General features: G+C 52.0%; 3 protein-coding genes across 3 annotated transcripts; all 3 read left to right on the top strand.

Annotated features, from left to right (window-relative positions):
- Positions 1 to 6310: 6310 nt before the first annotated feature.
- LOC131592127 (phospholipid-transporting ATPase IC-like) lies at positions 6311 to 29063 on the top strand. The gene is made up of 31 exons (XM_058863410.1): positions 6311 to 6357; positions 6975 to 7188; positions 11017 to 11120; positions 11361 to 11462; positions 16708 to 16900; positions 18907 to 19004; positions 19305 to 19418; positions 19892 to 19990; positions 20093 to 20154; positions 20604 to 20676; positions 20765 to 20835; positions 21164 to 21246; positions 21391 to 21549; positions 21716 to 21804; positions 22080 to 22270; positions 22353 to 22561; positions 22957 to 23000; positions 23128 to 23284; positions 23846 to 24034; positions 24262 to 24374; positions 24607 to 24771; positions 24872 to 24983; positions 25184 to 25259; positions 25351 to 25483; positions 25705 to 25990; positions 26605 to 26828; positions 27223 to 27306; positions 27581 to 27826; positions 27977 to 28115; positions 28196 to 28326; positions 28839 to 29063. The coding sequence occupies exons 5-31, from the start codon at positions 16720 to 16722 to the stop codon at positions 29061 to 29063; spliced, it is 3753 nt and encodes a 1250-aa protein (XP_058719393.1). The 5' UTR covers positions 6311 to 6357; positions 6975 to 7188; positions 11017 to 11120; positions 11361 to 11462; positions 16708 to 16719.
- A 1529-nt stretch (positions 29064 to 30592) lies between these two features.
- LOC131592165 (asparagine--tRNA ligase, cytoplasmic-like) lies at positions 30593 to 37720 on the top strand. Its single transcript, XM_058863483.1, has 15 exons — positions 30593 to 30666; positions 31339 to 31421; positions 31551 to 31616; positions 31724 to 31816; positions 31990 to 32079; positions 32227 to 32305; positions 32634 to 32704; positions 32930 to 33016; positions 33882 to 34103; positions 34204 to 34403; positions 34576 to 34711; positions 35287 to 35400; positions 35810 to 35941; positions 36129 to 36260; positions 36389 to 37720. The coding sequence occupies exons 1-15, from the start codon at positions 30624 to 30626 to the stop codon at positions 36518 to 36520; spliced, it is 1680 nt and encodes a 559-aa protein (XP_058719466.1). The 5' UTR covers positions 30593 to 30623; the 3' UTR covers positions 36521 to 37720.
- Positions 37721 to 39587: 1867 nt separating this feature from the next.
- Positions 39588 to 56553, top strand: LOC131591627 (ferrochelatase, mitochondrial). The gene is made up of 11 exons (XM_058862513.1): positions 39588 to 39709; positions 47530 to 47635; positions 48684 to 48803; positions 49146 to 49294; positions 52008 to 52142; positions 52386 to 52492; positions 53309 to 53407; positions 53502 to 53609; positions 53927 to 54091; positions 54504 to 54563; positions 54820 to 56553. Exons 1-11 carry the CDS (start codon positions 39649 to 39651, stop codon positions 54952 to 54954), a joined length of 1245 nt encoding a protein of 414 aa, XP_058718496.1. The 5' UTR covers positions 39588 to 39648; the 3' UTR covers positions 54955 to 56553.
- The last annotated feature ends 8600 nt before the right edge of the window (positions 56554 to 65153 follow it).

The following is a 65153-nucleotide window of genomic DNA, read 5'->3' as shown; positions in this document are numbered from 1 at the left end:
GTGGCTAACCACCCTGGTGTCTACCCTAATTAGACCAGTTGTGATGATTTTACTCGTGCTAATCTTTGAACTCAATTTTATATTATCCATTTTCAATACTTTTATATTTTAGCAAACTAGTTATTCATGGAGAGAGGGGATATGTTGTAGTTAAGGCCTTGCGCTGCGGAAGAACTCGGGATGTAACGGGAAAGCTAGAAACCCACCCCTCTCTGTTAGGATAGCAAGGCCCCCTGCAATTAGCCAATAGCACCTAACTGTGAGGTAAGCAGATGGGAGTAACACAGTGACCCCAGACTATAAAATGTTAAGTTTCCCTGCAATAAATCGCCATATTCGCCATCCATCACATTGATGCAGTGGGATATGGACCGCGCGGCTGAGGATAGCCGCCCGTGCTGGTTCCAGCCAGGGTACCAGCCTTGCTTGACCCCGACAATATATATATACACATCCATGGCTCTCGGTACAGGCCCACTCATGAACATGTTACATAAAATGTCATTGTGAGGTGGATAAAAGCAGTAACTTCCCTCAAAACCAAACAAACTGACTCAGTTTCACGTGTCTGTGGTGAAACAGGGATGGTGCCACATGCTGGATACACCCTGGGGATCCTGGAGCTGCATTCCCAGCCCCAGCAGAGCTGGGTGGTCCCATGGCTGCTCACAGGAGGCTCCTCACCTGTTCTGTGTGCACTGAGAAATCTGTGCACTGCAAACTGCTCCTGCCAGAGAGAAAAAATAACAATCCACATGACCTGTTGTTCCTTTTCAAACCTCTGCTGCCCTGCCCAGACAGGCCCATGTGGCCAGAGAGCAGCTGTAGGGCAGAAGAAGCCATTAGGAGCATCTGGATACATACCCTGCAGCCACAATTTGTCCTTGGTGTTCTCACTTTCTTCTCCTTAATTGAATTCCCTGCCTGCTGGTGTGTGAGCAGCATTTCAGTCACTGGAATCACTTCACTAGGACATATCACTTTGAAACTCTTCAGAGATTATTTAATCTTTGTACAATGCTTTGAATTTGTAAGTAAAATTATTACTCTGCACCTTGCTCTCTCCTGGAGGATTCACCTAGTACTGTGAATTTTCATGGAATTACGGCTAGAATTGCCTGGCAGACTGGTTTTTCCCATCTTTTTTTGCATGCCAGCCAGTCAGAGCAGCGATGTGTGGAGACTTTTGTGGCAAAATGGTTAGGCGAGAAAGGCCATGACTGTACAAACTTGCTAGAGATAAAACATAACTAGTGCAGAGATAGTCTCAAGGCCGGATTGCCCTTGAGATGTGGGGAGGAGAACAAGAATGTGGTAAACAGAACGAAAAAGAAGGAACAGGGACGGTCTGGTAATCGCAAGAATGCAAAGGCAGATAGCTATGTTTCGCAGTGTCGTAGATAGCAGAATAACCAATGATGAGCTATACTTTTGCAATATGTATGAGCTAATTAAATCATGTATTTAAACACGAGTATAAGGATCAATAAACGAGATTTGCTTGATGACCACCTGGTGTCTGCGTCTCCCTTCTCCGACAGCGATGTGCACTATCTGGGATAACATCCCAAAGGCAAAGCCCACACAAAGGGCTCTGAGTAATGTTGTAGTAATTCCTCCAGGGAAACGTGAGATGGATTCTCTTTTTAAACCACATAAAATAATAGCAGGGTTTTGTTGCTGCTTCAGTCAAGCCAACATACGTTCCCTTCCTTCAGAAAGTATGAAAGCAGCAAATTACCCGAAATGGGCCTGGTTTTGTGCAGACAACAATGCAAGTCATAAAATCAATAATATCCCAAAACAATAGCCCAGAGCTGAACAATGGCATTCACTGGGTGAAAGCTGAGCAGGAGTAATGCTCCCTTGAGGAAAGACTCATCACAATTCACAGAAGACAGGATACAGCCAGAAAAGCCTGAATTTTGATTTGTGGCAACACAGACTCATAGGGAAAACAAAAACAAACAAAAAACTCCTTCTAGTGTAAAAAACCCTAACAAAACCCCTAACAAAACAAACAAACAAAACCCCTCCAAAATCCCAAACAAACAAAAACCCACCCAAACAAGTAAAAGACTTCCTAAGTGTGCTCTGATGGGAACATTTCCACCTTCAAAAAGGTCCAATCTGAGTGTTATAAATGCAAAGGCAAATTTGGGATAAAATCAAAGAGAAATTTATTAATAAACAACATAGAAAAAAACAGAGAGAAAAACCACAATAAAAATGGTCAGCGCAGCGCTGGGTGGACAGGGTCTACACCCGAGGTGTAGGGTTCCCAAATCCACGTCTGAGCGCTCTCGGGATTGGAGTTTTATAGGATTTTTGAGTCCTCAGGCTAAAAATTCCAAGCAGGCTCCATTCACCAAGTGTTCTTGATTGCTCGGTGAATAGATTTCCTGGCTTGGAAGAATAGACCTGACTTGAGTCCGGACAGAGTCTCCTCATATGCAAAGAGACTCTGTATGTATTTTAATTTTGCGTTATCAAGGATGAAGTGGTGTGATCCGGGGTTGGTGCCGATGGGAATCTCGGCAGAGTCTCCCCCTTTGTTCCCAGTGATTGTATCTCCAACACTGGTCTGGCAGGTGGGCGATCCAAGACTAGCGGCGGATACTTTTCTGAGGCCCATCTTTGTCGACTTTGATTGTTTCACAATCGAGGTCTGCAGAGACGTTGGTCAGGTCCGGAGTTGGGTTCCTCCTCCGAGCTAGTCCTTTTGTTATCTTTGATGGCTCCCATCCTGCCTATTTTCCGAGTTAATGTTTGTTATCTGGGTGTTGGCTACAATCCTTTTTCTTTCAGAGGAGAGCTCTCAGCCAGGCTTGGGAGAGAGGTTTCTGTCTTTTTTTTTTATATACACATCTTTGGTTTTTATTTATTTCAACATATACATCTTATTTATATCTCTTACGAATTTTTATTTACACATAATTTATTACATGAGCAAAAGTCGCCTTCCCACTGAAATTCCAAGTGGGACGTGAGAAGGAATGAAGTGTTTGAACACTGCACAGCTCCAGGATCAAATCAGTTCGGCTCTTCCAGGGAACGGAAATTCAGAAAGGAAATAAAATGGAAACAGGCACAGAACTCGAGTCAGTGATTTTTAGTTCCTCAGTCTTATCCTTCATTTCCAAACACCCCTGCAAGGCCATGTGTATATTCTGCTCTGAATTGATCACTGTACTTGTTCCCAGATCCCAGGAGCTCCATTCCCTCCTGCTTCCCACACTAATCCCGAGTGTCGGCATGCAGATTTAACCCTTTAAAAGCCGGTTTTCCAGCCGGGAAGGGAGCGGAGGTGGCAGCAGCAGGTCGGGCTGGCACCAGAGCTCCGGGAATTCAGCGGAGTGCGTCCCCATCTGCTGGCAGAAACGAGGAGGAACACGGGAGCTCCTCGGGAAAACACCGGGATTCAGATGGAGTCGAGGGCCCCATCCTGTGCTCCTCAGAAACCTCAGCCCCCGGTTTCATTTCTTTTCCGGGAAAAAGAGCTGCTCTCTACAGGAAACGTCCCTGCCACGCGTGGTGGAGAGGCTTTACGGACTCATATAAAATCCACGCATTTCATGGATCACAGCCAGAAAAAGGAATGCACAGGAAACATTTTTTGAATAGCTGGAGTAGGAAAAATCTCCACACCTCGTGTCCTTGCCGTGAAATTGGCGTTGGGGTTTCTGTAAGCACGGGAGGATCCCTTATCCAGGGAATAACGAGGCACGCTCCAACACTCCGGCAGTCACCACTCCATCTCTGTACAATTCTCTGCTGGGCTGCACTCACCCAGCAGAGCTGCGGTAATTAATGGTAATTAATGGTAATTAATAATTCAGTTGGAGCAGAGCCTGATTAAAGCTGAGCTGTCTCCAGCTCAGAGGCAGAGAAAGCTCCCTGGAGAAAGCTGTACACCAACACACGAGTGTCCTGCTAACGTGTTCCTGGAACTTGTGAGGTTCTGGCACAAGATGAAGCTGCTCCTTTTATTGATTAGTGATCAGGATTCCATCTGAAATCACATGGCAGAGTGAGGAGGCACGAAGGCATCCCCCTGCCAAGGGTTATCTCTGCCACTGATTTGTTGGTTCTTTCTCTTTTAGATACTGGTGGTAGGAAATTGAAACTTCCAAAAGATCTGGGCTCAGCCTTCTTGACACTGAAACTGAGCTTTAGTCTAGGAAGACCTCGAATCTATCAATTTTGTCTGAAAGTTTTTCATTTGAATGGGGGAAGAAAGAAGGAAAAAGAGGAAATCCTCCATGTTTTAACACAGAAAAGCACAATCCTTTCAGCAGAATTGCCACCTCTTATCTTCTGCCTACAAACTATACAAGTTGTAGCATCTGCCCTTTCCTCAAATTAATGACTTTTAAAATTACCATCAAAATGACTTTTGATTCCAGGTTAGCTGAAAGATATAGAGAATTAAACTCTTTTCTCCCCGTTTGGATTAATTGCTAAAGAAAACAATAGAAAGATGATCAGGGAGAGGATTGCTTAGAAAGACAATCTACATTATCCCCTGGTTTCTGCATATTAGGAAATGAGTCAAATAAGAATGTGAATAAATAGGTGTGTTCAGAAGTGCTTAAATACAGAATTATTGTGATGGATAACCCTTTACACACAGTTGTGTCCCAAACCAAAGCGAGACACGCAGGAACAGAGGATGGGAAGGAGAGAAGGAGCAGTGGACAGAAAGGAGTGTATTTCTGACCAGGGCACGCTGCTGTTTTGGGGTGAAGGATGAGACTGAGGAATAAAGGAGAGGATGGAAGAGAAAAGTCCCAAAGCAGAAATACCTGCAGGAACTGACCAGGACCAGGCCCTGAGAGGGGCAGTGGAGGATGCTCCTCCTCATGGTCCCAGCGTGGGGAACAGCTGCTGTTTCCCTCAGACCTGGATCTGGACTGAGTGTAAAACTAATATTTGGGCTGGGCCATTAGTCACTGCTAAAGAACCCTTTTATCTCCAGTAAATTCCTTCCTGACAGTGTGTCTCACAAACCTTGCTTGTGAATATTGAAGTCAAAGCCAAATGTTCAGCCCTGGGCAGGAATTAACATCCTGCACAAAACAGGAATTGTCACAGGCACAAGTAACCTCTTCTGCTTTGCTAAGCCAAAATGTTCCTGATTTTCATTAAATTTGGTTTTATTCTGGTGTGAGGAATTTGAGGCAGGCAGTAAAATAGAAAAGTGCTGAAAGACAGCTCGGGAACTCAGCATCACATTTTTGGTCTAGGAAAACCAAGTCTGTTTGAACAAGACTTTTCTGGCACAGGAAAATTGAATATTGTTGCTGCTGAAAAAGAAACCGTGCAGTCTCTCCAATACCTGCCAGTCCAAAACAAAGATCACTTTTAGTACAGACCAGCAGCCCATCATCACTTTAAGAGACAGAATTTTCCAGACTTTTGTATTTAATCAGATCAGTAACCATATCTGCGTTCCACTTACCCTAAACTGCATTATTTGTGAACAAATGTGCATCTGGCAGAACAGCACTACTAATTAATTTATCTACTTATTACTGAGCAAAACCATGGGTTAACAATATCACTCCTGCGCATCCCCCGACTCTCCAGTCCTTCCTCAAAAGGGTTTGGGAACCAGGAGTCCATTCTGAGCTTTTGAAAGGCCAAAAGGTTAAAATCCCGCAGCGTTTCCAAAGCTCTCGGTAATGCTGTACAGTCCAGCGAATAAGGAGCGATGAAGCCACCCTGTCATTTACAACAACGCCAGGAGGGAGGTCCCAGCTATCACCAGAGCTCCAGCTCATCCTTCCCCCGGGCTGCTGCTGGAGCGGCCACCTCCTGAGCGCCCCGGTCCCGCAGGTAGCGTCTTCAGCGGGTCCCAGAACCCCGGTCCCGCAGGGCAGCATCTCCCGCAGGTACCAGAACCCCCGGTCCTTCACGGCAGCATCTCCCGCAGGTACCAGAACCCCCGGTCCTGCAGGGCAGCATCTCCCGCGGGTCCCAGAACCCCCGGTCCTGCAGGGCAGCATCTCCCGCGGGTACCAGAACCCGCAGGGCAGCATCTCCCGCAGATACCAGAACCCCCGGTCCCGCAGGGCAGCATCTCCCGCGGGTCCCAGAACCCCCGGTCCTTCACACCACATCTCCCGCAGGTACCAGCAGCGGCCGGAGGGTCCCGCCGCCCCCGAGCCCGAGCGGGGAGTTGGCGGCGGGAGCGGCCGCTCTGTGTCGGGCCGGGGCCCCTCCCCTGCTCCCCGCCCGGAGAACCGGGGGAACCCGTCCGGCCGGTCTGGCGGCGGCTCCCAGGGAGCCGGGGCGGGCGCGGGGCCGGCGGGGCTCGAGAGGAGCTGAGAGAGCGAGAGGGGACCCGGGGCACAGGTGGGGCCGGGGCCGGGGGGCTCCTGCCCAGCGGCGGCTGCGGGGCTACCGGAGAGGGACCGGGGATTTGTGGCTCCCGGAGAGGGGCCGGGGCTGCGGGGCTCCCGGCGAGGGGCCGGAGCTGCCGGAGAGGGGCAGCGGGTTCAGGGCAGGGCTGCCGGAGAGAGGCCGGGGGTTCAGGGCTGCCGGAGAGGGGCCGGGGCTGCCGGAGAGGGGCCGGAGCTGCCGGAGAGGGGCAGCGGGTTCAGGGCTGCCGGAGAGGGGCCGAGGGTTCAGGGCTGCCGGAGAGGGGCCGGGGCTCCCGGAGAGGGGCCGGGGCTGCGGGGCTCCCGGAGAGGGGCCGGGGCTGCCGGAGAGGGACCGGGAGTTCAGGGCTGCCGGAGAGGGGCCGGGGCTCCCGGAGAGGGGCCGGGGCTGCGGGGAGGTGCCGCCCCAGCCGCGGTACATCCATCCATCACCCCCGGACACGTCCAGCGCCACCTCCGCAAGAGCCGCGCTCGCTGCGGGCCGGGGGTCGGGGCAGGCTCTGTCCCGGCCCGCCCCGCCGCACAGGAGGGGCCGGAGCTGACCCAGGGCACACCCGGAACGCCTTTCTTTCTATTCTCTTTCCTTCCCAGAACATCAGCTGCTCGGAACGGTGATCCCACGCGTTGCTTCGGAGGGTTTAAAGCCCGGCGGAACAGAACGGCTGGCAGCGCCCACCCGAACCCCACGGGGATCGGCGTTCCCCTGGCTCCCAGCCGCGGGATGTGCGGCCGGTAATCGCGGAACCCCGAGTCTCTCCAGTTTAAAGAAGTTTAAAGAAGGTGCAGAAGTTTGCCGGGAGGTCAGGTAAGGCACGGGGAGCCTGCCCAGCTCGGCTGTCGCGGCCTCCCCGAACCCCCCAGGCACCGACTCCAGCTCGTGGCCCTGGGCTGGATGCCCTGCTCCCGGTTTTCATTCCCATACCTATAAATGATGAAAACAGCCTTCAGGGCTGCGGGGTGATTACTTATTAGTCAGTGTTTGTACAGCCGTCAGAGCAGCAATAGGTTTCTGCATTAAGGAACAGTAATTCTGCAATAGAAAATACTGGACAAGTTACCTGTGAGCTCAGTGACTTGCTTGCAAAACAAAACAAAACAAAGCAAAACAAAACAAAGCAAAAACAAACAAACAAAACACACACAAAAGAAATCGGTGTCTCGGTGCTGTTACCTCGTGCTCGTGCCTGTGGTTTAAACAGCATCCCTTCCCCGGAGCGGGGATGGAGCTGTGCTAAATGGAGCAGCTCATGGAGCGTTTCACCGCTGGCTCGGCTGGCAGCAGGAGAGCTCTGAAAGCCAAGAGGCCGAGCAGCGGTGGCAGCCGGGGCAGGGAGTGACGGCCAGGGCTGCTCGGTCCCTGCGGGGCTCGGCCGGGGGAGCCGGGGCTGCTGAGGCTTGCGGGGCTGCCTGGCCCTGGAGCATTCCCCAGCCGTGTGTGGCTGCTGCCCGAGCCCCTGGGTTAACTCTCTGTAAGTGCCTGTGCTGGATCAGCCTTGCTCAGCTTTCTCTCTGGCTGTGGGATTTGATCTGTCTTTCTCCTCAAAGCCTGGTTTAGAAGTTGTATCTGGCCATTTTTGAAGTTTTCCTTGTCAGCTTCTGTGCTGGTGATCACCTTAGAGCTTGCTCCTGTCCCAGGCCTCTGTTTCTGTGTTAACTTGTAGCTACCACCGAGATTATTTTCAGTAACTTCTAAACTGTTCTCACTTAATTCTGCCATATAAGACAGCGTGTGAATGTTCTGGACCTTTGCTTTGGGGTTTGGGATGGTGAATTCCAAAAGCCACTTGTGCTGAAGCTGTTTTAGAACGAGCTGCAGTTTATTTCTCTGCTCTCTTGTCGCTGTGCCTGTTGTTTGAGGGCCGAGAGTGTGAAGCTCTGCCTGCTCTTGAATGTGGAAAGGAGCTGTGTCGGTGTTGTTTCAGATCAGAGCGGTTTTGATGCTCTCCCTGGCCATGGGCTTTGTCAGACCTCTGTTAAATGAGATGCTTTGTGCAGCTGTAACTGAATGCAGGATGTTGGCCAGGAGCTTCTGAAACCCAACCCTGGCTCTGTCAGTGACTTACCCAATGGCCTTGGGCAAATCACTTAACCTCTGTGTTTCTGTGCTTGTCGGGGTGAAGGGTATGATTGTGGCTGGAGAGCGATCCTCTGAGCCCTGCTCGAGCTCTGTGGCAAGCTCACAGGATCCTTCTGCACTTCTGCAACCTCTGCTGCCTTTCAAACTCACAGGATCCTTCTGCAACCTCTGCTGGCTCTCAAACTCACAGGATCCTTCTGCAACATCTGCTGGCTTTCAAACTCACAGGATCCTTCTGCAACCTCCACTGGCTTTCAAACTCACAGGATCCTTCTGCAACATCTGCTGGCTTTCAAACTCACAGGATCCTTCTGCAACATCTGCTGGCTTTCAAACTCACAGGATCCTTCTGCAACCTCTGCTGGCTTTCAAACTCACAGGATCCTTCTGCAACCTCTGCAACATCTGCTGGCTTTCAAACTCACAGGATCCTTCTGCAACCTCCACTGGCTTTCAAACTCACAGGATCCTTCTGCAACATCTGCTGGCTTTCAAACTCACAGGATCCTTCTGCAACATCTGCTGGCTTTCAAACTCACAGGATCCTTCTGCAACCTCTGCTGGCTTTCAAACTCACAGGATCCTTCTGCAACATCTGCAACATCTGCTGGCTTTCAAACTCACAGGATCCTTCTGCAACCTCCACTGGCTTTCAAACTCACAGGATCCTTCTGCAACATCTGCTGGCTTTCAAACTCACAGGATCCTTCTGCAACATCTGCAACATCTGCTGGCTTTCAAACTCACAGGATCCTTCTGCAACCTCTGCTGGCTTTCAAACTCACAGGATCCTTCTGCAACATCTGCAACATCTGCTGGCTTTCAAACTCACAGGATCCTTCTGCAACATCTGCTGGCTTTCAAACTCACAGGATCCTTCTGCAACATCTGCTGGCTCTCAAACTCACAGCATCCTTCTGCAACATCTGCTGGCTTTCAAACTCACAGCATCCTTCTGCAACCTCTGCTGGCTTTCAAACTCACAGGATCCTTCTGCAACATCTGCTGGCTTTCAAACTCACAGCATCCTTCTGCAACCTCTGCTGGCTTTCAAACTCACAGCATCCTTCTGCAACCTCTGCTGGCTCTCAAACTCACAGGATCGTTCTGCAACATCTGCAACCTCTGCTGGCTTTCAAACTCACAGCATCCTTCTGCAACCTCTGCTGGCTCTCAAACTCACAGCATCCTTCTGCAACATCTGCTGGCTTTCAAACTCACAGGATCCTTCTGCAACATCTGCTGGCTTTCAAACTCACAGGATCGTTCTGCAACATCTGCTGGCTTTCAAACTCACAGGATCCTTCTGCAACATCTGCTGGCTTTCAAACTCACAGGATCGTTCTGCAACATCTGCAACCTCTGCTGGCTTTCAAACTCACAGGATCCTTCTGCACTTCTGCAACCTCTGCTGGCTTTCAAACTCACAGGATCCTTCTGCAACATCTGCTGGCTTTCAAACTCACAGGATCCTTCTGCAACCTCCACTGGCTTTCAAACTCACAGGATCCTTCTGCAACATCTGCTGGCTTTCAAACTCACAGGATCGTTCTGCAACATCTGCTGGCTTTCAAACTCACAGGATCCTTCTGCAACATCTGCTGGCTTTCAAACTCACAGGATCCTTCTGCAACCTCTGCTGGCTTTCAAACTCACAGGATCCTTCTGCAACATCTGCTGGCTTTCAAGCTCACAGAATCGTTTCTTTGCTGGCTTTTCCCCATGTCTTCTGACATGAAATATGTTTTTCATTTGAGTTTGAAGATTGATGGTGGTAGGAAAGATGTGCACTAATGTCTTTACAAACAGGGAGTTTGAAATGCCTCTGCCAGCCTCAAGGCCTGAGTTTATCACAGAGCCCAGACAGTGACTCCTGAACCTCAGGGTAATGGACAAGTGTTTCCTCACAAAGCCTATCACAGAGCTCAGAGAGCCTGAACGTCAGAGCTGGGGGTAAAATGCCAGGCACAAAGGGGGATGTGTGCCAGGTGTACCATCCTGGTACCTCAGCTGATGGGGAAAGGAAGAGCACAACACACACCCTGGAGTTTAGGATGAAAGGAGGCTGCGCCCTCCAAAACCCCCAGAGAGAAACTCCACAGGGGTGCACCCAGAGCACTCTCTCCCTTTATTTGAATAAAGTTGCAGCACTCCTCTGTCTCCTTGCTGGACACTGGCTTTTCATAGTGTGATTTTTCCTCACAATGGGCAATTTCAGCAAGTTTATGGGTGCTCTTGGGTACAAAATGCTGTACAGTGATGCACAGGGAGATGCTGAACAATGTATTAAAAATGAAAAAATGGGGGTGAGGAGAAGCACTGCAAGGGAAAACAGGAAACAAATCAAGAAAAGAACCATTTGCCAAAGGGACTGTCCCTGAAAGGAGGGACAGGAGCAGCACAGAAAGGTCTGGAGAACTAAGCAGAAATCTCTCTCCTAAGAAATTTCGCAAGGCAAATCAATTTCATGATTTTTTTAAAGAAGAGTTTTTTGTTGTTGTGTGCACACGAGGTGGAATCAGCCAATAAACCATTTTTTTACATTGTTTATTGCAGATGGAGCCTGAGTTGAATCTGAGCACAGGGAATTCCCTGTGAGTGGCCGGTGCCAGCATCTGTGATGCAGTCTGGGCTTCAGTCACACCCTCCATCGGATAAAGGTCAGGGAAATGGCTTTGGTGTCCATTGCAGATGCTGCCAGAAAAGGTGTATAAATGGAATTTCCAATCTTGGTAGCAGGAAGTAACCTTTATTTAGTCCAGTTAAAAATACCTGCTGGTTTTGATGATGACTGTGATTGCTAGGGAAAAAAACTCTATAAAGTTCCAAACATCTTCTACTCTAAACAATGCAGTTTAAGTGTGCACAAAAATAATTCTTTTTTCCTCTATGAACCTCAGTATGGGCTGTTATATAAGGTGAACCTCGAGAGCAAGGTAACACCCTCAAAAAAGCAGATTGAAACCCTTTCAGAGTACGTGGAAACTGCAGCTTGAGCAAAGGTTAGCAACCCCCTTATCTTCTGCAAAGATAGCTTGCCTTGCCTTGGACTTTAAATGACAGAGCTCTGCAGGTCTGTTAATGAGAAATCCCAGGGCAGATAATGGGGAAAATGATGATTTTGTTTATGCAATGGCACATCTTCACCCATTGTTGCGTAACTCTAGGCAGCTGGTCTGTAAGATGTGGGTGTCTTTCTCAGAGTGATTTTCTGTTAAATTCTTGGTGTCTGGTTAATCTCTTGTGTCAAATCCTGATGGCTTATTGGGATAAATTAATTCTATTGGAATGTCCTTCATACTTGTTTTCATACAAGTTTTAATAAATAGCTACACTGGGGAGTACACAACAACCTCTGCTTTCTATTTTTAATTTTTTCCCCAAGATGGGACTTGAAGATTTGTCAGCAGCGCAGAACTGCACCGTCTCTCCTCTCTCTAGAAAGTTTCAGGGTCTTAGTGTCTCAGCTTCCTTCACCAGGTGTGTGGTGTGTTCAGGAACTGTCACCTCCCAGCAGCTTTTTAAAGCAAGCTTTGCAGAGCTTGGTGGTGCCAGTGTTGCAGTTTTGCTCCTCCTTTGTTGTTTGCCTCCTGATGGTGCTGGTGATTTGGTTCCCTGCAAAGGAAACATCTGTGGGTGTTGCAGGTTTGGCTGTGCACGGTAGCAATTAAAAAGTCTCTTGGAGCTGGAATTAGTCCTTGGTGCTCAGAGTTTGTCCAGCCTCCAGAGCAGCAGTGGGTGCCTGTGTTCAGGTGTTACTGTGAATCAGATCCACTTTGTGTTTAAAATCGGTGTGTGGTGTGCTGGTGATGAGGGGCTGGGGCACAGCAGCACTCCATGGTGCAGGTGACTCGATGGTGACTCCTGGCACCTGCAGGATGGGGTCCCCAAGGATTTCCCACGTCTCAGGGACAGCTGGAGTCGGTGGTGGCTCTGCTGTGTGGAGATCTCGGGTATGACACGTTCTGCTGTCCTGGCTCGTGTGGGTGCACGGCTTCCCCAGGAGCCTTTTGGGTTTTTATCTGCAGCCATGCTGGAACTGCTCTGATTGGAACCTTTTGGGGAGGGACCTGAGCCACCCCGAGTTAGGCACGTGCTGGCAGGTTCCAGTGGGACTGTTTCCAGGCTCACAGTGCAGGGAAGATGTGTAGGGTCAGGAGCTGGGTTTCATTACCTCAATGCTCTCGAGTTCAGGTACCTGAACTCCTGGATTCACCTTCTCTGGGGCATCCCAGGAGCTGGGCTTTACCTTTCTTAGGGTGCATGTGGCAGCCAGTGGTGTTTCTGAACAAATGACTAAGGGAAATCATCCCCTTCAAGATATCATTTTTGGTGTTCAACTGCCATAAAGTAGTCATTCAGGGAAGTACTTGGAGCTGTGGTGTGTGAGATAGCTCTACAGATTGATCAGCTTTAAGCATGTCATTTACAGGGCAATCTCCCTGAAGCTCAGCAGTGTTTGGAGTGAAGGTTATTTCCTTGGTCTTTTTGTGCTGATTCATGCTGTTTTAGCTGCTGTTTGCTTTTCCTCTCCAAATGTCATAAAGATTACCTGGAAGGCTGGAGCTGTTCAGGAGACCCTTCTATCTGCCTGTCCAAGCACTTGTTCCCAGAAACATCTCATATCTGCTGTGAGTAATCAGTGACCCAGCTCACGGGTTGGAAGCAACCCCAGTTTCTGATTTGCTGGTTTCCCTGCAGCAGCTCTGGTTCCAGGGAATGAGTTGCTGAATACATTTTTCATGAAGGCCCATACCCTGTGAAAGCCCTTGGCCAGGATCCCTGAGGGGAGAGCACAAAGGCAATATCCTGCTGTGGGAGGCAGAGGGAATATGAGGGATATGAGCTCCTGCTCCCTCCCAGGCTGGCTCTGTCTGTGCTCCTGTTTTGGCTCTGACTCTCCGTTACTGCCGAGGAGAGCAGAGTGGGACAGCTGAGGATGGCAGCATCATTACTGAGGGAAAATCCAATTGGGGTGCTCCTGCATCTGCCAGCAGGTCCTTGTGGGACAGCTGAGGATGGCAGCATCATTACTGAGGGAAAATCCAATTGAGGTGCTCATGTATCTGCCAGCAGGTCCTTGTGGGACACCCCAGCCCAGAGCAGCTCTGGGAGTTTGTATTCAGCCCTCCTGTCAGCAGGTTTTGTTTTGCAATGCCGGATGTAACATCTAGCAAAGAAATTAATCTTACGTGTCTGAGGATCAGGCTCTGCATTTAAATACTTTTTAAAATGCCAAGTTAAATCAGTGAAATATCTTGCTGTAGCTTTTTTGTCCTAATTGAACTCCAGAGACCTAAAGCAGTTCAGAAGGGTCTCTCTGGGTTACTTTTTGTACTATTTGAGTTTGCTTTATGTTTCTGCTGCTGTGCTCTGAAAGAGCAGTGTGTGGCCAGGTTTGAGCAGCTGTTGAGCTTGGCACTGCCAGGGTGAGTGAGGTAGTGCAGAATACAGTGCCAAGGACAGGAACATGCAGGTGTGGGCTGTGCACGGGCTGTGCTGGCCAGCAGGTGTGTGATGGTGAGGTTTGTGCTTCACATCTGAGGTCTTCATAGCCATAATAAACACAAAATAACAGCTTTAGGGGCATTTTAATCCTTCTACTATGCATGTCCCTTCGTTAACTTCCAGGGCACTTTGAGTGATGATCTGATTTGCAAGAAGTCACCCCAGGTTCTCACAGCACTGTCATGTTCAGTGACTCTCCAGAGAGGAATTTAGAGTAAGATTGCTTTGGGTTGCTGTTTACTGCCTTGAAACAAATGCATTAAGTGGAGTTTTTACAAGGTTTAATTTATTCCAAATTATCTGGTGCGTGCCCTGAGGCAGAAGTAGACACCAAACCTGAGTGGAATTTGCCCTTTAAGTAAATAAACTGGATCAGGTGTACCTAAACCTGTGATTAATACTATTTTGATCTCCTTTACCTCCCCATGTATCCATAGCACTATTGAATCAGCAGGATTTCCTGAGCTAGAGGCAGAGCTGGGAGCTGGGCATTGCTCCCCACCCACCCAGGCAGTGTGAGCTGACACTTCCTCTAGGCTGAGGTGCTCAGTGTGAGGTTTTCTGTTCTGAAGCTGACCTGAAACAGTGTGAAAGCCCCTGCTGTCAAGTCAGGAACTAGAAAATGAGGGCCTTGCAGCCAAGAACCAGCTTTTTAAAGTATTCTCTGAGTAACAGCAGCTGTGTTGTTCCATCTCCATGAGCTGTTTCCACAGTCCTCAGGATGGTGACTGCATCAAAAAACCAGTAGTGGCCTCCTCTGTTCTTGCCATGTTTGTTCCCCTTTAGTTTCTGCTGGGTGCTGCTGGGTGCAGGTTCTGCTGGCTGTGTGCTGCCCTCTGTTCCCGCTGCCTCAGGCCCAGCTGGCATCTCTGCAGCTCCTGGCATCTCCCCTTTCACACACCTTCCTCTCAACCTGCGGCACGTCCCAGCCAGCCCTTCCCTTCCAGACCAGGTGTCAAGAAACCTAACTCGAAACCAATTTGTCAGCCTGTCACGGGAGGGTTCCTGTGCCCTGGGTCCCGCAGCAGCTCTTGTCTTGTCTCTCCCAGCTGCGGGAGCTTTTCCTCAGGCTCCGGGCTGGCTCCTCCTGCAGCATGCTAATGCTGTGCCCGCAGCACAGAGCGTTTGTGCTGCCTGCAGGGGAACTCTTAATGACATCTCCTCTCTTAACGAGGTTTTCCAGTCGGCAGTTCAGTTCTCTGAGGAGGGAAAGTGACTGCAGTTAATTTATCCTTACCCCAGATCACTTTGCTGGCGTCTGTTCCCGGTGAGCATCACCTCTGGTGGCTCTGCAGGAATTGCCGTGGAGCCACACATCTGTCATGGAAAACAAAAGCAGCACGGTTTTAACATCTCATCTGACCCTTCTCATTACTAATTCGTTCATTAATCATTAAGCAGTTAATCAGTAAAGTTTAATAGACTAACAGCTGAATCTCTGTGTGCCAGGAATATGAGCTTGTTTCGGTTGCTGTGGAGTCAAAGACCTGGTGGCATTTTGTGTTCCAGGCACAGTGTGTGGGAGGAACTTGTTCCCCACAGCACAAGGGGCGTCAGCAGGACAGAAAGAGCTAAAGCACCAAAAAGAAATAAATCAAAATATCACAGTGAGGTATTCAGGGGCCTGAGTTGAAGCTTGAGGTGTATTCCCTGACTGCAAGGCTATTTAGGAAAACACGATCTGTAACAGGTTCTACACCTGTTAGGGACCAGCTGTCATTCTCCTGGGTAATTCCATCAGGGAGAAGCCTCCAGCAGCTTGGCTGGGAGAAGTGGTGTGGGTTCCTGCACACTTGTCCTGGTGGATTTGTTGTGTTTTGTGGGCTGTCAGTGTGTGCTGGGCAGGCCCTGCAGCGCTGTGGCTCGCAGCGTGGCGTGCCTCGGGCTACCTGCCAGCAGCCTGCCACCGGAGCAGCGCGGGCCGTGCTCATGGAATATTTATCTCACTCTTACCGCAGATATTAGGGAGGGGAGGTGATTCAGCTTGGCAAAAAGCAGAAGCTGAGGGGGTGTCAGCAGCTTTGGTGCCTGCCCTGCTGGTTGCTGGGTTTGTTAGCTAGGGCCATGCCTGGTGGTGAGGCAGGGGAAGCTGCTGTGCAGTTCAGGGTTAGGCTCCCCCCCAGCGATGGCTGGAGATTCCAGACTCCAGGCACATGGGCACAGCTCAGCTGGAGACCATCCCTCCTCTGCTACAGCTCAGGCCTGAGCCAGAATGCGTCCTGTGGTGTGCTGGGGTGTTTGCACCAACAAGTGGGATCCTGCAGTGACAAACACTGCTGCTCAGCCCGTGCAAGAGAGAGGAACGAGGCTGCTTTGGGCAGGCTGGGATGGAGGATCAGCTGTGTGACCTGAGCCCTGCATGTCTGACCTGGCTCTCGGTGCTCAGTTCCGTGTCCCCCTGTGGCCAAGCAGGGCTCCAGCTCCTGTGGCTCCTCACGGTGCAGTGGCCAGACGTGTCCGTGCGCTCCCCGGCTCCTCCGCCCTGCGTCAGAGCACACGGTGCTGCGGTGTGTAATTAATCACACGTAGCACAGCAGTAATGAGGGGCTGGCTGGGGCAACAACTGTCCCCTGACTCTGCTCAGTGCTGGAAAACTGAGCCCGTGCCCTGGGCTGTTCTGGAGAGACTGGTTTCATATGTGGGGTTTGGTGAGCGGTACCAGCAGAGGAAAATTAGAGATGTGGTTTGCGGCACTCGCTACGTGAGCTCTTTTCCCTAACTTGTCCCAAACCCTGGCAGGCTGCTAGCAGGATGATCCCAGAAAGGGATTCAGAGACCACCTTCGAGGAGGATTCCCAGCCCAACGATGAGGTGGTGCCCTACAGTGACGATGAAACAGAGGACGAGTTGGACGCTCGGCAGCCTGGGAATGAGCTGGGACCGAAACAAGCCAGCAGGGAGGCTGAGGAGATCCGAAATCCTGGGAAAAAAGGTAACAACATCCTGAACTGGATTTGGGCAGTACAAGATGCTGGATGCAGAGGCTGAGCCTCAGGGACCCATTGGACTCATGTGTTTATTTGTCAGGTATGGTTTGGGATGGCTTATCTGACTCTGGAGGAGTAACTGATGGTGGCTCAGTTTAACAAATGCCAGAATGAAACTCAGCTTCATTCCATCCTGCAGCTCTGTGCCACTGCTCCTTGCGTAAAGATAATGAGCTGCGTGGTGACCTCCTCTTAATTAAGGCAGGCCCTGGATGTGCGTGGCCTGTGCTCTGGGAACTGTTCACACAGACCTTCAGCTGCTTGTTTTCCCAATCCTCTGGGCTCCAGCATAACCATTTTGCTGTGCTCAGTCAGTGTTTTGCCTGGATTTCTGCTTGTGCAGAGCAGATTTCCAGCTCACTGCTCATTTTGTAGGCTCCTGAGTTTCCTGAAAGGTAAAAGGTGAGTGGGAGGAGTTCGAAGGAACCGGCAGGTACAGCTTGTGGCTGCTGCCGTAGGAACAGTGGGAGGAGCCTTTCTGGCATCCCTGTTCTGAACCTCTGCCCAAAAAAACATCTGGAGCTCCCCTAAATTCCCTTTTCTCATGCTGCAACACGAGGATTTTCAATGTAACCAGAGCCTGTGTCATTTATACAGATTTTCTCCTCTTTGTGTGGGAACAGTTGATCGGCTCTCATTTCATAACCACCTGTTGTTATGTTTTCATTTTACAAGCACCTGTCACATGTTTAGCTTAAGATTTTTTTAATGATGACATCCTTTAAAGTTGATGAATTACCAAAGCAGCCTGCCAAAACATTACGTGTTAGCACCACAGTTTAAAGTAATTTTGAGGAGGTTGCTTCCTGCAGGTTTTACCTCAGACCTCATTTACCAGTTTTCCATCAGTTTTATCAGCACAGCAATGTTTTTGGAATGTGTAAAAGAAAAGTTTATGTTTTTCTTTATGTCCTGTCATTTTGACAAAATTTAGGAACTTTCTCAATTTATGGGTATAATCTTTCAGATCAAAACGTGATTCTTTGAAATAAATATTTCTCTATTATCTTCTGGGCTTGAAAGCAAGCCTCTGGAAATGAAAGTTGTGTAGTCACGGGAAAAGTCCAGATACATCAGTCTGGAATTTCCTCTGTGGTGGGTGAGGGGGAAAAAAAAAGGTCTTTGGATTTGGGTTTTGAGGTGTGAGTCACGGCCGTGGCACTCCTCTGCCGCCGGGAGTTTCACCCCGTCCATGGGTGAAGAGGATCTGGTGAAACAGGGAAGAGCATCCAGCAGGGACAGTCACTCCAGCTGGAGGACAGAGGGGATGCTTGGCCGCTGAGTCAGGAAAGCTGCATTTCAAAATCTGCCTTCCTCACCCTCCCCAGGCAGGCAGAGCTGCCGGGAACCGCCTTCCAAAGCTGGGGAATGAATTCCTGGGATGGGAAACCTCGAGGTTTCCCGAGGGTGTTGCTGGAATGGGAGCGAAAGCGGTGAAAGAGCAGGCACAGACAATTATTTGATAGATGCAGCTCCTGCTCCTGAGTGCTCTCACAATCAAACAAAGCGGTGGCTGAAGAAATAAAATGAGCCCTTCAGATTTGTACTTTTTTATGGGTGTGAACAAATACTTGCCTTCAAAAGATGAGCTGACCTCTTCCAGCAAGACGGACAGCCGGGTTGGAGCGCTCAGCGCTTCACGGGCCTCACAGAAGTGAACTAAAAGAGGGGAGAGAAGGGAATTTAACATGAATAAACGTTACCCTGCAGCTTTCCCACAGAACTTTCAAATGTTAAGCAACGCTTCTTCCTCTGAATGTACTTGAATTGCTGGGAAAGACAAACAGGCTGGAAACTGAAAAGGTTTTTTTAAGGATATGTACTATAAAGCAGGTACCAGCCGAGCTTCGTTGAAAGTACCTTTAAAATGTGGATTTGAGAGAAAACCTGAAAGTGGCAGATTTGTTCCCTCATGTTTATAATGCTTTTCGATCCCTTTTATCCCTTACAGACTGCAGCTGGCAAGTTAAAGCAAACGATCAGCGCTTCTATGAGCAGCCGGGCTTCAAGAGAACAATCTTCCTGTGCTTCAAAAAAAGCAAATATGCGGTAAGCTGTTTTATCCCAATGAGGTGCTAAATGTCGGGTGAATGCTTCCTTAATCCCTGAAGATCTTTTTGGGATGGTGAGTGGTGTAAAAAACCACCGTTCACAATTCCTCAGTGCTTCCAGCGGGGGGGGGGGGGGGGGGGAGGAATAACTGGGCTGGGGTTTTGGAATGGTAAATCAAAGTATCAAGAGACTTGTTTAAGGTGAGGTGGAGAATTAAGAGCTTAAAAATACACACTGTGCATTTGTGTTGGAAGGAGAGGCTCTGCTGTGTGACTGATGTTTGGATTTCTCCCACAGGGAAACGCAATTAAGACGTACAAGTACAACCCCATCACTTTTTTACCTCTGAATCTGTTTGAACAGTTCAAGAGAGCAGCCAACTTTTACTTCCTTGTTCTTCTCATATTGCAGGTAAGCGAGATGGAGAATACTCGCTGGGAAGGGAATCTGAGCTCAGTAATATTTATGACACAATTCAGTGCTGTCCTGTCAGGGAATTGAGGGGCACTGTCTGCCGAGACCAAACCCATCATAGCAGAAACTGCAATAAATGTGGATGAGCTATAGCACAGCTCTGGGATGAGCTAGCTGCACAGAATTAGAATGAACTCGTTGCAGAGCTCATGAATTTCATGAGGAAAAGATGTCTCTTGAGTTCATCTCATAAATCAGAAGCACCAACAGTATATGAGCCAGTGCAATTGTGAAGGGGAAGCTGATTCCTAAGCAGTGTAACAGCCAAACTCCTCCCACAGAGTTTTGTTCATTTTCAAAACCTGACTTAAAATTGTCTCTGATGTGGTGTTTTTTTCTCTAGTCAGGTGACTATGAAATACCTCTGATTGATGATCCTGTACTGAACTGATTTTATTGGTCTTTTGTAGTCGATTCCTCAAATAACGACGCTGTCGTGGTACACAACGCTGGTGCCCTTGCTCTTGGTGCTGGGAATAACTGCAGTCAAAGACCTGGCGGATGACATTGTAAGAACCACGTTCTGTTCACTGAAAAGCAAAACCCACCCAGTGTAGCTCATTTCTCCTGTTGTGACAGAGCAGGGAGTTCATTCTTTGCTCCGCTTTCAGGCTCGTCACAGGATGGACAATGAGGTTAATAACAGGACATGTGATGTCATCAAGGATGGAAGGTTGGTGTGTTCCCCTCTGAGCTCTGTGAGTGATGAGCGTTGCCCTGTTGCTAAGCTTTGCCCCAGATCTGAAGCTGTAGGTGATAGGAAAGGTTCAGCTCTGATCTCCACTGCCTGCCTGAAAACCTCATTGAAGCTGGAAGAGAATTGCTTAAAGGAGTGATTTAAAATTAATTCACTGGGACTAAATCTGTGCTAAGAGCAACAGATCTCTTGTCTCCTCTTTGGAGAGAAGGACAGGAATTCCTAACTCAGTGAAGTGGGAAGAAAAGAGCTGGGCTGACTTTCTGAGCTGTAGACCCTCAACGAAATTGCAGTTTCTGAAAAGCAAACCCACAGCGCACCAAGAGCTCATTTTTGTTCTAAGCAAAGTTCAGTCCTAGAAGATTTATAGAGTGCATCGTGTTCTAGATTAAAGAATAATAATTATTAAACTATCTTGATATTAGGTTCAAAGCCACTAAATGGAAAGATATTAAAGTTGGTGATATCATTCGTCTGAAGAAAAATGCTTTTGTTCCTGTAAGTGCTTCAGATACATTTGTTTCATGTTTCTAGAGAGTTCAGGAGGAGTCTGGCTTTATTTGAGGTCTGTTTATTTATTCCCTAGGCTGATATTTTGCTGCTGTCCAGCTCAGAACCGAACAGTCTGTGCTACGTGGAGACAGCTGAACTGGATGGGTGAGGCTCTGCTTAGGGATGTCTGGCAGTTCATTTGGGCTGAGTAGGAAAAGAGCAAGGAATGTGTATGTGCTTGTTAAACCACACATGGGTAAATGTATCCAGCTGCTGATTCCCACAATTGAAGAATCACTCAAAACTGTCCACTGCAGACACATCAAAAGTGTTGGAGAATGTGGCATGGGAAGAAAGGGAAAGGATATGGACTTATTTTTTACTTTAGTATAGGTTGCCCAGAGAGGTAGTGCTACCTTAATTTAATTGTGCTTAAACTTCTCTCCTGTATCAGTGGCTTTAATAAAATCACCTTTTAATCCTTTCTTCTTAGAGAGACCAACTTGAAATTCAAAATGGCTCTAGAGGTGACACACAGACACCTTCAGGAAGAAAGTGCCCTGGCAGACTTTGATGGTGGGTACATCTCTAACCTAATGCTGTTAGAACGTAGCTCAAATTGTTTGCAAGTCAATAAATGTAAAGCTACTTCCATGGTGGGTACAAATCAGTGCATTTGGATTTAATTTGTACATTAAACACATTCTCCAAATTTTCTAGGTCTGGTTGAATGTGAAGAACCCAATAATCGACTGGATAAGTTTACAGGAACATTATCCTGGAGAAACTCAAATTATTCCCTGGATGCTGATAAGGTTTTGTTGCGTGGCTGTAAGATCAGGAATACAGATTTCTGCCATGGAATGGTCATATTTGCAGGTGAGTAATATTTCCCCACTAAGAGCACACCTGTAGAGTGAAAAAGGATCTTCATCTTACAGACACCAACTGTATTTCATATCCCACTTTGGTAAAACTATAATACTGATGTGTGTTTGCTTATCCTATCTTTCCTTTTTTTTAATTTTTCACTCTTTATTTTTAGGTGCTGACACAAAAATAATGAAAAATAGTGGAAAGACAAGATTTAAAAGGACAAAAATTGACTCCCTCATGAACTACATGGTTTATACTGTAAGCCTTTTTGTTTAAAATTCAGATTTTAAGTGAATAGTGAATGCAAAGTTAGGCAGCCTCTTCCTGTGTGTGTGTAATAAATATATTTTGGCTTTTTTCTGGCCTGCTGAGCTGGGATGGAGTAGGAGGAAGTGTGAAAGGTGCCTTTGTGGGAAACATTTGCTCCATTTCTCCCCACAAATACCCGTCACATTCTGTTTGGAACAAGGGGATTTGGGATTCGAGTGGAGCAAGTGTTTCTGAAGAGTGAGAATCCTGTGTGTGCCCTGCAGATCATCGTGGTCCTCATCCTGCTGTCGGCCGGGCTGGCCATCGGGCACACCTACTGGGAGCAGCAGGTTGGCAACTCCTCCTGGTACCTGTACGATGCGCAGGACTTCAGCCCTGCCTACCGGGGCTTCCTCAACTTCTGGGGGTACATCATTGTCCTCAACACCATGGTGCCCATCTCCCTCTACGTGAGGTAGGAAATCCCTCAGGAGGTGTTGCTGCGCGGATGCGCGAGCTGCGGCCGCGAGTCAGAACGTTCCCTCTCTTTCATTCAGCGTGGAAGTGATTCGCTTTGGCCAAAGCTATTTCATCAACTGGGACCTGCAGATGTACTACCCCGAGAAGGACACGGCTGCCAAGGCCAGGACCACCACGCTCAACGAGCAGCTGGGACAAATCCAGTACATCTTCTCAGACAAGACTGGAACCCTTACACAGAACATCATGACCTTCAAAAAGTGTTGCATAAACGGGCAAACATACGGTAAGTTGTGCAAAGCCTGTGCAAGGAGGATGAGGAATTGTTGGAAATCAGGTACATACGAGTTCTCTTAGTTCCAGCTGAACTTCCACAATTCACACTTGGCATTGGGTAAAGCATAGGGTTGAATTGTTGAGGTTTTTTCCCCACTTACAGAGTGGAAATTAAGGAACTTTACCAGGAACTTCTCAGCTTTCAGAAAAACTGAAAATTGGCAATTTGCACAATTTTTTGTACAAATTTACTTTCACTAGGAAGGCTTTGGGGCCAAAGTCAAGGAGCAGACAGGAGCAGCAGTTTGTCCTTTTCCTTTCCTTGCAGTGCTAGGGCAGTTCACGTTGTAGATGTGCTGAGCTCTGCTGTGCCTGCTCCCCTGACCGCGGGTGCTTCCCTTGCAGGAGACAGCCGGGACGCAGCGGGGCAGCTCCAGAGCCACCCAGAGGTAGGTTGAGCCCAGCTGGATCCCTGGAACGGGAACGCTCCCTCGGCAGAGCGCAGAGAGGCGCGGGTGGGCACACAGCAACGGCGCCTGGGCTAACTCAGACTCTCTTCCCCTGGGTTCTAAGCAGCAAGTCGATTTCAGCTGGAATACGTACGCTGATGGAAAGTTCTTATTCTATGATCAATATCTGATAGAGCAAATAAAGTCTGGAAAGGAGCCAGAAATCCAGAAGTTCTTTTTTCTGCTTGCAATTTGTCACACAGTCATGGCTGACACTTCTGATGGTGAGTGCAGCTTTTGGTTGGTTTGTTTTCCTTGTGTAGCAGAAAACAATAATTCAAATTCAGTTCTACAAGGGAGAGATCTGCACCTAATGCTGATATATTAAGGGAGGAGTGTTAGGCTGCCCTTTTAAATTAAACAAAACTAAATGGAGGGGAGATCAGCTGTTGAATTTGTGAATCACTGGTCAGAAGTTTCGATTAAAACATGGAATATTAATATTGCTTTACTCCCATCTTTGTGAAATCTCCATGGAACCAACTGTGTCCTGTCCTTTCTTGTTCCTAATGTTTTTGGGGTTGTTTCCACTCACTGTATTGGTGTCTCTGGCCAAGGATTTGTCTTCTGGAGTTCTTTTTGGAAGTGGTTCAATGACCAGATTGAGAAATTAGGATATTGAGGTAGAAGGCATGGGGGTTTGCATTAATCTGTGTGGGGAAGCAGGCTGAGGACTGATTCAGGTGTGAGGGCTGGGTGGGTTCACAGTCACTGCTCTGTGTGTGTGTGTGAGCTGCAGCAGTGCCCAGCTGGATCCTGAGCATTTCCTGCCTGCAATCCCACAGGTCAGCTCCATTACCAGGCAGCGTCCCCGGACGAGGGGGCCCTGGTGACGGCCGCCCGGAACTTCGGCTACGTTTTCCTCTCCCGAACACAGAACACCATCACCATCAGTGAGATGGGGGTCGAGAGGACCTACGATGTCCTGGCCATCCTGGATTTCAACAGCGACAGGAAGAGGATGTCTGTCATCGGTAAGCTGATGGCCGCCAGCGCGCACGGAGAATTTCAGGGGTGAAAAGGGGCGTGCAAAGGAAGCTGGCGTCGAGAATTAACAGCTGTGTGACAGCCCTGGGACACCTCTGAGTCCACTGAAGAAGGAATGCCATCTTGTGCTTTGGGACGTGGCAGTAGGCTGAAAAAGCCAATCTGAAATGATTCCTTTATCTGAGGGTGCCACCTGTGCTGTTTCCCTCTGCAGTAAGAGAGACCGGTGGCAATATCAGGCTGTACTGCAAAGGGGCCGATACGGTGATTTACGAGCGGCTGCACCCCAGCAATCTAAAGAGAGAAGCCACAGAAGAGGCACTCGATGTATGTTTTTTTAGTTTGTATGCTCTTTTTTAAAAAAAATTGTTTATTTCTGACAATAATGTTATTAATTTCCTTTTCCTAAGCTATTAAGACAAATGGAAACCTGCAATTAGTTCTGAAAGTTGGATTTGTTTTGTCGAACTTGTCAAATGCTTATGTTCTTACCCTCATGTTTGGATTGCAAATGAGGAGTTTTCTTTTGTGGATATGTGTGGTTTTAATTATTTTTAAGGTCTTTGCAAATGAAACTCTCAGGACACTCTGCCTGTGCTACAGAGACATAAGCCAGGATGAATTTGAAGTGTGGAATAAAAAGTTTGTGGAGGCCAGTTTAGCTACAAGTCACCGGGATGAAGCTCTGGACAAAGTGTATGAAGAAATAGAAAAAAACCTGATTGTAAGGAGCTGTGCATTTTTAGTACATTTCAATTGTGTTATTAAAAGAAAGTTTCAATGTTTCAATGCTACTGACCACCTGTATTTCAAATCCCTTCCAGCTGCTTGGTGCAACAGCTATTGAAGACAAACTACAGGATGGAGTTCCAGAAACTATCTCCAGACTCTCCAAAGCAGACATTAAAATCTGGGTGCTTACTGGTGACAAAAAAGGTGGGGTTGCTTACACCAAAGAGCTGAAAACTGGAGGGTTTTATCCTGTTCATATGCACTGCGGCATTGAAAGGCAATTCTCATACTGAAACATAAATCAGAAATTACCTAAGAGCACTTGAGCTGCTTCTGGCTGCTCCTAACAATTTCTTGTGACAGAACTTTCAGTAAATACTTTCCTCTCTTAATTTTTTTGGTAGAAACTGCTGAAAATATTGGATTTTCTTGTGAACTCTTAACAGAGGAAACGGCCATCTGCTATGGAGAAGATACCAGGCAAGTGAAAACACAGAGGAGTTCATTTTTGGGATTTGCAGTCTGAGCCTGACCTTGGCTTTTCTGTAACAGTTTCTCCGTCTCTTTCCAGTGCTCTCCTTCAAACGAGGCTGGAAAACCAGAGGAACAGCGCTGGATCCAGTCCACATTCCTCTCTCAGGATGAACGAGCCCTTCTTCCAGGGCAGCAGAGATCGGGCTCTAATCATCACTGGCTCCTGGCTGGTATGTACCAAGGCTGTTCCCCCGAGTGTCTGGGGTTTTGGGGCACCATCAGGCTACAGTGCCTCTCACTGAGGATTCCGTTCCTTTGTCTGCTCGAGCAGTTCATTAAAATGCCAGAAATGGACACTGGGAGCATAATGACCTCAGGTGTGATGTTAGTGCCTGGAGCAGGACTGGAAACGGTGCAGAAGGGAACTTAGTAAGTTTTACTTTTTTCACAGAATGAAATCCTGCTGGAGAAGAAAAAGAAGAAAAAGAAACTTAAACTGAAATTCCCCAGAACAGCAGAAGAAAAGAAGAAACAAACGGAAAAAAGGAGAAGGGCAGAGGCCTACAAGGAGCAGCAGCAGAAGAACTTTGTTGATCTGGCCTGTGAGTGCAGGGCTGTGATCTGCTGCCGCGTGACGCCCAAGCAGAAGGCCATGGTGGTGGATTTGGTGAAGAAGTACAAGAAGGCCATCACCCTGGCCATCGGAGATGGGGCCAATGATGTGAACATGATCAAAAGTAAGGCAGCTGTCGAGCTCTCTTGCTAGGACAGATCTCCTCTGGCCTGCTCCTGCAGTCTCTCCACTGTCCCTCTCTGTCAGAAGACTCTTCCATCTGCTTTGCTGCCGTGGGGCTTTTACCTTCTGTGCCTGTTTCCCTTTCTGAGGAAGCACTTTAGGAAATGGTTAGTGGTTTTTTTCCTGATCTATTTTAATTTTTTATTCTGTATGCATCCCCTGAGCAGGGACTTGAATCCCATCTGTTCTCATGCTGTGTGTTACAGAAGTGTAACATAAAGACCAAAGCAGCAGCTTGGCTGCCCCTTGCCTGGTGGCATTAGCCATCCCAGATTGTACCTGCTACTCTTTGAACAGCTTCTCAAGAGACCCCAGTGAGAAACAAACATCTAGGATAGGGTTTATGTGCCAAGGGTGTTTGTAAACTGCCTGGCCAGTTTGTTCTGGACTTTACTCCCTCCGTCCCATCGCTTGGTTCTCTTTGGTGAATTTCCCAGGTGCATTCTGACAGAACAAGCACTGAGAGAGAATCCAGGTGACAGTAGAAATGTGCCCCCGGTCCTGCTCCTGTCCCTTTGTCCAACCTGGTGTGTGGTGTTTGTGTCCTTCACCCAGCTGCCCACATTGGAGTTGGGATCAGTGGCCAGGAGGGGATGCAGGCTGTCATGTCCAGTGACTACTCCTTCGGACAGTTCCGCTACCTGCAGCGGCTGCTGCTGGTGCACGGGCGCTGGTCGTACATCAGGATGTGCAAGTTTCTGAGATACTTCTTCTACAAAAACTTTGCCTTCACGCTGGTCCACATCTGGTACTCGTTCTTCAATGGCTTCTCTGCCCAGGTAGGAAGGTCTGCTCGTGTGGGATAACAACAGGCGGATGCTTCTGTCACTGTGGAACAGCAAAGACAGCCTGGGAAGTGCCAGGAATGTGAGGCTGTCACCAGTGGTCTCTGCAGGAGGATGTGATGGGTGCTGAGCGAGTTAGTTAAGAGCAGTTAGGTATGATTGCAGAGCACTGAAGTCAGGATCATTGTTGTAGAGGGAGGAAGATTTGCAAGGAGTGGGGCAGCTCAACACAGACTAAAGAGCTTTAGCAGAGCCTTGAGCCAAGGTGCTGCTGCCTCTGGGTGAACTTAAAGCTGTAGCAGAGCCCATGTGAGCTTTCTCAGGAACTGGAGGGGAAGGATGTAATAAAATGAAATCCCTAAATCCTGCAATTCCCCCTCTGTTGCAGACAGCCTACGAGGACTGGTTCATCACTCTGTACAACGTGCTGTATTCCAGTCTCCCGGTCCTGCTCGTCGGCTTGCTCGACCAGGTATGCCCGTGTTGTTAGAGAAGATGAATCCAAAGGCATCTGCCACCACGTCTTTAGGTTACACTGGTTGCCGTGAAACAAGAGGAGTTTGGTTTTGTGGCTGTTAAGAATGTCTTCCTTTTGCATTGCTCAGTGCAAATCCCTGTTGTTGGAAGGAGAAAGGGATCTGCCGTTCCCTTTGGGACACGGTATAGTTCAGCTTCTCTCTCTTCAGAGCTCACGCTGAGAACAACAATTCACAACAACTTTCTTTTTCTTTTTCCTCTTTATTAAGGATGTGAGCGACAAACTGAGCCTTCGATTCCCCAGGCTTTATATTTTGGGTCAGAGAGATTTACTTTTCAACTACAAGAAGTTCTTTTTAAGTCTGCTCCATGGAGCTGTGACTTCACTGATCATCTTCTTCATCCCGTACGGAGCCTACCTTAAATCTATGGGACAAGACGGAGAAGCCCCTGCAGATTATCAGTCCTTTGCTGTCACAGCAGCATCCTCTCTGATATTTGTTGTCAATTTTCAGGCAAGTAAGCTTGGTTTCCTGAGCTCTGGTGCTCTGAGAACACTTTCTGTTCACTGCTCTAAAATTTCTACACTAAAAATGTAGCAACATGCAAAAAGTTGTCATTATTTGGAATCAGTAAACTCATTTGGCGCTTCTGTTTGCTTTTAGATTGGCCTGGATACGTGTTACTGGACTTTTGTTAATGCTTTCTCAGTATTTGGGAGTATTGCACTTTACTTTGGGATCACATTTGACTTACACAGTGCTGGAATCCACGTTCTCTTCCCTTCTGGTTTTCAGTTCACAGGTCAGTCCTTGTGGTTTGTGCTTCTCAGTCCTGTCTCATGTAGCTTTGCCATAATTACCTTTTGCTCTTTTTATTCCCAGGAACTGCTCCGAATGCTCTGCGCCAGCCCTACCTTTGGCTTACCATGATTTTATCCATTGCTATTTGCTTACTGCCTGTCGTGGCCCAGCGCTTCTTATCCATGACAATCTGGCCTTCGGAGAGCGACAAAGTGTGTGAAATCTGTGTTATGTGGGTGACTATGGCAGGAGCGTGTTTACAGGGGCTGCTGTCACTGCTAAGCTGTGCTGTCCCTGTGTGGAAGGTTTCCCTGTCCATGGCAGGGGTGGGATGGGATGGGCTTTTCCATTCCAAGCCGTTCTGGGATTTTGTGCTAATGTTAGAGACAAGTAAGTGATGATGCCCTTGGGAGAGGTTCACAAGCCTGGCTTGGGTCCTGGGGGAGGAGGAATGGCTGCAGGGCTGGCCAGAGGCAGCAGCTCAGTGAGGGCTGTTTCCTTTTGTGCCTGGCTGAGATCTGGTGATGCCACCGACACCTCGTGAGGCTGCTGAGGGCCCCGGTTTGGGCTTGATTTAGGTTCTGCTGGAGTGCCAGGGTTCATGTCAAGAGTGTAGGGGGATAGGTTTGGCTGCTTCTGCTCTGCCTTGAGCCAGCACAGCTACGAAAAGAGTTCAGGCTGTGCCGATGTGCTAACGCACGACCCACCGCGTGTTTGCCTGCAGATCCAGAGGAACCGTCGGAAGTACCTGCTGGAGGAGCAGCAGTGGAAGAGGCGGCAGAGCGCGTTCCGCCGCGGGGTCTCGGCTCGCCGCTCCGCCTACGCCTTCTCCCACCAGCGCGGCTACGCCGACCTGATCGCGTCGGGGCGCAGCATCCGCAAGCGGCGCGCCCCGCTGGCCGCGGTGCTGGCCGGCCCCGCCACGGGCTCCGGGGACACCGGCTCCTGATGGGCTGTGCTCGGCGCGCCCCGCTGGCCGCGGTGCTGGCCGGCCCCGCCACGGGCTCCGGGGACCCGCGGGACACCGGCCCGTGATGGACTGTGTGCGGCGAGCCCCGCTGGCCGCGGTGCTGGCCGGCCCCGCCACCGGCTCCGGGGACCCGCGGGACACCGGCTCCGGGGACCCGCGGGACACCGGCTCCGGGGACCCTCGGGACACCGGCTCCGGGGACCCGCGGGACACCGGCTCCGGGGACCCGCGGGACACCGGCTCCGGGGACACGCGGGACACCGGCCCGTGATGGGCTCTGCTCACTGCTGGCCACGAGCTGCCGCACCCAACCTCTCCGGACTAACAGAGAGCCTTTCTTAACTACGTGGCATAAGGATGTGAAGATTTTTGTCTTATCACAAAGGTTTCTGGGTTTGGACTCCTGGGAACGCAGAAAGACCGAGAGCTCTCCGTGGAGCTACTGATCCTTGTGTGACAGTGAAGGATACATGTGCTGGGAACGAAAACCCAGCAGTGTCGGTTTTTAGCGATGCCTGGAATTGCAGACTTTTCACTTTTTAATACTGTGTTGGTACACAGCTGTATCTACATTTCATATTCGTCACTGAGAGCAATTTCGCCTGTGTGCTCCATGTCATGAACTGCTCAGACACAATGGCACACGGGGTGCTCGGCCTGGGGAGAGCCCTGGATGCTCCCATGGGAGCTGCCACAGCTGAGCTGGGATGTCTTTGCTGATAAACCCCAGCCAGCGTCAGAGTGGATTAGGAATCAGGATAGATCTCAGCTCTGGAAGCTGCCCCCAGAGCTGGCACAAGCTATTCATTTCAGTTCTGGACACAGTGATGGATAACTAGAAATCAGTCACTCTCATTGAAATGTATTTCACTTGCTGGTGCCTCAGTTCTTACAGTGTAAAAAGTGTTTTTATGAGTCTCTTTACTTTTGCACATTCCTGGAGGTGTTGGAATGTTTCACTTTTATCTACTTCCCCCTCCCAAACTAAAGTTAATTATTGAAATGGTTTTATAGTAAAAAATTATCACCGACAGCTCTCATTCAATGAAATGTACATTTCAAAAGTGTGATGCAAATAAATATCCGAAAGTCTAGTTCCTTGCAATGAGTCCGGGCATTAGACTCGACCATGCTGGAGTGTCAGCACCTCCCGGGGACAACCGGGAAGGGAAGGTGCGGGAAGGGAAGGTGCGGGAAGGGAAGGTGCGGGAAGGGAAGGTGCGGGAAGGGAAGGTGCGGGAAGGGAAGGTGCGGGAAGGGAAGGGAAGGTGCGGGAAGGGAAGGTGCGGGAAGGGAAGGGAAGGTGCGGGAAGGGAAGGTGCGGGAAGGGAAGGTGCGGGAAGGGAAGGGAAGGGAAGGGAAGGGAAGGGAAGGGAAGGGAAGGGAAGGGAAGGGAAGGGAAGGGAAGGGAAGGGAAGGGAAGGGAAGGGAAGGGAAGGGAAGGGAAGGGCGGGCCGGCTGACGCAAGGCGGCGGCGGGTTGGCTCAGCCCGCCCGCCTTGGCTCAGCCCGCCCGTGATGCAGTTCCTGCGCCGCGGCCATGGCGGGGGACGTGCTGGGCAGGACGGCGGCTCTGGCCCTCGGTGAGAGCCCGGGGGGCCCGGCCCCGCACGGCGGAGCCCCCGCCTGTGCCGGTGCCCGGGGGGCCGGGCGGGACCGGGCGGGGAGCACCGGGAGCGGCCGCAGCGCCGGGCCCGCAGCGCCGGGGCCTCCCCGGGCACGGGAGGGGTCGCTTCCCATTTCGGCTGGGGCCGGGCCCGGGCCGAGCGCTGCCCTGGCTGGTCCCAGGCCCCGTGGCCCTGCTGGGCTGCACAGAGCTGTTCCCGGAGAGAACAGAGAGGGGCTGTTCCCGGAGAGAACAGAGAGGGGCTGTTCCCGGAGGGGCTGTTCCCGGAGGGGCTGCTCCCTGTGGGGCTGTTCCCTGAGGGGCTGCTCCCGGTTCCCCGTGTGCAGCCAGTGGCTCCCGGTACCTTGGGAGCCCTTGGGATTTTAGCGAGCGCACTGCATCGGTTGATTTTTTTAAATGAAAGATATGAAATAATTGTTATCCTGACTGACCAGCTAGTGCCTTTGAAGGTTTATCGCTGCTGATAAGCATTAGATTTGGTATAATAGAAAGGGTTGGGTTCGGTTGGGTTGGAAGAGGCCTTTAAAGGCCTCGTTCAGCCCTTGCAGTGAGCAGGGACACATCCATGTGTGTCCAGTTTCTTTCTCATAATTTTTTTTTGAGTAATTGTCCACATTATATATCCCAGAAGAGCTGTATGTGTCTGAACGAGAGGGCAACGACTCCACTGGTGATGGGACACAAAAGAAACCGTTCAAGACTGTGCTGAAGGTGAGTGTGGAATGTGTCTGGGGCGATGGCCCTTGTATTTTTACATGTGAGTTTTGAACCTGTTTTTGCAACCTGAGTGCCTGCTCAGGCTCTGTAAGGATGATTTTGGTTATTTTCCCCTCTTTTCAGGCATTGATGACAGCAGGAAAAGAGCCATTTCCTACAATTTATGTGGATTCCCAAAAAGAAAACGAGGTGCTGTGGCATTGAAGGGTTTCCTAGTGGGAATTATTTTACTGCTTCTTGGTGTGAAGGGACACAATGTAATCTGCTGAATTTTGTTCTCTCCTTGAATTCTTTAGAGATGGGCCATCATTTCCAAATCACAGATGAAAAATGTCAAAAAGCTGTGGCACAGGGAGCAGATGAAAAATGAAGCTAAGGAGAAGAAGGAGGTAGGCTGCAGAAGGAGCAGAGCACCATTGTTTTCCAAAAACATTACAGTGTCATCATCATTCCTGCCCCTGCAAAAAAGCTGCAGGTTGCTCCTCACTGGTGCTGTTGTTTCACATGTTATTTACAACTGGCCTGGTTACAGCTATTTAATAAGTTATTTCTTTCAAACCAGGCAGAAGATCTCCTGAGAAGAGAGAAGAACCTGGAGGAAGCCAAGAAGGTTGTTATCAAGAATGATCCCAGTCTTCCAGAGCCCAAGTGTGTGAGTATGATCCCGTGCCTTGGCACATGGTCTGTGCTAGGGCATCCGGCCAGCACAGAGATTGTGCTGCTCTGGGATGGGTCTGGATGAACTCTAAGAGGTGTGAACCATTCCCCTATTTAATGGCTTTCATTCCCTGCCTCACAGGTGAAGATCGATGCTCTGGACGCTTACAGAGGGCAGAGAGTGAAGATTTTTGGCTGGATCCACAGGTTACGGAGGCAAGGTAAAGCATGAGCAGTGCTGAGCCTGTGCAGGGAGATAGGACAAGTACAGTGGCCTTCAAAATTGGGACACAGAATGAGTCTGACAGCACCTGGTCTCAAATTTTCAAACCAGTTAAGTGCCCTCTTTGGTTGATGTCAATGATGGCTGTGACACTAACAATTCCCCCTGATGTGTGGGCATACAGACATTTCTTAGTTCAGATCCTATTGGAGGCTAATCCTACAGGATTTCCTCAACTTGTTCTGTGTTTTAAGCTAATCCTGCCAAATGAGGAGCTAACCAGTACCTGCTCATAGTGAAACCAAATCCCTTCTCTTTTTAACTAGGGAAAAATCTGATGTTTATTGTCTTGAGAGATGGCACAGGGTTTCTTCAGTGTGTCCTTTCTGATGAGCTGGTAAGTTGTGTTGATTCTGTTCTGTCACTGATTGATACACCTCATGTGTCGGTGTGGTTATGTTCTCAGCCTACTGACTCAGTTGTGTTCCTGTTAAATTGTCCTCTCACTGCAGTTTGTCAGTGTGAGAGCTCTTTAGAAGTGACTGTGAGCTACTCTGTGACTCCAGTAGGAAAGTTAGGAATAAAAACGTGCTCACCTGTGCCTTTGTGTGTCTCCTTGCAGTGCCAGTGCTACAACGGGCTGGTGCTGTCCACGGAGAGCAGCGTGGTGGTGTACGGCACGCTGAACCTCCTGCCCCAGGGCAAGCAGGTACGGGAGCTGCTCCGGCTTCTCCTCCTCCCTCTCGGGTCACTGGTGTCCTGAGGGAGGCACAAGCAGAGGTGGAAGGAGTCACTGCATTATTTCAGAGGGAATTAGGGCTGGAGAAAGAACAAAGCTCCCAAAGCTGTGCTGTCACCCCCTGTTCAGTGTGAGACAGGTGAACTGTGTGACTGTTCTGCTTCTGCCTGAAACGATTTTGCACTGATGGACAATTCCTAGAGTATAACGTGGAGAACTGTGTTAAATAAATTACATGGCTTCATTTTCCTTAGCAGGTTTGTTCAGTTCTTATTTTGTGAGGCTAAGAATTTTTCCACATCTCTTTTACTGAGATGTGTTTGTAGGATAGATCCAAGGTGAGGTAATGTGAGCCCCCACTATTACATTTTGGTAAAAATCTGTGGGTTAACCTTTGAAAATCTGTGTTTCTACCCTAAAAATGCTGTGATTGAAGTAAAAATGCCATTTGTCAGGGTCAGAAGGCCCCTGAGATCCACACGGGGGAGCTGGTGAGAGCAGAACTCGGTGACAGACTGTCTGGGCTGGAAGGACCTTACAGCTCGTGCAGTGCCACCCCTGCACCGAGAGGGACACCTCCCACTGTCCCAGGTTGCTCCAAGGCCCGTCCATCCTGGCCTTGGGCACTGCCAGGCAGCTACAGCTTCTCTGGACACCCTGTGCCAGGGCCTCACCACCCTCACAGGGAGGAATCTCTTCCTAATATCCCATCTGCCCTGCCCTCTGTCCACGGGAAGCCGTTCCCCCTTGTCCCATCACTCCAAGCCCTTGTGAAAAGACACCCAAGGGGCAAGCAGTGGATTTTCCCCCAGTGTTCGCTTCTCTCCCGCTGCAGGCTCCGGGAGGCCACGAGCTGAGCTGTGATTACTGGGAGCTCATCGGCCTGGCCCCGGCAGGAGGGGCTGACAATCTGCTCAACGAGGACTCGGAGGTGGACGTGCAGCTCAACAACAGGCACATGATGATTCGAGGTGAGAACATGTCCAAGATCTTCAAGGTGCGCTCCATGGTGGTGCAGGCCTTCAGGGATCACTTCTTTGCCAACGGATACTATGAAGTAAGTGTGTGTTCCTGGGCAGCAAGCGGCTGCTCTGGTGGCCTGGCTCACACACGTCCTCAGCTCTTCACCCAGCAGTGACAGCCCTGTTCTCCACCAGGTCACACCACCAACCTTAGTGCAGACGCAGGTGGAGGGAGGCTCCACCCTGTTCAAGCTGGATTACTTTGGTGAAGAGGCATACCTGACCCAGTCATCCCAGCTCTACCTGGAGACCTGCCTGCCAGCTCTGGGAGATGTCTTCTGCATTGCTCAGTCCTACAGAGCTGAGCAGTCCAGGACCCGCAGGCACTTGGCAGAGTATGGACAGCTGTCCTTGTTTCTTTTTAAAGAGCTTGATTTCCTTCCCAGTGTGGGAGTAAAAGGGGGTGAGAAGTGTGTGTTGGGGTTGTGGGTTTTGTTAAGAGTTTGTTTCGTGGCGAAAGGTGTGGTGCTTGTATGTGACAATGGCAATGCTGTGGCTCTGTTTCAGGTACACTCACATTGAAGCTGAATGTCCTTTTATAAGTTTTGAGGATTTGTTGGACCGTCTGGAGAACTTGGTGTGTGATGTCGTAGACAGAGTCTTGAAATCACCTGCAGCGAGCTTACTGTATGACCTCAACCCGGTAGGCAGCCATGGGAACACCCAGGAAATTGGGATTCTAAGCCTTTCCTACTCCTTTGGGAGATGCAGGGCACGGCAGAGAGCTTACTTACTATTAGTAATGATAAGGAGAATATTAAACATAATAAGAATGAAAAGTCTGCAGGGCTGGTAATGACCAAAGCAGGGAACTGTGGGGGAAGATGTCCCCTGCTGGCATGGTCCAGAAGCCAGCAGCGTGCTGGCATTTAGGGAAGTGTGGGCTGTGCCAGTGGAATAAAAACCTCCATCCCAGAGAGCAGATACTGACCTGCTGCTTGCTGATGGAGCGTGAGGGAGTGATGAAACAAGCAGTGTTCCAGTTCCTCACCTGCAACATGGAGCCCTAAAGCTCTGGAAGTACTTCCTTATCTTTCCTCACAGGTGATCTGTGAGTGTTTCTGGGCTTGAGATGGTTGTGTTTGGTTCTGGCTTTGTGGTACTGAGTTTGATTTGTTCATTTAAGCGATAATTTGATGATGTGTGAGCTAGGAAAGGCTGTGGACGTGCTGATTAAAAGAGTATCCATTTTAAAATAGTGCCTTCCACCCCCTGCAGGGTTTCCAGCCCCCCAAACGTCCCTTCCGACGCATGAACTACGCTGAAGCCATCGAGTGGCTGAAAGAACATGATGTGAAGAAGGAAGATGGCACTTACTATGAGTTTGGGGAGGTAATGCAGCTGTGGCTTGGGGTTTGACTGATGTCCTTCAAACATTGGGGTAAAAACCTGTGTTGTCACCTGTCATCAGTTCCCTGGCCACACTTCTCCAGCACGTGAGACAGTTGTTTGAAGGAGCTCAGGACAATTTGACAGCATAGCCAGGATGTTTTTTTCCCCTTGCTTTTCTGTCTCACATATTGGGGAGACTTAGATTTTAATTGAACAGGTTTTTTTTCCCCAGACATGTGGGTTTTTATGTCTTCTAAAATAAGTTTGTTTTAAGAGTTTAGGTGCATTAGGATGAAAGCGTGGTCATGAGCGGTCTGAAACGGTTTCTGTTTCATGCTCTCTTCATGTGGGACTTGTTTATGGGAGTAGTTTTGGTGCTGAGTATGAGTAAAGCCTTCTCTGACCACAGGATATTCCCGAAGCTCCCGAGAGACTGATGACAGACACCATCAACGAGCCCATCCTGCTGTGCCGCTTTCCTGCGGAGATCAAATCTTTCTACATGCAGCGCTGCAGCGACGACTCGCGCCTCACCGAGTCTGTGAGTTGTTTTATCTGGCACCTTCTGTGAGTTGTTTTAGCTGGCACCCTGGAGCAGTGGGGACGCTGGAGTGCCCCAGGGGACTGTCAGAGAATCTGTGCTGGGCTGTGTCAGGGTGCCTTGGCGCGGGGCCCGGCTGCTCCCCGGCGGTGTTGCTGTAAGCGCGCCGTGCTGCGCTGTGTTGCAGGTGGATGTGCTGATGCCCAACGTGGGTGAGATCGTGGGGGGTTCCATGCGCATCTGGGACAGCGAGGAGCTGCTCCAGGGCTACAAGAGAGAGGGCATCGATCCCACACCCTACTACTGGTACACGGACCAGGTCAGTACAGCACGCTGCTGCTCGCCTGGGGCTGCAGCTCCCTCCTGGAGGGCTCGGTTGGTTCGTTTTGGTGCTATTACTGCAATTGTTAATTACAAGAAAATGTGTAATATCCCTGAACTTCACAGAGGAAATACGGTACGTGCCCTCACGGAGGATACGGTTTGGGATTGGAGCGGTTCCTGACCTGGATTCTGAACAGACACCATATCCGAGATGTCTGTCTCTATCCACGCTTTGTCCAGCGCTGCAAACCTTAGCCAGCCTTAGGAAAACGTGTGGAAAACTGAGCGGCTGATACTTGGGAAAGAGTGATGCACGCTGCTGTACTACAGCCTGTCTGACAACAACACTTCTGCAACCTGTTGCTAATTCAAATACCATTTTAGGATGTGAAAAGGAAAAAAAAACAAAACCTCTTTTTTAAAACAGAAATGCTAGTAATTAACTGGAAAAAAACTTAGAAAAATGGTTTAGGAGCATTTATGCTCTTGAGTCATCACAAAACAAAGATCCTGATAAATTGCCATTTAAAAAACAAGATACACGTCTGCTTTTAATATCTGTGATTTAAAATATGCTGGGCATTTGATAATTTTGTTTTTAAATTTGCTTTAATTTTAATGTCTCTTCTTTTGGGGTTTCTTTTTGGAGAAGTCAGGAGTTCTAGCTCTTGAAATTCCCTAAGAACGCCCTGTGAGAATGGTATAGGAGAGACACGAACAAAGGATAAAAACGGGAATAAGTATCTTGAGCACTGCACGTTTTTGGTTCCTGCTGATGGTAGTGGGGGTTCTCAGAGTGGATTGGGCAGCAGGGTGTGTAGCACAGTGCACAGCATTGCACTGTCAGGGGGTGGGCTGGGGCTCTGGGGCTTTTTTCAGGTTATTTATTGCTCAGCAGTGCTGAGGCTGCTGGCCAGGCGGGCTTTGCTGCCTTTCCCAAGGGCTGTGGACGGGGCACACACCCAGCTGGACGTGTCTGAGGGCTCCTGGGCACGGGGGGGCCTTGTGCTCCCTGTTTGCAGCCAGAAATGCCTGCCTGAGCCCAGAGGAGCAGCAGCTGAGGCACGCTGGATTTGCAGACTGTAGTCCCAGCAGTGCTTTCCCATGTCTCGCTGAGGTGTGTTCATAGAGCAGCCCCCTGTCCCCTTGTGCTACTGCAGCTGAGCAGCTTCCCTGGCTGTAATGAACTTAGCAAGTAGGGATAATGAAATACTTCATGTCTTGAGTCGTCATTTATCGTTTCTAGCCATAAAGCAATTCCTTTAGCAGAGAGAAAATGGAAAGGTGGGTGCATCATTTGCCACCTGCACTGACACTTGAGCTGGATTTGCCATGCACTCCTGGAATTGTTGAGCTCTGGATACCCATATTTTTGTAACAAGTGATTGGTTTTCTTCATCTTGCATGTTATATGAACTGGTCTAAATCAGCAACCAATAAATTATGGCAACAGAAGCTGGTGTGCGAGACAGTACTTGACATTAATGCCTGTTCTTTTACTGAGTCTTTGGAGCATGTTGCTTGATACATTGTGGATAAAAAACCAGGAAAAGGGAATTTTCATGGGCAGTAAACGTATCCCAAGAGCTTTTTTCCCTTTTTAAACAAAATCCCCATTAATTAACTTAAAAGCATGATTTTTTTTTAATTGGAGGGACCACCTCAGCTGCCCAGTGAAATGTCCTGGAGAGAAACTGGTGCTGACTAGGGTTGCTGAGGCAGCAGTGCTGGGGGAGCAGCCTGGACCTCTGGCACCAGGTAAAGATTTTATAAAATGCTTTCCTTTTAGTGCCTAGAGTGGTGGGAAGGGAGGAGGGTCGGGAAAAGATGATTCTAGAAAAACATCCCTTGTTTAGGCTGAGTTTTCAGTCCTTAAACCTGGCAGGGCTGAGCTGCTGTGTAAAGGTTAAAGGCCTCCTTATCAGGGGAGCTGCTAGAGGAAGGACTGAGGACTTAAGAAGTGCTCATGGAAGAGGCAGATCAGATAAGGAGCTTAAAAGGTGACTGGATGGATGAAAGATGCTGTGGAACTTACCAGAGACTGCTGTGCAATTCCCTCTGCAGCTGGTGGAGAGAGGTATGGGGTGGAATCTGGGAAAGATCTTGCTTGGAACACAAGAGAACCTGAATTTATTTTTATTAGAAAGGGAAAACAAACCTGCAGAAGAGAAGAAGATGTGTAATCAGAACTTGGATCTCTCCTCATCCTCACTTTCATTTTCCTCCACAGTGTCTCCAGACAGTCAGATTGGTAATTGGATTAGGAACTGGTAAACTGGCCTGCCAGCACTGGTTTCAGGACCTTTCAGCCTTTTGGCAGCTTTGGGATGACTGTCCTTTAGCTTTGAGTAGATTGCCCCCTCCTTACAATCACTTAATTTTACATTTATCTATGTTAAAGCCTACCTGGCCCCTCTTTGTAAGGCACTTTTGAGGACAACACGGTGCTGCCAGCCTTTGGCACCGAGAACTGGCTCTGCCCTTGGCCCTCCCATGAGGTATCCAAAGCTGCTGCTGGAGATGTGGGATGCAAACCACCCACAAGTGCAGGATAAGTGCTGTGGTGTTTGTTTCTTTGTGTTTAAATTACAGTGTCATTATCACAGAACCATCGAGTCTAACCACCAACCTAGCACCACCTCTGGAATTCCTAAACCACTAAACCACATTACACAGTGCCAGATCCAGATGCCTTTTAAACACCTCCGGGGATGGTGACTCCACCACCTCCCTGGGCAACCTTTTCCAATGCCTGAATTGCAGTGCCTGAATTTCTGCTGGGAGTGGAGGTTACCAGCTGAGCTCTGCTCCTGCACCAATGTGTCTGACGGGGCGCAGAGCCGAACCCTCATCTCTCATGAGGCGCCCGCTGAGAAAGCCCCCAGCATTTTTTACAGTAACATTTTAAATCTCTTTTTAAAACGTTTTGCACTTCTAAAACGTTTTGCAGTCACTTCAAACCGGGAGTCACCCTCCCTCACTCCGTGGGAGTCCACAGGGGCTATGGAGGGCAGCCGGAGCAGCGCCGCTAACGGGACACCTGCCTCAGGACCGCCGCGGCTCTCCCCGGACCGGCCCCTCTGCCGTGCGGGTACCGGGGCGGTACCGGGGCGGTGTAACGCGAGGGCCGGTGCCGGAGTCCGTGCCGGGGGCGGTACCGGGGGCGGTGTAACGCGAGGGCCGGTGCCGGAGGCCGTGGCGGGGGCGGTACCGGGGCGGTACCGGGGGCGGTGTAACGCGAGGGCCGGTGCCGGAGGCCGTGCCGGGGGCGGTACCGGGGCGGTGTAACGCGAGGGCCGGTGCCGGAGGCCGTGCCGGGGGCGGTATCGGGGCGGTACCGGGGCGGTGTAACGCGAGGGGCGGTGCCGGGGCTGTCTGAGGGAATGCGGGCGGCCAAGATGGCTGCTGCCACCGCCGCTGCCGCTGCTGCTGCCGGGCGTCACCGTGAGTGTGGGGGCGCCGCGGCGATGGCGGGAACGGGGGCCCGGGGGCGGCGGGCGGCCTGAGGGCTGCCTGGACACAGCGGGTCCTGCGCGGGCCGGAGCGCGGCGGCAGCGCCGGCACGGCGTTACACAACGGCCGAGAGGCGCCTTTCATAACGCTGACCCGCGCTGGGGCCGCGCAGGCAGCCGGCTGGCTTACCGGGGGGTGCTGGAAGGGGCCGGCTGCGTGGGGGCGACTTCCCGCCGGGACGCTGTGGGCTCCGTGAGCGCCGCGAGTTCTGTGGGCTCCGCGGGCTCTGTGGGCTCCGTGATCTCTGTGGGCTCCGCGGGCTCTGTGGGCTCCGCGGGCTCTGTGGGCTCCGCGATCTCTGTGGGCTCCGCGATCTCTGTGGGCTCCGTGGGCTCCGCGATTTCTGTGGGCTCGGGGGTCTCCGCGGGGCTGAGGGGTCTCCGCGGGCTCTGTGGGCTCTGTGGGCTCGGGGGTCTCCGCGCGGCTCAGGGGTCTCCGCGATCTCTGTGGGCTCCGCGGGCTCTGTGAGCTCAGGGGTCTCTGTGGGCTCAGGGGTCTCTGTGGGCTCTGTGGGCTCGGGGGTCTCCGCGCGGGCTCGGGGGTCTCCGCGATCTCTGTGGGCTCCGCGGGCTCCGCGGGCTCTGTGGGCTCTGTGAGCTCAGGGGTCTCTGTGGGCTCAGGGGTCTCTGTGGGCTCGGGGGTCTCCGCGGGGCTCAGGGGTCTCTGTGAGCTCAGGGGTCTCTGTGGGGCTCAGGGGTCTCTGTGGGCTCTGTGAGCTCAGGGGTCTCTGTGGGCTCTGTGAGCTCAGGGGTCTCTGTGGGGCTCAGGGGTCTCTGTGGGCTCTGTGAGCTCAGGGGTCTCTGTGAGCTCAGGGGTCTCTGTGAGCTCAGGGGTCTCTGTGGGCTCTGTGGGCTCCGCGGGGCTCCGGGGTCTCTGTGAGCTCAGGGGTCTCTGTGGGCTCCGCGGGGCTCAGGGGTCTCTGTGGGGCTCAGGGGTCTCCGCGGCCGCCGCGCAGGGGCTCCTCACGGCGGGGGCTGCCGCGCTCGGGTGCCGCCACCCGCGGCCGAGGGGCTCCTGTGGGGCTCCTGTGGGCCTCGGCCTCTCGCCCACTGTCGGTACAGCTGTGTGTTTCACCCTGCGTGGAATTTTCAACTCGAGCCACCCTCCCGTTTGAAGGAGTTTGTGTGGAAATGCTGCCCGTGTCGCGGTTGGCTGCAGGTGCGGCGGGAGGTGTGAGCCCCGGCCGCGCAGCGCTCTCCCCGTGTCCTGCCCACAGGCATTGCGTGCTCCCCATCTCAGTTTTCACTTTAGACTTTGATACCGCAGTGCCACTGCTGGAACACACGAATGAACACTTTTACCAGTGTTCCATCAAGCTGGGATCATCCTCGCTGCTCATCCCGTTCTGCGCCGTGTCCTTCACGATGCAGGTGGAAACATGAATAAACCTCACCTTAAGTCAGACAATTGCAGAACGTCCCATCCCTAATCCCACCCTAGAGTGTTATCCAAGTGTTCCTGGAGCTCTGGCACCCTTGGGACCATTTCCTGGAGATCAGTTCCCAGCCACCCTCTGACACGCAGCCTTTGAAACTTCCCTTTTTATTGTTCTCTATAACTGACACAGTGTCAGCACCTCAGAAAGTAATAACCTAAGAACTGGAAGTCAAAAATAAATATTTGAAAAGAGCCTTTCAGGCATCGGTGATGCTTGAAGTTCTGTAGTTTGCAGCCTTTTGTGTCGGTGCAGATGCAGGCATCCACAGCTACGCACTGGTAATCCCAAGTGAGAGGCTGGATTTGCAGGATGACTTTTGTTGCCATTGATTTGGGCAGGTTTTGAGGCCGTTCAGCATCTGTTCAGGAGGTTATTAGAGAGCTGTGAGCTGTAAGATGCTCTTCCCAGCGGGTGGCTCGCTGTGTGCTATTGGGGCTCAATTGCTGCTGAGCCCCTGCGGTCTAACAGGGGAAATGTCGCTCTGAACAATGGTCGGAGAGACGGGGATGCAGAATTGAACCTTTTCTTTTTTCACCACGAGCAATTCACACTATATTTGCACTAAAAGAATACCATGTAATAACAATGAACTCCCGAGGAGAATGAAGTGTGCCTTTGAAAAGGCAGGCTGTAAGCAGCAGGGAATTGTATGGAATGGGTTGGAAGGAACCTTTAGGATAATCTAGTTGTGTTCAGCTGCAGGGCCCCCGACAATGAGGACATGGAGATGCTGGAGTGAGCCCAGAGGAGGCCACGGAGCTGCTGCCAGGGCTGGAGCCCCTCTGCTCTGGAGCCTTTAGCCTGGAGAAGAGGAGGATCCAGGGAGACCTTGGAGCTCTTTCCAGTGGCTAAAGGGGGCTCCAGAAGAGCTGGAGAGGGGGGTGGATGTGCTCAAACTTGTAAAATCCTGGGGTTTGTCTGATGCTGAAGTCCAGATGAAAACCATCACCTGGCTGGGTAGTGAGAAGGAAGATCTCCATGTAAATGGATTCTGGAGCTGCTGCTCGCTGCTCCTGCCATAGGGTCAAACAGGAGCAGATGTCTAACCTACGCTGCAGACACGCTGAGGAAATCCTGTGCTTGCCTGGGTTAGCCCAGGTGTGTCTGACCCACGAAGAGTCACAGCCTGTGGCGTCAGCCCCTTGTTTCTGCTCTGTTGTCAGCACTTGGAGCTCTGACTGGAGCTCACAGCCCAGGCAGGCTTTGCTTTGGGGTTTGGCTGCTGCCTGGTACCTGCAGATAAATACAGAAGTGTTCCAAGGAAGACAGCAGCAGCCTGTGCTTTCCTGCCCGATTCCAGGGGGCTGAGTGGGGAAGGCTCTGTGTGGCCGGGGGGTGTGAGAGCTGTGGGGCCCCAGGGCAGCGAGGCTCAGGGCTGTTCTCTCTCCTCACCAAGGCTCAGGGCTGTTCTCTCTCCTCACCAAGGCTCAGGGCTGTTCTCTCTCCACAGAGGCTCAGGGCTGTTCTCTCTCCACAGAGGCTCAGGGCTGTTCTCTCTCCACAGAGGCTCAGGGCTGTTCTCTCTCCTCACCAAGGCTCAGGGCTGTTCTCTCTCCACAGAGGCTCAGGGCTGTTCTCTCTCCTCACCAAGGCTCAGGGCTGTTCTCTCTCCTCACCAAGGCTCAGGGCTATTCTCTCTCCACAGAGGCTCAGGGCTGTTCTCTCTCCTCACCAAGGCTCAGGGCTGTTCTCTCTCCTCACCAAGGCTCAGGGCTGTTCTCTCTCCACAGAGGCTCAGGGCTGTTCTCTCTCCTCACCAAGGCTCAGGGCTGTTCTCTCTCCACAGAGGCTCAGGGCTGTTCTCTCTCCTCACCAAGGCTCAGGGCTGTTCTCTCTCCTCACCAAGGCTCAGGGCTGTTCTCTCTCCTCACCAAGGCTCAGGGCTGTTCTCTCTCCTCACCAAGGCTCAGGGCTGTTCTCTCTCCTCACCAAGGCTCAGGGCTGTTCTCTCTCCTCACCAAGGCTCAGGGCTGTTCTCTCTCCTCACCAAGGCTCAGGGCTGTTCTCTCTCCACAGAGGCTCAGGGCTGTTCTCTCTCCTCACCAAGGCTCAGGGCTGTTCTCTCTCCTCACCAAGGCTCAGGGCTGTTCTCTCTCCTCACCAAGGCTCAGGGCTGTTCTCTCTCCTCACCAAGGCTCAGGGCTGTTCTCTCTCCACAGAGGCTCAGGGCTGTTCTCTCTCCTCACCAAGGCTCAGGGCTGTTCTCTCTCCTCACCAAGGCTCAGGGCTGTTCTCTCTCCTCACCAAGGCTCAGGGCTGTTCTCTCTCCACAGAGGCTCAGGGCTGTTCTCTCTCCACAGAGGCTCAGGGCTGTTCTCTCTCCTCACCAAGGCTCAGGGCTGTTCTCTCTCCTCACCAAGGCTCAGGGCTATTCTCTCTCCACAGAGGCTCAGGGCTGTTCTCTCTCCTCACCAAGGCTCAGGGCTGTTCTCTCTCCTCACCAAGGCTCAGGGCTGTTCTCTCTCCTCACCAAGGCTCAGGGCTGTTCTCTCTCCACAGAGGCTCAGGGCTGTTCTCTCTCCACAGAGGCTCAGGGCTGTTCTCTCTCCTCACCAAGGCTCAGGGCTGTTCTCTCTCCACAGAGGCTCAGGGCTGTTCTCTCTCCTCACCAAGGCTCAGGGCTGTTCTCTCTCCACAGAGGCTCAGGGCTGTTCTCTCTCCTCACCAAGGCTCAGGGCTGTTCTCTCTCCACAGAGGCTCAGGGCTGTTCTCTCTCCACAGAGGCTCAGGGCTGTTCTCTCTCCACAGAGGCTCAGGGCTGTTCTCTCTCCTCACCAAGGCTCAGGGCTGTTCTCTCTCCTCACCAAGGCTCAGGGCTGTTCTCTCTCCTCACCAAGGCTCAGGGCTGTTCTCTCTCCTCACCAAGGCTCAGGGCTGTTCTCTCTCCACAGAGGCTCAGGGCTGTTCTCTCTCCACAGAGGCTCAGGGCTGTTCTCTCTCCTCACCAAGGCTCAGGGCTGTTCTCTCTCCTCACCAAGGCTCAGGGCTGTTCTCTCTCCACAGAGGCTCAGGGCTGTTCTCTCTCCTCACCAAGGCTCAGGGCTGTTCTCTCTCCACAGAGGCTCAGGGCTGTTCTCTCTCCTCACCAAGGCTCAGGGCTGTTCTCTCTCCTCACCAAGGCTCAGGGCTGTTCTCTCTCCACAGAGGCTCAGGGCTGTTCTCTCTCCTCACCAAGGCTCAGGGCTGTTCTCTCTCCTCACCAAGGCTCAGGGCTGTTCTCTCTCCTCACCAAGGCTCAGGGCTGTTCTCTCTCCACAGAGGCTCAGGGCTGTTCTCTCTCCTCACCAAGGCTCAGGGCTGTTCTCTCTCCTCACCAAGGCTCAGGGCTGTTCTCTCTCCACAGAGGCTCAGGGCTGTTCTCTCTCCTCACCAAGGCTCAGGGCTGTTCTCTCTCCTCACCAAGGCTCAGGGCTGTTCTCTCTCCACAGAGGCTCAGGGCTGTTCTCTCTCTCCACAGAGGCTCAGGGCTGTTCTCTCTCCACAGAGGCTCAGGGCTGTTCTCTCTCCTCACCAAGGCTCAGGGCTGTTCTCTCTCCTCACCAAGGCTCAGGGCTGTTCTCTCTCCACAGAGGCTCAGGGCTGTTCTCTCTCCACAGAGGCTCAGGGCTGTTCTCTCTCCTCACCAAGGCTCAGGGCTGTTCTCTCTCCTCACCAAGGCTCAGGGCTGTTCTCTCTCCTCACCAAGGCTCAGGGCTGTTCTCTCTCCACAGAGGCTCAGGGCTGTTCTCTCTCCACAGAGGCTCAGGGCTGTTCTCTCTCCTCACCAAGGCTCAGGGCTGTTCTCTCTCCACAGAGGCTCAGGGCTGTTCTCTCTCCACAGAGGCTCAGGGCTGTTCTCTCTCCTCACCAAGGCTCAGGGCTGTTCTCTCTCCACAGAGGCTCAGGGCTGTTCTCTCTCCTCACCAAGGCTCAGGGCTGTTCTCTCTCCACAGAGGCTCAGGGCTGTTCTCTCTCCACAGAGGCTCAGGGCTGTTCTCTCTCCTCACCAAGGCTCAGGGCTGTTCTCTCTCCACAGAGGCTCAGGGCTGTTCTCTCTCCACAGAGGCTCAGGGCTGTTCTCTCTCCTCACCAAGGCTCAGGGCTGTTCTCTCTCCTCACCAAGGCTCAGGGCTGTTCTCTCTCCACAGAGGCTCAGGGCTGTTCTCTCTCCACAGAGGCTCAGGGCTGTTCTCTCCTCACCAAGGCTCAGGGCTGTTCTCTCTCCACAGAGGCTCAGGGCTGTTCTCTCTCCTCACCAAGGCTCAGGGCTGTTCTCTCCTCACCAAGGCTCAGGGCTGTTCTCTCTCCACAGAGGCTCAGGGCTGTTCTCTCTCCTCACCAAGGCTCAGGGCTGTTCTCTCTCCTCACCAAGGCTCAGGGCTATTCTCTCTCCACAGAGGCTCAGGGCTGTTCTCTCTCCTCACCAAGGCTCAGGGCTGTTCTCTCTCCACAGAGGCTCAGGGCTGTTCTCTCTCCACAGAGGCTCAGGGCTGTTCTCTCTCCTCACCAAGGCTCAGGGCTGTTCTCTCTCCTCACCAAGGCTCAGGGCTGTTCTCTCTCCTCACCAAGGCTCAGGGCTGTTCTCTCTCCACAGAGGCTCAGGGCTGTTCTCTCTCCACAGAGGCTCAGGGCTGTTCTCTCTCCTCACCAAGGCTCAGGGCTGTTCTCTCTCCTCACCAAGGCTCAGGGCTGTTCTCTCTCCACAGAGGCTCAGGGCTGTTCTCTCTCCACAGAGGCTCAGGGCTGTTCTCTCTCCTCACCAAGGCTCAGGGCTGTTCTCTCTCCACAGAGGCTCAGGGCTGTTCTCTCTCCACAGAGGCTCAGGGCTGTTCTCTCTCCACAGAGGCTCAGGGCTGTTCTCTCTCCTCACCAAGGCTCAGGGCTGTTCTCTCTCCTCACCAAGGCTCAGGGCTGTTCTCTCTCCACAGAGGCTCAGGGCTGTTCTCTCTCCACAGAGGCTCAGGGCTGTTCTCTCTCCTCACCAAGGCTCAGGGCTGTTCTCTCTCCTCACCAAGGCTCAGGGCTGTTCTCTCTCCACAGAGGCTCAGGGCTGTTCTCTCTCCACAGAGGCTCAGGGCTGTTCTCTCTCCTCACCAAGGCTCAGGGCTGTTCTCTCTCCTCACCAAGGCTCAGGGCTGTTCTCTCTCCACAGAGGCTCAGGGCTGTTCTCTCTCCACAGAGGCTCAGGGCTGTTCTCTCTCCTCACCAAGGCTCAGGGCTGTTCTCTCTCCTCACCAAGGCTCAGGGCTGTTCTCTCTCCTCACCAAGGCTCAGGGCTGTTCTCTCTCCACAGAGGCTCAGGGCTGTTCTCTCTCCACAGAGGCTCAGGGCTGTTCTCTCTCCTCACCAAGGCTCAGGGCTGTTCTCTCTCCACAGAGGCTCAGGGCTGTTCTCTCTCCTCACCAAGGCTCAGGGCTGTTCTCTCTCCTCACCAAGGCTCAGGGCTGTTCTCTCTCCTCACCAAGGCTCAGGGCTGTTCTCTCTCCTCACCAAGGCTCAGGGCTGTTCTCTCTCCTCACCAAGGCTCAGGGCTGTTCTCTCTCCTCACCAAGGCTCAGGGCTGTTCTCTCTCCTCACCAAGGCTCAGGGCTGTTCTCTCTCCACAGAGGCTCAGGGCTGTTCTCTCTCCACAGAGGCTCAGGGCTGTTCTCTCTCCTCACCAAGGCTCAGGGCTGTTCTCTCTCCTCACCAAGGCTCAGGGCTGTTCTCTCTCCACAGAGGCTCAGGGCTGTTCTCTCTCCACAGAGGCTCAGGGCTGTTCTCTCTCCTCACCAAGGCTCAGGGCTGTTCTCTCTCCTCACCAAGGCTCAGGGCTGTTCTCTCTCCTCACCAAGGCTCAGGGCTGTTCTCTCTCCACAGAGGCTCAGGGCTGTTCTCTCTCCACAGAGGCTCAGGGCTGTTCTCTCTCCTCACCAAGGCTCAGGGCTGTTCTCTCTCCTCACCAAGGCTCAGGGCTGTTCTCTCTCCTCACCAAGGCTCAGGGCTGTTCTCTCTCCACAGAGGCTCAGGGCTGTTCTCTCTCCACAGAGGCTCAGGGCTGTTCTCTCTCCTCACCAAGGCTCAGGGCTGTTCTCTCTCCACAGAGGCTCAGGGCTGTTCTCTCTCCACAGAGGCTCAGGGCTGTTCTCTCTCCTCACCAAGGCTCAGGGCTGTTCTCTCTCCTCACCAAGGCTCAGGGCTGTTCTCTCTCCACAGAGGCTCAGGGCTGTTCTCTCTCCACAGAGGCTCAGGGCTGTTCTCTCTCCTCACCAAGGCTCAGGGCTGTTCTCTCTCCTCACCAAGGCTCAGGGCTGTTCTCTCCTCACCAAGGCTCAGGGCTGTTCTCTCTCCGCAGTGCTGAGGAGCTGCAGCCAGCTGCGGGTGCCGCTGCGATGGAGAGGCCAGGCCACGGCCGCCGCTGTGCCGGAGAGCACCAAGGCCCAGATCCAGCCCCAGGAGCGGTAGGTGTGCGTGGTGGGGTCTCGGGTAGCTGTGGGGCAGCTGTGGGGCAGCTGTGGGACAGCCATGGGGTCTCCTCTGCCCCGTGGGGGGGATTGTTTATCTGCCTGCCTCTGCTCTCGCTCAGGGGCAAGGACAGCCCTGTCCCTGCAGGGCCCACGTCAGGCCTGGGGCAGGGTAGGAGCAGTGGAAGGACATTCGTTATCACTATCATTTGAAGTTCTGGTTCCTGCTTTCCTGGGTTTTATTCAGCAGCCTTCTGATGCACGCTCCGGCAGAAGGGGAACAGAAACTGAGGTTCCAAAACACCGGGGATCCTCTCAATGCCCTGTTGTAAGACTTTGGCTTTAACGAGAGGAGGGCGAAGCTCCCTGTGCAGCCGAAACCATCTGCTGGGGAAGTGAGAGGTCCTGGTCTGTGGGCTCCCTTGGGCAGGGGAAACAATTCCCTGGGGAGATTGGGTGAGAGTTGTGATCAGCAGCCATTCTGTAAACGCTGATAGCCCCATCTGTGTTGCTGTGCAGGATGTTATCCGTACAGCAGCCTGCCAGACCTGCACCTGGATAGAAAACCCATTCTGGAAAAACCCCACCCAAACACAACTGGCCCTACAGTGAAGTGTAGAAAGGCTTCTTGCTTCTGGCACTGCTGCAGGAGATGAGATGTTTCTCCATAGTAAAGAAGGCAAAGACCTGTGCGAGTGGCTCATCTGTTTTGCAGGGAAGCTGCTGCTTAGTTTGGTTGGAAACCGCAGCCGAGACTGTTTTATAACCTCCCTTAGAGACAGCAGCTGCCAGACAGCTTTCTGTGTTTCCAGCTAAAGTTTGTGCTCCAGAGTGGTTACTTTTTAAAAAAGCAGAGATCATGTAGATACTTGTGTCTGGTCATTCCTGTTCCTAGCACAAGAGTTTACATAAGCAGGAGGAGCCTTGGCATGGGAGCTGCCTGTGTGAAAGGCAAATGCGGGAGGATAAACTGGTTGCTTTGCCATTGTAATAAAAATAAAAGCAATGGGTCACTAGGATCTGCAACATCTCTTTCTTTCCATAGAAAACCTAAGACGGGAATCTTGATGTTGAACATGGGAGGCCCGGAGCGGCTGGATGACGTCCACGATTTCCTGCTGCGTCTCTTCCTGGACAGAGACCTAATGACGCTTCCAGCTCAAAAGTGAGGAGTGCTGGGATCTCCTGTGCTCCAGGGGGGCTGGGTGTCCCTGCCTGAGCTGGAGGCTCTGATATTTACCCTGTGCAGAGAGCAGTGTTCCCTAAGACTGCTTCATCCTGGGAGCAGCGCAAGAGGCAGTGCCAGAACTCTCTGGAAGTAGCTGTGCCGTGGTGGCTCTCTTTTAATTGCACACTGCGGTGTGGGAAGGGCGGTGGAACTGAACACCAAACAAGCCTTGCTGCTTTGCTGTAGTTTGTGGGGATGGCAGGGAAAGGCTGCTGCAGCAGAGCTCTGGGGAGGGGTGGCTGGGGCTGTGCTGTTAACGTGTCCCTCTCCATGCTGCAGTCAATTAGCTCCGCTCATTGCCAAGCGCCGCACCCCGAAAATCCAGGAGCAGTACAGCAGGATCGGCGGGGGCTCCCCCATCAAGAAGTGGACGGCGGTGCAGGGAGAGGGCATGGTGAAACTGCTGGACAGCATGTCTCCTCACACTGGTACTGCTCTGCTCAGCCTCCTGCGGGCTGCTGCTGCCTCTGCCGCCAAACCTGTGCTTGCAGAGCGGCTTTGGCCTCTCGCTTTTCACTGTGGGCTGCTGTGGGTCTCAGCCCTGCTGGGAAGGTGGCACAGAAGGGAGTGAGTTCGTTGTAGGGCCCTTCTCGAGTCACCTGTCCCTCCTGTGATGGAGGGAAGATGACTGCCATAGACTGTCGTTCTAATTGGGAACGGCGGAAAGAACGACACGGACTCTCAAAGGAGTCAGAACAGAAGAGAATCTCTAGTTTATTGTTACAGCCATGTTATATAGACTAGTTCGTGAAGAGTACAGAAAGGAAACTCTTATTGGTTAGTAAAGTACTACATTACCATCATTGGTCAGTGGGGTTTACCACCCCCTGACCTTCTCCTGCAAGGAAAACACGGGAATCAGAAAACAGTACCTGCAGGCTGTTTTCTGTCTTTGAGGATTGTTTTGAATCCTCCCATGAATTTCCCAGGCTAGCTTCTCAGGCAGGGCTGGCAGGCCATGGGCCTACAGCCTGCTCCAAAGCTAGCTTCCATAATAGACCAGGTGTGTTATTTTTGGGTGTCCAGAGGCAGGTGCCAGGGCTCTCCCTCGGTGTGTGGCACTGCCCTGTAAGCCCTGCCTGAGCCCGAGGAAGCCTGTGCTGGAGACCAGCGCCTGAGGCTTACATGGGAAGGAAAGGGAATGTATCATGAGCCACTAAGGCGGGTGTGGGAGGCTCAGAACTCTCAGCAGCTGTTTCAGGGCTGAAAGGAGGACAGCTGGAGAAAAGACAAGGCTTTGCAGCTGAGCAGTGCAGGGCACGGCTGAGCGATAGCAGCGAGCCCCACCCAGGACACAGCAGGAGATAAGGCTGGGCAGTTTGGCTGCGGTGGAAAGAAATGTTCTTTTTGCCAGTCCTGCATGAGGAGAAAACCTCAAACATGAACACAGCTGCCCTCCCTGTTCTCAGTGTCACAGAATCCCTCTGAAGCTCTCTCCCTCCCAGCAAGGGGTGCTGGCTGGTACAGGACAGCCTGTGGCACTGCCTGCTAGCACGGCTGGGATTGGAAACGGGTGCAGATGTTTCTGGCAATGTCCTTTTGTGCAGGACTGGACTGTAGCTCTTTGTGGCACGTGCCTCAGGCTTGGCTAGAGGAAAAGGACTGCTAAAAGGGTCTGGAAGGATAAAAGCAATGTTCTTGGAAGGCTAGAACTAAATTTATTTCATCCATGGAGAAGGTGGTGTGTCACTGGTGCCTCCATTCAGGTGATGTTCAGTCCTTTCTGCACAGATGTGAGTCCCTAGCGTCGCTGGAGCTGTGCTCCCTGCAGGTGCAGTCAGAGCCTGAGCCCTGCTCTGTCACCAGGGCAGGAGCGTGCCTGGAGCCCCTGAAGGGTCAGCCTTGCAGCAGGTTCTGCAGATAAGGCTTGGAAGGTTTATCTGCTTTCCCCAGTGTCCCACTCCCGCTTGCTTTTGTTTGGTGACCACTCTGTGTGCAGTCACACCCTTCTCTGGGCACCTCTCCCACCTGATAAGTCCTTTGGAAGCTTCTTTTTCACTTGACAGCAGCTGCAGTTTAAGAATAGAAAGTGCTGAGTGCCTCCCACCGTTTCCTTGGGCATCCCAAGGGTGCAGAGCTCCTGTCCCCTCAGAACAGCTGGAACAGCTGGATGTGCTTGCAGACAGCATTTGGGAATTTGGGTGTGCTCAGAGGCAGCACTTCGGAAGTGCTGAGCCCTCTCACTGAGTGACTGCAGGAGGCACTGGTCTCGTGTGAAATGTGGCAGAAAGGAAATACTTTGGGGGTCATTTTGCCTTGGTGTGGTGTGGGCAAGTGAAACCTCGGTGTGTCAGCAGCACTGCTCTCATCCTAAATGCAGGCACAGCACTGTGCCAGCTGCTGGGAGGGAATGGCTCTATCCTACAGGACCACGGCAGGACGTCACTGTCATTTAAAGTCTGTGTACACAGGCACCAACATCTCATTTTGCTGCCCATGAACAAAACCTGACACTGCCAGGGTATTGCTTCCAGGTTCCAGGCCATGTTCTTCCCAAAATGTCCTTTCCCAGGTTGAACTCCTTCGGTCCCTGCTGTGGTTAGTCAGACTTTTGTCTTTAATGCCGTTCAAAGATGTTAATGAGGTTTCTGGCTCAAGGGCTCCTGAAGTTGGGTTTTTATTTGCTGCTGCTCCCAGCTGGGAGCTCTCCCGCCTCCTGCAGGGAACTGGGGCTGACTAAACCTGTTTTCTGAATCCTGCATAAATGTATGGAGTGGAGCCCAAGCACGGGACATCTGCTTCCTTCAGAAACCTGCTGAATGTTATTTCAGAGCCACTGACCCGGAAACCCTCAAAAAGAAACTTTGCTTTTGTTCTCCTAAGAACCTCTGACCTCCACTTAAAAAAACAAAACAGCAAACCTCCCGTCCTCTAACCAAGCCATGCTCCCAAAGCTGACACCCAAAAGATTAGAGATAAAAACTGGAGGAACCTGAGATGTCTCCAGGGAGAATCATATCGCTGCCAAAATTAGGTGTTAAAGCCATGAAGCTTTTTATGAAACCCCTCCAAAATGGGAATTTTGGGAGAGCAGGTGTCCCTGCCAGCAGTTTCAGCCTGCCTGTTCCTGTGTGTTTGAGATTCAAAGCTGTGTTTCTGTGAATTCTCCCCTCTGCTGTGGTCTGTGTCCCGTGCTGGCAGCGCCTCACAAGTACTACATCGGCTTTCGGTACGTGCACCCGCTGACGGAGGAGGCCATCGCCGACATGGAGAGCGATGGCATCGAGAGAGCCGTGGCCTTCACCCAGTACCCCCAGTACAGCTGCTCCACCACGGGTGAGCAGGGCACGGCTGCTGGGGGCACGTGGCTGGGGATGAACCCTCTGAGCTCTGAGCACACCGCTGCATTGTACGGCCTGGGATAAAATCCTTCCCCCTGCGGACTCACAGCTCTGATTTACGGTTGCATTTTAATTGGGGAGCATTTTAAAATATGATAATTGCTTTGCTGCCAGGCTGTTTTGGTCTGACAGCTCGCTGTGGCCTGGCTGAACCCGTGTTGTTAATTCTCTGTTGCAGGAAGCAGTTTAAATGCCATTTATCGCTACTATAACGAGAAAGGGGAGAAGCCAAAGATGAAGTGGAGCATAATTGACCGATGGCCCACACATCCCCTTCTCATTCAGGTGTGGATCTGAAGGCTTTGAGCTTTTATTCTAAAATCTAGAAAAGAATGCTGAGGAAGGATAGCAGGAAGGCTTCAATCTGAGGGTTGTGTGATGAAATGGGTCTTGTCTACCATGTCTGAAATGACAGAAGGAGGGTTATTTCACACCCCACGCTTTGGCAAGGTAACGTGTGAAAGTGACCACTGGGCACATCCTGTTTTAAAAGCTGGGTGATGTTGCCCTGATGGTGGTGGCTGGAAGGAACCTCTTCAGGCTGTTAGTCCAAATTCCTGCTCAGAGCAGGTTTGTGATCAGCACACCCACAGATTATGGTGTTTTGGCAGATTCTCCTCTGGCAGCAAGGAGTAACTCCTGGCTGTGGCAGGAAGGGAAGCCTTCTTGCTGCTTTCTTTCCAGAGAAAACGGCTCTTTGGTCTTTTTCAGGGAGCTTCTGCTCCCTTTCCTGTGGGGTGCTGAGCAGATGGAAAAGGCGCTGAAGACAGGGGGGCAGAGCTGCCTGTGCTGGGGGCTGCTCCCTGCACACACTGAGGGAACTGGGGGTTCCTGAGGCAGCAGGGAACACAGGAGCTGCCTGTCTGCATCCCCAGAGCAGGGGTGCCTGACTCTGGCCTCAGGAACTGGGAACTGGGAGCTCCTGAGGGAGCACAGAACACAGGAGCTGCCTGTCTGCATCCCCAGAGCAGGGGTGCCTGACTCTGGCCTCAGGAACTGGGAACTGGGAGCTCCTGAGGGAGCACAGAACACAGGAGCTGCCTGTCTGCATCCCCAGAGCAGGGGTGCCTGACTCTGGCCTTGGTTTGTTTCCCTGAGCAGTGCTTTGCTGATCACATCCAGAAGGAGCTGAACCTGTTCCCCCCGGACAAAAGGAAAGAGGTGGTCATCCTGTTCTCAGCGCACTCGCTGCCCATGTCTGTGAGTTCCCTGGGGCAGGGTGTGGGGACACAGCTGAGCTGCTCCTTGCCCAGAGTGTCCCCTGGTGCCAAGGGCTGCTGTGTTTGTGCTGCAGGTGGTGAATCGCGGTGATCCCTACCCTCAGGAGGTGGGAGCCACTGTCCAGAGGGTCATGGAGAAGCTCAACTACTCCAACCCTTACAGGCTGGTGTGGCAGTCCAAGGTATGTGCTCAGGGAGCAGCTAAACCCTGTGCAGGCTCTTACTGGACTGAAAAGAATTCACCTTTATCTACATTTTCAGTTCTTTTACTCAGCCTTGCTCAGGCCAGCCCAGGTTCTGCTCCTTTGAGATGTAACGGTGGGAGGTGTGTCTTCATTAGACATTTAATGGAGAAAGTGAGAAGTACAAGCAAAAGCAGGGAAATAGAAATAGCTGTTTCTGTCCCACCCATAACTGCTCTGTCATCCTGCCTAGGGAAATGTTCTTTGTAAGAATGATGTGATGAGGGTTCCTCTCTTACCTCTGCTCTTGGTGCCAGGTTGGCCCAATGCCTTGGCTCGGCCCCCAGACAGACGAGACCATTAAAGGACTGTGCCAGCGAGGAAAGAAGAACATGTTGCTGGTCCCAATTGCATTTACGAGTGATCACATTGAAACTCTGTACGAGCTGGATATCGAGTATGCCCAGGTTTTAGCCAGAGAGGTGAGTGCTCTGTGGGTTTGGTCCCTGCTCGGGCAGTGCTGCTCTGAAATGATTTCTACTGGGCTGAAATTGCCTTTGTAGTTGCTGCTTCTGGTATTATTTGGGATTTGCTTTATTTTCCTATAAATCAGAAATTAATCAGAAACAGCTTAACCACAAAAGAGGATGGGAGTTTGTCTTTCTAGGCTGAGATCTTTAAACCATTACAAATCCTGCTAAAAAAGAATGAATGGTTTTTGGCAGCAAGATGTAATGTTGCCCCGCAGTAATTTTTGCTGTACTGAAGACCACAATCCTGCATTTAATCCTGTCATTTTGGGGCAACCTCTGAATGAACAGGCAGATTTTGAAGGCTACCCAGTGAAGGATCAGATTAACAGGTTTCTCTCTTTCCTCCTTATTTTTGATTCAGTGTGGAGTTGAGAACATCAGAAGAGCGGAGTCTCTCAATGGAAACCCGCTGTTCTCCAAGGTATCTGCTGCGTCGCAGGGGCTGCAGGGGTCTGCAGTTGTGTTTCCTGCTGGCTGTGGGTGTTTGCAGGTAGACTGAATGTATGTTGAGTTCAGGAGCACAGGTGGAGCCCCTTGTGGATCCTGTCCAGCTCAGAGGGGCTCACAGTGCCGCAGTCTGTGTGCTGCTGGCAGAAGGGGGCTCGGGCTGCCCGGCTTGGGCTGGGGGGGTTGCACAGCTGGATTTGCTCCCTCTGACCGTTCCCCCTGCCCCACAGGCCCTGGCAGACCTGGTGTGCTCCCACCTGCGCTCCAACGAGGTGTGCTCCCGCCAGCTGACCCTGTGCTGCCCGCTCTGCGTCAACCCCGTGTGCAGGGAGAGCAAGGCGTTCTTCAGCAGCCAGCCCCTGTGAGCCCCGGCCCGGGGCAGGGCTGGCCAGCAGCAGGCACAGCCTGCCTTTGGCTTCCTCCTCCCCATCATTTCTTTCTTTGAGAAGAGCTGTAGGAAGTAGGGGAATAAGGGCATTTCTCCTGTCGGGTGTGAGGAGATGTCGTGTCACCGACCCCGGCTGGAGTTAGCGTGAGCCCAGCAGGATGCACTGAAAACCTTACACGGCTTTTTTTACAATTAGCTTCTATTTCTATGCAGGGATTCCTTTGTATGCAGGGTGGGCACCAGTGCACTCTCTGGCCAGCTCCAAGGTTCTTTTGCTTTTGTTTAAGGTGCACTCTGACCAGCACAGCCTGTTTGTTCTGAGAGGGACTTTGCAGCTGGCTTTGGAGATTTTGGAGATCAAGTGACTCCTAATGCTTTTCAATAATGTGTGTGTATATATATACATATATATATATATATTTGGGTTTTTTTCAGAACTTAAGGCTTTGTTTTGGTTTGGTTTTCTCCTGCCAAAAACTCCGGTGAAAGCTTAGCTGGGATAGTAGAACGCACAAAACTTGTTTACATTTTCTAGGAAAAACATTTTCATTATCTGCAGGAAAGCATTTGAAGAGCATAAATTGAAAGGCATTTGCCTGCTTGGGTGATACTGGAGAATTTGCTCCATTGTGTTTCAAGTCTAGCAGGAGCACGTGTGGAAACGTGTTGGCTTATCTGTTAAGCAGAACGGCTTTTAAAATTCTTATTTTTATTAAAAAGGGCTTTTTGTGTTTGGTGAAGTAAATTTAGGAAGTCAGGCTTGTTCTCCAGGGGGTTTACAGCTCTGCTCTGTGCTTTCTGCTGTGCTGCAGCAGTGTGGTTTTGTGGGATACCTGTGGAGTGCCGTGGGTAGGGCTGTAATTGCTGTTATTTAAAGGGAGAGGATCGGTCAGGAGTCACTCAGAGTTTCACACTGCAGATCCCTGAGAGCAGGCAGGGCTCTCCTGAAAGGCTGCCAGCCCCAGCAGGGCAGGGCCCTGGCACTGAGTGACCCCGTGCCCTTGGGAGCCACACGTTTACTTGATGTCCTTAGCACTGAAATGCCAGGACCTGGGCACTGCAGCCTGGGCACTGCAGCCTGGGCACTGCTGCTGCAGCCTGGGAGCTGCTGCTGCTTCCTGGGCACTGCTGCTGTGCCTGGGAGCTGCTGCTGCTGCCTGGGCACTGCTGCTGCTGCCTGGGCACTGCTGCTGCTGCCTGGGCACTGCTGCTGTGCCTGGGAGCTGCTGCTGCTGCCTGGGAATTGCTGCCGTGCTGCTCAGGTGAGGCACGAGCAGTTTGGAGCTCTGCTCTTGGGAGAACAGGGTGTTTAGAGAGAGAAGAGGCCTCCTGTGGTGCAGCAGGGGTTTGTGGAGTTCTGTTGGGTTGCTGGAGTTAAGGATGGGGTGCTGGAGGAACGGCTGGATGCTGTGGAGTGCTGTACATCCCTGATACCTCTGGAGAGCTGCTTGCTCACTGCCATACCTGCTTCCCAGGGTGAGACAGATTCCTCCAGTGCCAGAACCTCCTGCAGCACCCTGGCCCTCTCAGAAAGAAGTCTTCCTCGACCCTTCATGCCTGTGCCTGTTGCAGGGAGCCAGAAGCTTCTCTTGTCCCTCCTCTCCCTCCCCTTGGGCTCTTCTCGCTGCCTGGGCAGGAGGAAGGAGCACAGATGTCCAGTCTGTCCACTGGCCTTACATCTCCCTGGACAAAGAACCTCCTCTGTTCCACTTCTCTGCCTGACACTTAGTGGAGAACAGTCTGCTCTGTCAAATCTTCCTCCTCACTCCTGCTTCCTCCCAGCTGGAGGGAACGTGGACCTTCAGGTGCTCCAGGCTGTGACCAGCGCATTCACAAGTGTGGAAAGCGAAGGTTAGCTTTGTATGAACCTTGTGGTGTTATAAATACAGATGGCTTTTCATTTTCATACTGGAGAGAGCCTTGAAACTACCAGCTGGCACTGATCCTGAGGCATTACCTTGGTCCCCAGTAATAAAAGGTACTTAAAATTCACTTTTGAGTGTTCTAACCGCAAGTGGGATAATTACTCTGTTGCTGCTATTACACCATCATGCAGAAATCACTTAATTTTCCAGCCTTGAGCAGCTGGGGCCCATCTCACAGAGCTGTGGTGCTGGTTGCTGTCAGAGTTCTCTTGGAGGTTTCTGAGTTCCCGAGGAGAGAGGAATCCCAGGGTGCAGGTGCCTTCCTGCGCCCTCCTGGGCGCGGTGTCCCGCGGAGCTGCGGCTGTTGGGAGCCGTGTGAGGACTGGGCTGTTCCTGGCTGCAGGAGTTCCTGCAGTGCCACAGCCTGTGCAGCAACCCTGGAGCTCCTCTGCTCATCCCTGGGGTCCCACAGCCTGTGCAGCAACCCTGGAGCTCCTCTGCTCATCCCTGGGGTCCCACAGCCTGTGCAGCAACCCTGGAGCTCCTCTGCTCATCCCTGGGGTCCCACAGCCTGTGCAGCAACCCTGGAGCTCCTCTGCTCATCCCTGGGGTCCCACAGCCTGTGCAGCAACCCTGGAGCTCCTCTGCTCATCCCTGGGGTCCCACAGCCTGTGCAGCATCCCTGGAGCTCCTCTGCTCATCCCTGGGGTCCCACAGCCTGTGCAGCATCCCTGGAGCTCCTCTGCTCATCCCTGGGGTCCCACAGCCTGTGCAGCAACCCTGGAGCTGCTCTGCTCATCCCTGGGGTCCCACAGCCTGGGCAGCTCCTCTGCTCATCCCTGGGGTCCCACAGCCTGTGCAGCTCCTCTGCTCATCCCTGGGGTCCCACAGCCTGGGCTGCAGCCCTGGGGGCTCTGGGGGTGCCAGGGGGTCACTGTCCTCCTGCCCCAGGACTCAGCTGGGACCTGCCCCCCAGAGCTCCTGGGTATCCCTCAGGATACCTGCTGGAAGCTGAGGAGTTAGGAACAGTGTCCTGAGGGAAGGAAGAAGGGGGAAGTGAAGGGCTGAGCTTGTTTTCCTGCTTTCACACTGCAGTTTGGCGGTTTTTTTCATTATTGAGTGATTTTTTTCTCTTTTGAGTTTCTTTTTAACCTGTCCCTCGGTCCTGGCTGCATTTCAGAGAAGGTAGGAGCTTCCAAAAGGTGCTGTGACACCAAAAGCTGTGTGGATGGTGTCAGAGCTGCCGTCCTCTGGAGAGGAGGATGGCACAGCTGAGCTCAGGGCAGGCAGGGTTTCCCTAGGAGCACCTAAAAGCTCGGTGAATTCTCCCCTGCCACATGCCCAGAGAGCTGGGGATCACCATGAAGCTGCAGGACAGAGCAGCTCCTTTCATTTTGTCCGTGCCAGATGTGTACAGATCCTTGCTTTTAGCCCAACATATGCATTTCAGATTAACAAGGACTTCCAGCTGGTGTAACACAGCAAATTTGGATAATCCTACTGCGTGTCATTTGCCATAAGGATGGAATTCCAATTAAACTTGTTTGTTTTTTTTTAAGAAATACCTGAGCTGTGTGTCTTTGTCTTTATGCTGGTGTTTGAATCTCTGGTGCCAGGCTGGGGTGAGTTCCACCTCCTGAAGAGGCTGGGGAAGACGTGGGCCGTGGATTTGCCCTGGTGATGGATAATTCACCCTGCTCCCCGTTAGCGGTCTCTGGGCAGCTCCTTGCCGATGTTGCTAACGAAGTGCTGGATTGATTATTTTCTGGAGCAGGGATTGGGGGTGTTGGATGCTTCGGCTGATCCATGAGTGAGCTCTTGTGGCTGGGTTGTGACGGGGCAGAGAGCAGGATGCAAACCCAGCACGGTGGAAGCTGGGAAATGAGGAGGAGAGCAGGGAAGGTTCTTTTCTCCTGGAATCTGAGCCCAAGCTCTGCTGTTTCACCTCTGAGCGGGGATTTGGCTGCGGGAGCTTTAGCGATGTGCTCAGCTGTAGCTGCCAGGAGAAGTTATTGAGTTGGGGTCCACTGGCCCGGCTGATGAGCATCCTTTCCATGCCTGTGTGGAGATGGATTGTCTGTCCAGAGAGGGATCAGCTCTGAGCGCGTGGCCTTTGATCCCCGCGCTCAGAGCGGCTGCCCGGGGACATCTGAGCCCCAAAGGCCAGGAGAGCGCAGGGTGGGGAGGGAGAGCTCCTGCTGTTCCTGGAGTGTTCAGGAGCAGCCCTGGAGCTCGGCTCCCGGGGGAGGGGTCCCTGCCCGTGGTCTTCAGGCTCCCCCCAAGGCTGATCAAGGCTGGGGGGCTCTGTGAGATCCCGCCCGGGCAGGGACAGGGGCTGCAGAGGTTCCCGGAATGATGGAGAGGAGCTGTCACGGGCAATCCAGAGCGCTCCATTCTCCTGTCACTTGTGAGGATGATCCATAACGTGTGAACATCACCCGCAACGGGGCCTAATTGCGATTCTGCAGCGAGCGGGAGGCGCTGCCAGGGCAGTTTAAAGGAGCACTTAAGGGATAATGCCCGGAGCATCGGGGGGGCAGTGCCCAGGCCGGGCTCCTCACACACAACTCCCCCAGCGCTTTTAGCCCGGACTTACTGGGCCATTACGCTTGTCTTTTACTGCCAGGCGGAGGGGAGGGATGTGTAACATGACCCAAAGTGGTCTTGTATGTTTTAATCTGCTGGTTTAATATCTTATGGCTTCCTGCCATTATCCCTTTCTGGGCTGGGCCCTGGAGTCCCTCCTGGAGGTTTGCAGCGTGCTCAGGCTGAAGGCGGCTTCCAACAGGGGCAGCTTCCATCAGGGGCAGCTTCTTCCAGCAGGGGCAGCTTCTTCCAGCAGGGGCAGCTTCTTCCAGCAGGGGCAGCTTCCGGCAGGGGCAGCTTCCAGCAAGGAGAAGCTTCCAGCAGGCAGAGCCATCCAGCCCGGCTGCCAGGGGCTGGTCCTGCAGCCCTGGGATGGGAGAGCTGCCCCGCTGCTCGGGGTTTTACCTTTGTTCCCCAAAGCGAGGCGGGTTTTGGAGCAGCTGTGACTCTCGGCAGGGTTAGGAAAGAGCGAGTTGAGGGGAATTCAGAGGAATGAGCTCCGTGGGTACAGAGCCTGGCACTGGGAAAAGCTGCTGCTGATCCGGCTGCAATCCCAGCACGCATCCTCCAGCTCGGCTTAATGAAATGGTCCCATTTCCTTCTTCCAGCTGTGCCCGCTGCTAAGTGCCTGGAAAAGGCGTTCCCGAGGGAACAATCCTGCGAGTGAGATGGGAACGACCTGCCGAGCCTGCATTAGTCTCGGTGTCACCACTTTGGCCTCTGCTGTTCAAGCGATTTTCCCTTTCCTGGTTCCACCATGGCGAGGGGCTTGGGAAAACACTCCTCGGGCAGCACAGGGGGCTCAGGACCCTCCTGCTCCCCCTGCACACCCGGCCCGAGGGGAAGGAGAGGGGCTGGGAAGAGCCGGTGCTGGGCTCTGCCTTCATCTGCAGCCGGGGCTGCTCAGCAAAGTGAAACCAAGCGGCGGAAATTTAATTGATGGCAGAATCTGGCTCAGTGTCGAGAGAGGGATGCAGAATGAGCGTGAAAACAGATTTTTCAGTGAGTTTATTAACCCCGAGGTTAGATCCCAGACAATAAACCCTGCAGCTACAGCTCTGGGGCTGGGGGCTCTGGGGGCTCTGGGGTCCCCCCGTGCCCTCCCCAGGCTGGCCCTGCTCCAGGTGGGCAGAGAGGAGCCAGTCAGGGCAAGAAAGGTCTGGTTTGGTTTGCTTTTTAAAGACAGAAATACAGCAAAGCCAGGGTAAGTGACTGACTGAATGAAGGCAAACCTGCTACATCCTCCTTGCCATGGAATTTCAGCTCCAGGAACCTCCTGCCTCCTCCTGCAGAGCTGCTTCAGGGAAAGAAAGCGCAGTAACTGACATCATTTTACAGTAATTACATTGAATCATAAAATTCTATGAGTTACATGAACAGAAAGCGACTTCTGCTGTAATATCACAGCTCCTGGGAGAAGGTGCCACATCTTTTCCCAAGCACTTTTGCTCGTGCTTGGCCAGGCCCTCGTTCCCAGGCAGCGTTTTTGGGATGTGCTCGGCTCTCCTCATCCTCCCTGTCCCTGGGAGCTGCAGCAGCCCAAGCCCTGCTGGGCTCCACCCCTGCTGTGGGACGGGGCTGTGGCAGAAAAAAACCCTGGGGAAAAACCAGGAACTTCTGATGGCACAAGGAAGCGAAAGCATCGTTTTCCTCCTTTATTGAACTTTGGCAAATAATATGTGTGTGTGGGTTTTACATCAATAGCTATAAATAAAACTTTGAAAGCAATGTAATACTTGTCATTGAGATAAAGGACATCTATTGGCACAAATCAGTGAGTAAAAACCCTTTAATGATAAAATAACATTCACTCTTGAGCTACTTTATTTGTCTGAAAAACTCAGCTTACACTCAGTTCAACATACCACCTTCCACAAAGTTAAAAAATGACATAAAATGACATAATAAAATAGACCTTAAATTTCATAATACAAGTGAGTACCTTGGCAAACTGCAGCCGGCTGGAGCAGCTGGTGGCAGCCCCGCCGTGGCCTTGCCATGGGCTCAGGTCCCCCAATGTCCCCTGTGCTGCTCAGGACTGAGGGATGCAGGGGACTGGGGGATGCAGGGGACTGAGGGATGCAGGTGTCCCCACGCTCTTGCCATGGCCTCAGGTCCCCTGTGCCACTCAAGACTGAGGGATGCAGTGTCCCTGTGCCCTTGCCATGGCCTCAGGTCCCCTGTGCCACTCAGGACTGAGGGATGCAGTGTCCCTGTGCCCTTGCCATGGCCTCAGGTCCCCTGTGCCACTCAGGACTGAGGGATGCAGTGTCCCTGTGCCCTTGCCATGGCCTCAGGTCCCCTGTGCCACTCAGGACTGAGGGATGCAGTGTCCCTGTGCCCTTGCCATGGCCTCATGTCCCCCAATGTCCCCCGTGCCACTCAGGACTGAGGGATTCAGGTGTCCCCGTGTCCCCGTGCCCCGTTTGGTGACGAGTGCTGGCATCTGCCAGCAGGGCTCTGCCCGAGCATCCCGGCTCTGCTTATTGCAGAAGAATGTGGAAAGCTTTTGGGAAGATTAACCACTGTTACAATCATCAACTGTCTTACAAAAACCCCTCCAGATTCTTGTCTTTGGCAGAGAAATCAGCAAATATCCCGGCTGGGTTACACAGCTTGCGTTACCATCACAGCTGAGCGAGTGAGGGTGTCCTGGAGCTAAGGACAGAACATCTCAGGGACAGCTGAGAGAGTGAGGGGTGTCCTGGAGCTAAGGACAGAACATCTCAGGGACAGCTGAGAGAGTGAGAGGTGTCCTGGAGCTCAGGAGAGCTCATCTCAGGGACAGCTGAGAGAGTGAGGGGTGTCCTGGAGCTAAGGACAGAACATCTCAGGGACAGCTGAGAGAGTGAGAGGTGTCCTGGAGCTCAGGAGAGCTCATCTCAGGGACAGCTGAGAGAGTGAGGGGTGTCCTGGAGCTAAGGACAGAACATCTCAGGGACAGCTGAGAGAGTGAGGGGTGTCCTGGAGCTCAGGAGAGCTCATCTCAGGGACAGCCGTGCTGACACTCGGTGCTGACACTTGGTGCTGACAGCACTCACAGAGCTCCCCTGGCCACAGCTCCACGCAGAGCGCAGGGCACGGAGAGCTTTGGCTTTAAATCAGCCACGGCCTGGCACCAGGGGCACAAGAAGGGGTTCCAGGGGGATGTGAAGAGGTCCAGGGGGGTGTGAAGGGGTCCCAGGAGGACATCAAGGGGTCCCAGGGGGATGTGAAGGGGTCCAGGGGGACATGAAGAGGTCCCAGGGGGACATGGGGGGCTCCAGAGACCAGCAGAGCAAAGCCATCCTTAACAGGGGCGGCTGGAGCGTCAGTGTGGCCCACAGCAGGGACAGAGCAAATGGGATAAAACACCTCTAGACCCGGCTCAGGGCAGGGTGAGGGGCTGCAGGAACCAGGGGGGTAAAGCAAAGGGGATAAAACACCTCTAACCCCTCTTGGGGCAGGGTGAGGGACTGCAGGAGCCAGGGGGATAAAACACCTCTAAACCTGGCTCAGGGCAGGGTGAGAGCTCTGGAGCCAGGGCCCAGCCCAGCTGAGGGACCAGGGCACAGTGGCAGCTCTGCTGTCCCCAGGCCTGTGTCCCTGCCCGAGCTGGCACAGCAGCAGCTGAGAACCCATCCTGTCCATCCCGGGGCTGCCATAAAGCCAGAGGAGCTCCTGATCCCGGGAAAAGCTCCCGGTGAGGAGCAGGGTGGGCACTGCCACGAGGCCGAGCCGATGGGTGGCCAAACTTCTCCTCAGCTGGAGAAGGGAGTGAACACCCCACGCCACTGGAGCTGAATTTGGGTGTGCTGGACACGGGCACGGTGCAGAGCCGGTGCTGAGCTCACGGGGTGAACGATGGCGATGTCACAGCGTCGCCGCAAACGCGACCGCGCCGCGCTGCCAACGGGCTCCACGCAGAGAGAAATCCCAACAAAGCAAAGAGCTCGACCCAGAGGCAGAGGAAGAGGTCGCCATCAAGAACCACGATGCATCATCACACTGCTAAGGGTTTGCCTCATGCATAAACACGGCAGCGCTGATTGGAGGTTGCTAATTATAATATTACACCGTCACACAGGACAATCAGCTCTTCAGACCAAGCAGCACAAATGTAGAAAAGAATTAATTTTTTTTCCTCTTTTGGTTTTCTTTTTCTTTCTTTTTTTTTATTTTTTTCAATTTTTTTTTTTAATTTTATTTTCCAACAGAGCAAATGAACACAGATTGTTTCTTCAGCAAAATATGAAACTGTAAACTTTGGGCTCATTCTGCAACTTTTCCCCGATCCATAATAACAAAAAAAAACCCAATGGGAAGAAAGACTGACGTACATTTTTAAGCGCACCTTCTCCGTCTAGTACAAAAGCACAACCTAAAACATATAAAGCTTCTTCTTCTTCTTCTGTTTTTTTTTGGTTTTTTTTTTTCCTTTTAAATCACAGTTACCAAAAAAGAACCAGTGAATAATTTCTTACATACGCTATAATAACATTACTCTAAACAGCTAATTCTCTATGAGGTATATCTGAGAAAATTCGGTGAGGGATTGCACGGTCTGCGTTGCCAACATGCCCAGTTCGTTATAAAGCTTTGGAACCATGGAGGAGGAGAAATCAGGGGAGGAGGAGGAGGAGGGGGAGGAGGAGGAGGAGGAGGAGGAGGAGGAGGAGGAGGAGGAGGAGGAGGGGGAGGAGGAGGAGGAGGAGAGCCTTTGGTATCATCAGGAGTCTGTTCTTTGCAGGGCTGCATTGCAAAGCACCGCGGTACAAAAGCCACCAGGTACAATTCTGCGGCCCGCTCCAAGCTGAGGTATTCACAGGAAGAATTAAAAAGAAAATCACAGAGAGGTCTAGAGTGGCAAAATGGTTGCTTTGGTTCAAGCAAGGCACTCGTCCCGTGGTGAGATCACTCTTTGCAAGTGAAGCAGGAGTTGGGGGCCGCGGGGACCCTGCCAGCTCTGGGGACTGTCTGTGTCCCAGGGCACGGGGACACTCGGCTCCCCCCGCCCTGAAGGCATCCTGAGAATTATTATAGCTTTGTAGTGAAGGAACACAGAGACAGAGAGAAAAGCACACTTGGCGAGTCCTACCGTTTCCAACCCAGACTTCAACCCCCGAAGAGATAGGAAATAAAAGGCAACAGTTGATGAAAGCTCCGTGAAGCTGAAGATTGCTCGGGGAAGGGCCCGGGACCCAGAGCTGCTGTCCTGGCTGGGGGAGCACCCAGGGCTGGCTCAGCATCCTCAGAGCATCCTCAGAGCATCCTCAGAGCATCCTCAGGGCATCCTCAGAGCATCCTCAGAGCATCCTCAGAGCATCCTCAGAGCATCCTCAGAGCATCCTCAGAGCAACCTCAGAGCATCCTCAGAGCATCCTCAGAGCAACCTCAGAGCATCCTCAGAGCATCCTCAGAGCATCCTCAGAGCATCCTCAGAGCAACCTCAGAGCATCCTCAGAGCATCCTCAGAGCATCCTCAGAGCATCCTCAGAGCATCCTCAGAGCATCCTGCAGACAGCAGCACAGCCTCAGAACCGAGAGCCGAAGGACATTCCCCAACAAACAGCTTGGAGAGAATCGCTCAGGGACGTCCTGCTAATGGAGCTTCATGCAGCCTCGCTTCATTGCTGACTTGACAAAAGGAATTAATTGGTTTTGATCTGAAAACTGCAATTGTAAACAACGAGCAAAGGTGAGGAGAGGGAGCGGCTCCCGGTGGGGACAGCCCCGAGACCCCAGC

The sequence above is a fragment of the Poecile atricapillus genome, chromosome W (genome assembly GCF_030490865.1).
Source record: "Poecile atricapillus isolate bPoeAtr1 chromosome W, bPoeAtr1.hap1, whole genome shotgun sequence".
Classification (NCBI taxonomy): Eukaryota; Metazoa; Chordata; class Aves; order Passeriformes; family Paridae; genus Poecile; species Poecile atricapillus.
The sequence above is the reverse complement of the archived record's forward strand: the minus strand, read 5'-3'. Positions and strand labels throughout refer to the sequence as shown.

Bases quoted from the DNA above. Each gene is read 5' to 3' on its own strand.
- LOC131592127 (XM_058863410.1), top strand. From the start codon at position 16,720: ATGATCCCAGAAAGGGATTCAGAGACCACCTTCGAGGAGGATTCCCAG. The intron at 24,984-25,183 runs GTGGGGTTGCTT...TTTTTTTGGTAG, and splicing joins GCTTACTGGTGACAAAAAAG to AAACTGCTGAAAATATTGGA. The intron at 25,484-25,704 runs GTATGTACCAAG...CTTTTTTCACAG, and splicing joins TCATCACTGGCTCCTGGCTG to AATGAAATCCTGCTGGAGAA.
- LOC131592165 (XM_058863483.1), top strand. From the start codon at position 30,624: ATGGCGGGGGACGTGCTGGGCAGGACGGCGGCTCTGGCCCTCG. The intron at 31,422-31,550 runs GTGAGTGTGGAA...CCCTCTTTTCAG, and splicing joins CGTTCAAGACTGTGCTGAAG to GCATTGATGACAGCAGGAAA. The intron at 31,617-31,723 runs GTGCTGTGGCAT...TGAATTCTTTAG, and splicing joins ATTCCCAAAAAGAAAACGAG to AGATGGGCCATCATTTCCAA.
- LOC131591627 (XM_058862513.1), top strand. From the start codon at position 39,649: ATGCGGGCGGCCAAGATGGCTGCTGCCACCGCCGCTGCCGCTGCTGCT. The intron at 48,804-49,145 runs GTGAGGAGTGCT...TCCATGCTGCAG, and splicing joins ATGACGCTTCCAGCTCAAAA to TCAATTAGCTCCGCTCATTG. The intron at 52,143-52,385 runs GTGAGCAGGGCA...TCTCTGTTGCAG, and splicing joins GTACAGCTGCTCCACCACGG to GAAGCAGTTTAAATGCCATT.